The sequence below is a fragment of the Silene latifolia genome, chromosome 10 (genome assembly GCF_048544455.1).
Source record: "Silene latifolia isolate original U9 population chromosome 10, ASM4854445v1, whole genome shotgun sequence".
Classification (NCBI taxonomy): domain Eukaryota; kingdom Viridiplantae; phylum Streptophyta; class Magnoliopsida; order Caryophyllales; family Caryophyllaceae; genus Silene; species Silene latifolia.
In genome coordinates this window covers 153,839,801-153,909,144 of record NC_133535.1, presented here as the reverse complement: position 1 = coordinate 153,909,144, position 69,344 = coordinate 153,839,801, and the positions used below count along the sequence as shown (strand labels likewise).

Below are 69,344 nucleotides of genomic sequence, written 5' to 3'. Positions count from 1 at the left end.
AGTGCAGCTTGAGCGGTTAATCGAGTATCGAAGTTACCAATCCTCAAAGTCATTGCTTTAACTGCTTCATATATAGTTTGCATCTCAGACCTCATCTCCTTCCCAGATTGCAAAAAATCATCACCAAATTTAACCAAACTAGCCATACCTTCCTTTATTTGAACAGACTCAGAGTGAGTTCGCACGGCGGCCTTAGAGACACCTTCGAGCCGAGTATCAAACCGTGACAACACGGTTTTGATGTGAGCGTTGCTAACTTCACTTGGTCCACTAGTATCAATTCTCCTTTGCTTTGTAATTAGGTCAAACAATTCTTCTAATTTCTTGTCTTGTTCATTAATCCGTCCAAGAATAGAAGTAAAGTTTGAATCCATCTTAGAATCCAACATATCAATGCTCACATTACTTCTTCCTTCTTTTTCTCCTTTTGTCTCAAAACCTAATTCGTTGCCATTAATAACGAGCTTCATATAAGATAGATAAAGATCGCTCATCTCGTCATTAGTGATAACTCCATAACTCTGCTTCCCAATTACTCCTTTCTTTTCCAAAAGTCGAGATATCCAATTCCCATAAGGCAAACTTAAAGTAGAAGCAAAATCCTCCATCTTAGCCGTTACACTAGCTTGTATAATTTTATGAAACACAAGCAAGGGTAGACTAACCTTTTCTCCTTCAAGCCAAGCCTTCATAATAATCATCTCATGTGCCCCGAATTTATCTCTACCTTCTTTTCGAGGAACAATGGTATTCCAAAGAAAGTTCAAAAAGAACCTTAATTTTGGCGGCAACTTTGCAGTCAAGATAGTCTCAGATGAAGTTGCATCTTGTTTGAAATACCGTTTCACTATCAACCTTTTTTCAGGTAAAAGACCTCCCCATTCTACGCTTGGATTGACCTCAGTTCCTCCTTCAGGGACTCGAGCCAAGTCGCAGAAATCACCAGGTGAGACTTTGATGGAAGTCTCATTGACCACAGCAAATAAATTTCCCTCCTTAAGATAAACAAAAGCATAAAATTGATATACCTCAATAGGAAAGATAGGACCACTTACAGCAACAATATTTTCCCATCCTTGATCCTTGAGAAAATTTCTGAAAAACCCAAGTGCTTTGTATTTCTTTAACCAATCAATCGAATATACTCGTCCTGCATGAATGCGATATTGAGCAACTTGATTGACATCTCTTCTTTCTCCTTGAGTTAGTCTAAGATTATTTAGTCCATTGTTGGTGTAATCATCCATATGCTGTGCGTAAAGAATACGTGAAGAACCATCTTGAAGTTTATAGTTCTCAGTCTTAGAACATACCTCAATTTCCGAAACCGTCTTTCCCTTACCCTTAAACAGTTTTCGTCGCTTGATGAGGTTGGAGGGTTGGTCGGCATTGGACCGTGGGGAACGGGGTGGTTCGGCCGGTGAGGTGGAGCGGGTGCGAGGTGGTGATTGGCTTACCTTCTTTCTAATAACAACATGTTTCTTTGATTGAAAACGGGTTGTAGGTTGATTAGTCATTATGAAAATAAAAGATAGTAGTAAAGGTAATTAGGGTTTAGAGGATTATAATTGATGAGAATTATGGTGAGATTAAAGGGGTATATATAGCATAAGGAATTTGAGTTTAGGTAAGAATAGGATTCCTTAAAAGATAGAGAATAATACCAATTTCCATATTTTAATGCCTTTCTTTTTTTTTTTTCGGCATCTTTTTTTTTTTTCGTGCTTTATTTTTTTTCGGCACTTTCCTCTTTTTTTTTCGTGTGTTTTTTTTTTTTTTCGCACTTCCCCTTTTTTTTTTTTTTGGCATTATCTCTTATTTGATATAAGATTAGGAAAGAATCTTTTTTTAATGGAGTTTAGGCAGGATTTGTGTAGGAATATAATAAGATAGAATTATCTTTATTATATTAGGCAGTTTTTTTTTTTGTAGATTTTGTCGATTTTTGTAAGGAAATGTGATTATGCAGAATATAAAATACTACTATACACATAAGCAAGATATAACACGTAAAATAAATATTATTTAACACAATTAAACTTGCAACAAAAATATACGGACACAATCGTACAATCTTATCTTCCTAGCCAGTCATTCAGGTTCCCAGACATAATTATGACGGATTTAATTATCGCTAATTAAACCAATCTCAAGTCTCAATAACTCAAAGCGTTTTCTAGCTAATGCCTTAGTCAAGAGAAACCCATCCGGGTTAATGCATTTCATGTAAATCGAATACAGCAATATCAGCAATGTCTTGCGGCAGATCAATAGACCAAGCACGCCTGCCAATCGACCACGGATACACATGGGCTAGCTCGTGTGCCACCCTATTACACTTCCTACTTGCGTAAACAAATTTAATAGAATCAAAATAAGGAGCTAACACCCATATCGCATCATAAACAAAGAAAGAGCTGCTCGGCCTTTCCTCCTATGCTTCAAATCCTCAGCTACGCCTAAACAGTCCGTCTCAATGATAACCTTCTTAATCCCTGCCTGCCTCGCCTCTTTTACCCCAAGCAACACCCCTTCCGCCTCCAAAACAGTAGGATCCCCACCACCTCGCTGCTGGACTGTCACGCCCCAATTCACCACCCCATCTGCGTCTCTACACACAATGCCCCATGCCACTCCATAACCCTCTCGAATACCCGCATCAACATTGATCTTGACAAACCCGATATCCGGTTTTTGCCAACCCAGCCTTGCTACACCTCCCTCCTGTCCAGTGGAACAATCCTGCACTTCCTCCCTCATTTCCCACATTAAACCATTAACTCTTTCCAACACCTTCCCCTCACACCACAGTCCGTCATCAAATATCAGTTTGTTACGCCTCTCCCATATGGCCCAACTCCCAACCATGAGTTTTATCCATTGGTCACCATCAGCGTCCTGCATCATCACTTCAACCCACTCTCGCACCCTCTCAAACCCCACACTGTCCAAAATATCGAGACCCAAGCCCTCCCAAATACCTCCATTCCACCCGCAGTCTCTAATTAAATGCAGGCAAGATTCCGGTCTAGAATTGCATCGTGGGCAGGAAGCATCAGTCTCTTTAATGCGTTTCGATATATTCAAATTGGTCGCTAAAGCTTCATGGCACAGCTGCCAAAAGAAGATTTTGATGCGCGGCAACACCGGGGCCTTCCAAATCTTGTTCCACAACCACCTGTCTCGTATATGGTCTGATTGTTCCCCCTGGCTTGCTCCGTCACAGGCTAATAGTCGATACGCAGATTTAACTGAGTAAATACCATTCCTTTCGGGGTCCCAACACCAATCATCCTCAGAATTGTGCTCGGATAGCCGGATTTTCAGAACTCGCTCACTTTCAAAAGGGAGAAAAAGATCATGAACAGTTTCATAGTTCCAGCCGGACCCTTCTGCATTCATCAGATCAGCCACCTTCAAAAGCGGACTAGAATCACCCCTAGGAGAAATAACTTTACGCGAGCTCGTTCCTGGGATCCAGGGATCAGTCCATACGAGAGTATTGAGACCATTACCCACACGTTTCCTTATGCCCATGTCCATGACAGCCTTAGCACCAAGAATACTCCGCCATGTATAGCTTGGATTGGTACCAATTTCTGCTTCCATAAAATTTGAATGAGGGAAATACTTACCTTTGAGCACACGGACCATCAGTGAGTCATCATTAGTCAATAACCGCCACGCTTGTTTACCTAACAGAGCCTCATTAAACTTATTAAAATCCCGGAAACCAAGTCCTCCCTCGGATTTTGACCTGCACATACGGTTCCAGGAAATCCAAGCCATCTTCTTTTGTCCTTGGTTCGAGCCCCACCAAAATCGTGTCACAATTGATCGTAATTCCTCACAAAAATTAGCCGGTAACTTAAAAATACTCATCGCGTACGTGGGAATGGATTGAGCTACAGCTTTAATCAAGATTTCCCGACCTGCTTTACTAAGAGATTTTATCAAAATAAGAAATGTGTTTTAGGCGGGAAAACTTAAAGTTTTTCCTATTCTTTTAGTATATAGGGGATTAGCTTCAATTTGGCGGTTCAGCGGTTTGACGTAATTATGTTGGAGGACAGGGAGTGCTTAGGGGTCATGGGAGGGTGTTTGAGCAAGTGCGACCCTGATAGCGAGAATACAGCTGACGTGTTGATGCACATATTTGAATCTACTGGGGTAATATTGAAATCTACTAAGTTTGAATATAGATTGGCCCTCTCAAATGATCGGGTTTAACAAGACGGGCAAGTTTTTTGTGACAGGGACATTAAACAATGAGGTGAATGATTTGAACTCCAGAATGCTGGGGGTAATTGACACAGGTACTAAACCTTCTATGCAATACACATCGCTTTTGAGTTTCGATGAGAAGATTGATATTGCAAGATATGTTCCCAGCAGCCTAGTTTCACCTGTTCCCTTTGAGCTCCCCTTTGAGAAGCTGTCGATGGCATAATAATAATAATTTTCCAAATTCTAGTACTCCCTCCTATTCTAAATAACTCTCCCTATTTCCTTTGTCTAAGACCAACTGGTTCTGTTACTCATGAAGTCCTTAATCATGGATGTTTATCTGAATTGTTGGACTGTAATTCTATCCTTTGTCGTTCGTTGATCGGATTCTGCCTCCTCCCCCCTGCCTAGAATGTACCATGCCTATGATTAACTCCTTGCTGGCTTGCTTAATTGTCGCTACCTCTTAAAATAATTGTTCAATGTTGTACTGTCTAGAATGTACAATCGTAATAGAAAATTTACAAGCGACAATTTAATGCACATAGTGCCAATAGTGGAAGCTCAGGCAATTGAGAAATCTATTGATGTACCAAAGGGGTTGATAGTAAACGAGTTATCTCAAATGATTGGGCTTACCAAGACGGGCAAATTTTTTAGGACGGGACCACTAGTGAGGAGACAAGGTTCCGAAGTACTCAAGGGCTAGGGATAGTTGACACAGGTACAAAACTTATACAATACACAAGGCTTCTAAGGTTTCATGGGTACATCAACATTGCAAGATATGTTCCTAGTCTAATTTTGCCTTTTCTCATTAAGGAGCCTTCCAAGACATAGATACAACACATTGTTCCATCGCACCTAGAGGCAGAAAGGATAAATTAATACTCGTATAATATAGCGTGGTAGCTTTTTGTCATTGTATTTAATTAATTCATTCTGACGCTATGATAAACGCGTTTACTTTTGCTTAGTTTGTTGGCATTTTTTAGTAGCAACATTCAGCTGATATTTAAATTGCTAGCACAATGGCAATGCACATTAATCTGTCATGATGAAGGATTCCGAGCTAGCACAAATTTGTAATTATAGAACTCGTAAACCAAATTATTAAAAAAAAATATATATACACAAACACAGTTTGGTTGGCCAAGTCAGGGTCAGATCAACTAAGGTTGGACACAAGTATATAACCGATGATGCAATACACAAATACAGTTATACCTTCCAATTGACATAGGTCTTATAATGATTCGGGTTAATACTGAAATATCACAAATTCTTGTTTTAGACGGTGATTTTCGGGTTAATTTAAAATTGGTAAAGTATAGTAGATGAGATAAATTGGGTTGCCTAGGGATTAGGGACTAAGGGTGTCTCTGACTACATATGCAAATGCAGCATATTTGATCCGTTTTCTTATTAAGACAGATACTACCATTCTAAAAGTATATGTGGGAACATATTTAACTCGTTTTCATCTTTAAAAGAAAAGTCAAGAGTACTTTTAGAAAAGTGGATTATAAAAGAGTATAAATGTGTAATATTAATTTCTCGTTATTTTATTACCATGCATGGAAATTGTGCTCTGAAGTTTTTTTTTTTTTTTTTTTTTTTTTTTTTTTCATGACCTAAAGTGGGTTTTGGAACCTAAAGATTTTGGAGTCTTTTTTATGGTTAAACACTAGTTTCTCTTTAATTTTTGCGTAACTTTAAGCGAGTCACAACGTATACATAAATATCTTGGTTTCTTTTTCTAATAAATTTACGTAAATATTTTTATAGCGAGACTTCCTTATTAAAGAAAATATATTTGGTTAATTAGATTACCATTCAACGTATACCAAGTTAGCAGAATATAGAAACTGAATCAATTAATCTGAATAAAATTACAAATTACAAATATTAAGGCATAATCTCCTAATTATTAAAAAAAAAGGAATTGTAAAGCTAAGAATTTAAAAATAATAAGTGTACAAATATTATGAAATAATAATTTTCCTAATTCTAGTATAAAAGTTGAAAATAATTAATTTCCTAAAATTTCATAATTCTAATAGAAAAAGCGAAAGTAGTCGTAAATAATAATCGTAATTTATACCAAAAACCCTACCGAGTCTCGACCTTTCCATCGTTAAAAACTCTACTACGTACGGATTTTCTAACATGTGCCCTTAGGACACATGATAATAAGCTAATCATATAAGCCAATTTATATAGCAAACCAATCTCAAACCTTACGTTTAGTTAATAAACATCAAATTAAATTACTGTTAGAAGATCGGACAGTATGGGAGACAAAGAGGCCAATGCTAAGAGTAAACAAGGGGTTGAGCAACAATGCTACATCTTTGATGGTTTGATATTTGAAGAAATACTCCTAAGATTGCCCGTCAAATCACTTATTCGATTTAAGTCTATTTCAAAACAATGGTATTCTATTATATCTTCTTCCAAATTTGCTATTACCCACTTTATGAAATCCCCCTTGTCTCAGCCTTCCGCTCCTGTTAACACCTTGTTTATCCAGTGTGAAAATAGTTATTATTTTTTTTCTTATGATGATGATCAAATTTCTGATAATTTTGAAGATAGTTTGGTTGAAATAGAGGTGCCTTTTCGTGCCAAGAAATATTATCCTAAACTTACAGGCTGCTGTAATGGGTTAATTTATTTAACCCCAAAACATGGTGACTACTTCATTATATGGAACCCGGCTACCGGGCAAATCCACAAATATAAGTCATATAGGTACATAGGTGATCAAGATATTGTTAGTGCATATGGGTATGATGATCTTGATATTGAAAGTGGATTTGGGTATGCATCATCTATTGATGACTATAAGTATGTTCAAGTTGTCAGTCTGCCTTGGGAAAAAGGAGGAGATACTATTGTTTATTTGTTCTCTTTTAGGGAAAATAAGTGGAGAAAAATTGAATTTGATTATAAAAGACTTTTCTCTCTTTATGGACAAGCGGTATTTAGTAATGAAAAATTATATTGGGGTGCTTTCGGCAAGTTTTATTATATTGTTAGCTTTGATTTGGTGACTGAGAGGTTCGACGCAATTAAGTCGCCTTTGGTCTGTTTAGGAGACATGGGAGGGTTTTTGGGCGAGTGCATCTATAAAGTGACATTTACTGGTGATAAGTTAATACATATAGTTGACTCTGATGCAATTGTAAAATCTATTGATATACCAGAGGACTTGGGGTTAAGCGTGTACTCTCATATTGTTGGGTTTACTAGGACTGGCAATTTTTTTGCGATAGGAGGATATAAGGAGGAGACCGAGTTACCCAATGAGGAGGAGGCTGGGCTACCCAATGAGGAGGAGGAGGAGGAGATCGTGCTATCCAATGAAGAGGAGACTGGGCTACCCAATGAGGAGGAAATCGTCTATTTTCAAGGGCTATTGATAGTCGACACAAGTGCAAAACCTATACCATACACACCTCTTTTAAGGTTTGATATTCAGTTAACTAACATAGCAAGATATGTTCCTAGCCTAATTTCACCTTTTCTCATTAAGTAGCCTTCGAGGCAAAGATACAACGCGTTGTTCCAAGACGCAGTTTTAATGGGGGGCTTTATCCATTCAAAGAAGGATAAAATTAATACTCGATCCGTTTAGTATACCGTACTAGCGTAGCGTATCTCTATTGTCAAACGTGCACGCATATGTTTGGCAGTATTATAACACGTTTGTTTTTAACTTTTTGGGCCTTGTTTCTGTTCCGATTCAAAAATATTTGTAATAGCAATACAATAATTTTATTATGGGTTTTCTAATTTATGATAATGTTTACAATATATGGGTTATTAATATGTGCCTTATGACATTAATATTGATAATTTTACCACTTTCACCGTAATTATTGTTACTTTTACTATTATCGCACTAATATTAATTATTTCACTACTCCCGTTGTTGTTTCTACCACTTTCACTAATCTCGCTAATAATATTGTTACTTTTACAATTCAAATGAGTGATTACTATCATATAACTATATCCAATGTTACTACAATTCTTTTCTTTACTGACGAAATTACTTTTACTACTTAGGTATGCAATTTTAAGAGGATTATGCATTAAATCAAATCGAAAGAATTATGCAATATTATATATTATGGAATCTAACTTATTTATAACATACTTATTATATTTTTGTATGTTAAATAATTAACATTTATACATCTAATAAAATATAAAGTTTAATAAAATTTCATTGAATTAATTATTTTATTTTAAGGAAATTGATCATCTCCTAGTCTTCTATAAATATTTAGAAAAATTACCAAGCATTTTCTTTCTTTTAGTCTCCTTGAAATTGACCATCTTAATTAATTATTTTATTTTAAAGAAATTGGCCTTAATTAATTATTTTATTTTAAGGAAATTGACCATGTTTTAGTCTCTTACCAATGTTTAGGAAAATTACCAAGATTCTATATAATTTAATTTTAACCCAACTATATAATATTTGCATTGAGATCTCTTAATCGGGTCCATCACACGGCGCTATTGCTTTAAAACTATATAGTATAATTAATTTATATAACTTTCTTTAATTGCATTGAAACCCATTGATTTCTGGATTTAATATATAGTATTGATTGATTGATTGATTGATTGATACTCTGGAGAATTAATTATTTTCTACTTTGTATTAGATTTAGGAAAAACTGTTAATTATTGTGTTAGAATAATAATAAGTGTTCTAATCGAAACACTGAAAGTAGCTGTAAATTTTATCAAAAACTTTAGAGAAAATTGTTGATTACAACCTTTTATAAACCCCATTTTGAAAATTACAGCCTTATATAATTTTTTTTGAAAATTACATCCAAAATATTAATTTTCTTCTAAAATTGCACCAACTTGAGGTTTTTGGTGATTTTTGATGATGTTTTTATGATGTACCCTTTATTATTTGAGAGCCTACTTACCCAGATTTTTTACCTCTCCTTAACACAAACCAATTAATCACCCCAAACATCATAAAAACATCATAAAAATTCACCGAAATCCTCAAGTTGGTGCAATTTTAGAAGAAAAGTAATATTTTAGATGTAATTTTCAAAAAAAATTATATAAGGCTGTAATTTTCAAAATGAGGTTTATAAAAGGCTGTAATCAACAATTTACCCAAAACTTTACCCAATTCCGACCTCTCCATCAATATATAAGACAGTTTTTTTAAGGCCATGCATGTGTGCAAAATAATCCGAACCCTTACGTTAAATTAATAAACCGAACATAATGGGAGACAAAGAGCAAATCATTGAGCAACAAAGCTATGTCTTTGATGATCTCATAATTGAAGAAATACTTGTAAAATTGCCGATTAAATTTCTTATTCAAATTAAGTCTGTCTCAAAACAATGGTATTCTATAATTTCTTCTTCCAAATTTGCTATTTCTCACTTTATGAAATCCCCATTCTCTCATCCTTCTGATCCCGTTAACACCTTGTTTATCCAGTGTTGTAATAATTATTATTGGAGGAAATCTTCCGAGAAATATGCGGAGCATATTTCCGAGTGATACGTTGCTAACTTTGGCACAAAATCAGCACATATTGTTTTGATAGTATTTTGGCTAGCGCATAATTAGGAGCTACTTACTGTAAATTAGGAATGGCAAATACATTTGACCTAGCAATTATCTCTTAGACTTGTATATATTGATATTCAGTTGATGGAATAACACACACAATATTTCACAAATATATTTTCTATTATCAATTTCTTCATGGTATCAGGTTAGGTTTCGACATCACGAACCCTAAACAATGTCAGGCAACGAACTTGTACCGAATCCTCCGCCGCATATCACCAAACCTGTTTATGCACTTTCCAATTCCGATGGGGTTTCAGCCAAAATTACTCACGTAATGCTGAAGGGCTCCAATTATGCGGAATGGGCGAAAGGCTTTCGCAATGGTTTGGGGGCAAAAAGGAAGATCGGTTTTGTTGATGGTTCCCTCAAAAAGCCTTCGACTGATTCGGAGGATTTGGATGATTGGACTACCGCCAATTGCACTGTGATAGCTTGGATCTTTAATACAATTGATCCTACAATTCGCCCGTCTGTTACTTATCGAGACACCGCAGCCGAATTGTGGGACGATATTAAAAATCGTTTCTCTCGTGGACATGGCATCAAGATATATCAGTTGGAATCCGAAATTACCGATTGCAAGCAAAAAGAAGAAGAGACCATCATGGATTTTTATGGTCGTCTTAAGAAGCTTTGGTACGATGTCAATGATTTTGACGCCCTTCCTACTTGTGATTGCTCTGGTTGTCGCTGTAATATTTCTGTCAAATTACGCACCCGTCGTGAGACTCGCCAAACTCGTCAATTTTTGATGGGTCTCCTCCCTTGCTATGCAACTGCACGGTCCAATATATTGGGCTCTACCACTCTGCCCGCTTTGGATACCGTCTATGCTCGTCTTATGCAAGAAGAGGAAATGCGTAATCTGACACAGGAACGCACCACTGCCATGGCGTATGCTGTTCAAGGTGGCAGACCAGGCACGAAACAGGGGAAGCCACGCCTGAGATGCACCCACTGCAAGAAGCCCGGCCATAGCGAGCCTCACTGCTGGGAGAAGCACGGCTATCCAGAGGATCGTGAGCCACGTCCTGGTGCAACTTCTGGTGCGAGTAGCAGCTCCTCGGCAGGCCAGACCAACGTGGTATTCGGTGAGCCTGTAGTTGATGCGCATCATGTCCGTCTTCAGGGTAAGCACGCTGTTTATTGGATCGTCGATACAGGTGCATCCACACATGTGTGTGGAAATTTGAATTTGTTAACTGAGTGTGTTTTAATCACGCCTCTTGCGGTGGGCCTTCCTAACGGTGCTCGTTTAAAGGCTACTCATCGTGGAAAGGCTCGAATTAATGATACACTCGTGCTGCAGGATGTACTTTACGTCCCGGATTTTACTTGCAATCTTTTATCTGTCTCACAAATGCTAATTTCTCAAAATTTGCATATCCAATTCACTAATATGACTTGTGTTATTCAGGACCCTATCTTGAAGACGAGGATTGGTGAGGATGCACTTGTAGACGGACTCTACCATTTGCCCATGGATATTCCAAGACGTGTTAATGCTATCGAAGAGGCTGGCAATGTCGACTTGTGGCACAAACGGTTAGGTCATCCGTCTTTCAAGGCAATGGAGTGTATTTCTTCTATTAAGAATTTTAAGCATTATTTAGAGACTCACAAATATTGTGATATTTGTTTTCGGGCAAAGCAAACTCGGTCCATTTTTCCGTTGAGTACTAATAAAGCAGCGCATTTATTTGATCTTTTACATTGTGATGTTTGGGGCCCCTATGACCCGAATCAGGCATGCGGGTCACGCTATTTTCTTACACTCGTCGATGACTATTCACGTAGCATATGGGTGTTTTTGTTTAAATCCAAGGACGAGGTGTCTCGTCTTATGACGGATTTCTTTGCCTTAATAAAGCGTCAATTTAATTCCAATATTAAACGAGTAAGGAGTGACAATGGGACGGAGTTTAAACCTTTAATTCCTTATTTTCGTGAGCAAGGCATTATTTTCGAAACCTCCATGGTCAAAACCCCTCAACAAAATGCTCGTGTTGAACGCAAGCATCGTCACATTCTTAATGTGGCTCGTGCCTTGAGATTTCAAAGTTCTTTACCGACTGATTTTTGGGGAGAGTGTGTTATGACAGCCGCGCACTTAATCAATAGGACACCTACTCGGGTATTGCAAGGGAAAACGCCTTTTGAGCTGCTCTTTGGTAAACCCGCTGATCTTAATTTGCTACGGGTTTTCGGGTGCTTAGCTTATGCTAAGAATATCAATCCTATTGATAAATTTGATAGTCGGAGTAGGAGGTGTGTTTTTCTGGGTTACCCTTTTGGCAAGAAGGGTTGGCACCTATTTGATCTTGAGACGGGTACATACTTTCAGTCGCGTGATGTACAATTTGTTGAGCATGTCTTTCCTTTTTCGTCAGAAACAGAGGCAGGGTCGGGGTCCGACACTTCCCTTGATGACTCCCATGATTGCATTCCTGCCGATGATTATGTACCTGCTGCTACTGGTCCATCTGTTGTGGACAGCATTCCTGCGAGTGCTGAGTTACAGGTGCACGACAATTTGGCCAGTTCTGATGGAGGAACTGGTGCAACGGCTCACGAAAACTTTGACAGTGCTGTAGCCAATGACGCACTCGATACTGGTTCTGCTTCTAACACCGGTTCCGAGTCTTCTGTTGACGACGGAGTGGGTACTTCGACAGAGGGAGATCTTGGGCGTGGCAAACGGGTAAAAATCCCAAATAAAAATCATAGTGATTATGTGAAATGGGATAGCATTAACACGTCTTCGGAAGAGTCGCCCTCCGCCAATTCCGTCTCTGGTAGTTCTTATCCTTTAACACATTTTGTGAATTATGATAAATTTTCGCAGCCACACCGTCTTTTCCTTGCAGCTCTCACTCGGGAGGTAGAGCCTAAGTCCTTTAAAGAAGTCATGAAAGATGAGCGTTGGCGAAAGGCTATGACAGAGGAGATAGCTGCACTTGAATCCAATCAAACTTGGACCGTGAGTGATTTACCATCCGGGAAAGTTGCTATTGGATGTATGTGGGTGTTTAAAATTAAACACCATGCTGACGGTACAGTGGAACGCTTTAAAGCTCGGCTCGTTGTGCTCGGTAATCATCAAGAAGCAGGTATTGATTTTACTGAGACATTTGCTCCGACGGTTAAGATGGTGACTGTGCGAACATTTTTAGCCGTCGCCACCATTAAGAAATGGGAACTTCATCAAATGGACGTGCATAATGCATTTCTTCACGGTGACTTGTCGGAAGAAGTGTATATGCGCATGCCGCCTGGGTTTAATAAAGGGTTCGAGGGTAAAGTTTGTCGTCTTCGCAAGTCATTATACGGCCTACGTCAAGCACCGAGGTGTTGGTATGGTAAACTTGCTACAGCTTTATCTTCTTATGGTTTTATTATGAGCGCTTCCGATAATTCCTTGTTTTCTTTTCGCAAAAATGGGATTGAAATTCATATTCTCGTTTATGTGGATGATTTAGTAATTGCTGGAAATGATGGCAATGCTATTTCTAATTTTAAGTCATATTTACACAAATGCTTTCATATGAAAGATTTGGGTAAGTTGAAATATTTTTTGGGACTTGAGGTTGCACATAGCTCGAAGGGTTTATTCGTGTGTCAACGGAAATATACTCTCGACTTATTGTCTGAAACGGGTCTTCTTGGTTGTAAACCTTCGAATGTTCCCATGGATGAAAAACACCAATTGGCTCTTGCTAAGGATGCTCCTCTTGAAGATGGCGCACGGTATAGACGTTTGGTGGGTAAACTTATTTACTTGACTCTTACTCGTCCCGATATATCCTATTCGGTACACATTTTGTCTCAATTCATGCAAAAACCGACTTCTGTTCAATGGGAAGCGGCATTGCGAGTTGTTCGTTACTTGAAGGGTCATCCGGGGCAGGGTATTCTTTTTCGTGCTGGCTCGGTTCTCAAACTTGAGGCCTATTGTGATGCGGCCTATGCTAGTTGTCCGATTACTCGTCGTTCTATTACGGCTTACTTTGTTTGTTTGGGTGGGTCTCCTATCTCATGGAAAACAAAGAAACAAGCTACGGTTTCTTTATCTTCTACTGAAGCCGAGTATCGGGCCATGACCGCTGCCACATGTGAGATAATATGGTTGACGGGGCTGCTGGCCGGGATTGGTATTCACTTTCATGAACCCGTACGATTACATTGCGATAATGAAAGTGCTATGCATATTGCTAACAACCCGGTCTATCACGAACGCACCAAACATATTGAGATTGACTGCCATTTTATTCGTACTCATATTCGTAATGGGGTGGTGCTACCATGCTATGTTCATACTCAATCTCAATTGGCTGATATTCTCACCAAAGCTTTGGGTCGTCCACAGTTCAAGGTTTTGCTCGACAAGTTGGGCATTTATGACTCCCATGCTCCAACTTGAGGGGGGGTATTGGAGGAAATCTTCCGAGAAATATGCGGAGCATATTTCCGAGTGATACGTTGCTAACTTTGGCACAAAATCAGCACATATTGTTTTGATAGTATTTTGGCTAGCACATAATTAGGAGCTACTTACTGTAAATTAGGAATGGCAAATACATTTGACCTAGCAATTATCTCTTAGACTTGTATATATTGATATTCAGTTGATGGAATAACACACACAATATTTCACAAATATATTTTCTATTATCAATTTCTTCAATTATTATCTTTTTTCTTACGATGATGATCAAGTTTCTGATAATTTTGAAGATAGTTTGGTTGAAATAGAAGTGCCCTTTCGCGCCAAGAAAAATTATCCCGAATTTATAGGCGGCTGCAATGGGTTAATCTGTTTAACCCCAAAACATGGCGACTACTTCATTATATGGAACCCGGCTACTGGCAACATGCACAAATATAAGGCAGATTGGTACTTACTTGATCATGATATTGTTAGTGCATATGAGTGTGATGAACTTACAACTGTTAGTGGATTTGGGTATGCATCATCTATTGATGAGTATAAATTTGTTCAAATTATCACTCTGCCTTGGAAAATCGGAGGAGAGAGTATTGTTTATATGTTCTCTTTCAGGGAAAATAAGTGGAGAAAAATTGAATTGAATATGATTATAAGAGACTTTTCTCTTTTTATGGACAAGCGGTACTTAGTAATGAAAAATTATATTGGGGTGCTTTCGGCAAGTTTTATTATATTGTTAGCTTTGATTTGGTGACTGAGAGGTTCGACGCAATTCAGTCGCCTTTAGTCTGCATAGGAGACATGGGAGGGTTTTTGGGCGAGTGCATCTATAAAGAGACATTTACTGGTGATAAGTTAATACATATAGTTGACTCTGATGCAATTGTAAAATCTATTGATATACCAAAGGAGTTTCGCTTAGACGTGTTCTGTCATATTGTTGGGTTTACTAGGACTGGCAAATTTTTTGCGAACGGGGGAGCATCCGATGATGAGGAGGAGGACGAGGACGATCAACCCAATGAGGAGGACATCGGCGAATATGGTCAAGGGATATGGATAGTTGATCCAAGTAAAAAACCTATACAATACAAACCTCTTTTGAAGTTTCATAAGTTTATTAACTTTGCAAGATATGTTCCTAGCCTAGTTTCGCCTTTTCTTATTAAGGAGCCTTCCGAGGCAAATATACGACGCGTTGTTCCCAGACGTAGTTTTAATGGTGGGGCTCCATCGATGTAAGGACAAAATTAATACTCGATCCGTTTATTATAGCGTACTAGCGTAGCGTCCTTCTATTAATTCTGCATGCACATGTTGTTGGAGTTTTTTTTACTAGTACCAGTTTTGTTTTTAAGTTTTCGGTTCTTGTTTTTGTTCCGATTCAAAAATATTTGTCATAGCAGTAATCAGGGCGGAGCCAGGATCTCAAATTTGGGGTAGCGGAATAAAGTCGCGATAATTGTCTAATAATTTGAGTAGTGCAAAATATTGTAGTGAACATGAGTACATAACATACGTATATTCAAATTACAAAACAGTCAACCATTAAAGATTGGAAATTCGATAAACGGCTCAAGTTGCATGATAAATATAGAGCAAAATTTTCACATGCAATGACAACCGTATATAATATTGTTTTTATTTGTAATTTATGTTTACAGATTCACTATTTGCCGACTACTTTTTTCGTTTTTTCAGATGCATCAATAAACGTAATCATTTCCGAATGTTGTTTTATAATTTATCTACTAGGAGTATTTTTTTTATTGTATTTAAGTGTTTATATTTTTCAAATATTGTACAATTATTATAAATAAATTATAATTATAGAAAAGATACTATCAGATATCTCATAACCAAAATTTAACAATATCACGGTATTTTTAAGAATCTTAAGAGGCTTATTTATGGAAGAAAATAAAAATTATAAGGTTGTAGCTAATAAAGTAGTGTTCGTTTATAATAAGACAAACCGAAGAAAGAATGAAAAAATTAAAAGATTTAGTGCTTGTTATAGGATTCGAACTCGCATCACCCAAGCAAAACACATACTCTTTACCACTGAACCAAAGAACTTCACTTAACAATGAACCACGTTTAATTTATATATTACAAGCAACTGTTCGATCAGACCAGTTCGGGGTAGCAAATATTCATTCGTTTGGGGCTTGTCATCATCAAAGGGGGAATTTGTTGGGTTCCTTATGTTGATGATAACATGCCCATTTGATTTGTGTTATCTTAGTTTACCTTTTCAGGATTAATGATGTAATCAAGCTTGGATTAAGAAGTGTTGAAGTTGTTACTAATCCCTTTGTAATTAGTCGTGTGTCATCTAATGTACAAGTGAGAAAGTTAAGTATAGTAGAGTAATAGAAACAGTCCAGATGACTGTTGCTTCAACAAGCAAACAGCTGAGTGGACTAGGCCACAACTCGTAGAACTTGAAGCTTCCTTTTTATCTTTCAAATGCTTTCACGTGACTCTTATTTTCTAAGATAAAAACCTGATTTTATTAAGGAGGTAGTATCCAATAAAGAGTGGTTTGAATTATTCAAAATGTTTCCTCTTTATGCAAATTCAATCCTTTGGTTTTTAAGAAAACAAAAGTTGCTTTTTGCCATATTTGTGTTAACTTGTCATCATGTGACTTGTCTCACATCCTTTGTTTTCTGAAATTGCATGAGCATTTAAGGTTGTCTTTCAAACCTTCTTTCTCTATTCCTTCCTTTGCAAAAGACTCCTTTTTGGTGCAAGTTATTAGGTGGTTGCTATTGTCCTTCACATGTGAGGTCTTTGACCCTTCAAAACCCTAGCAACCCCTTCACTCATCTCCTCTATAAATACCGAGTCCCTCTTCATTAAATCCTCAAGACTTTTTCGATTTAATTCTTTCATGTTTTGCAAAGTATTTTCAAAAGCTTAAAATCGTGTCTTTTGCAAAATCCTTTTAAAAGTCTTCAAGTGTCTTTCGGTTTCTACATCGTGGCCTTTGTTGCTTTTTCATACTAAACTCTCTTGCTTAAAAGTGTTGATCTTGTAAAAGTTGTCCACCTCTATTCTTTGCTAAGAATGTGTTAGTGGAAACTTGATCCTTTACATTTTAAGTGTGTTAGTAGAGTTTAGGACGGAGTAGTCTTTAACTCTTGACAACCGGAGTAGGTTGTGAGTTGTTGAGTTCTAGGACGGAGTAGTCCTTTAACTCTTGGCAATCGGAGTAGATTGCGAGTTAGCTTGTCATAGAACGGAGTAGTTCTTGTACTAGCTTTGCAACCGGAGTAGGTTGGCGTCTTTTATTACAAGGGTCTTTTAGTTTTCGGAGTAGATCACTAAAGGAAAGTAATAAAAAGTAGATTGGACGTAGGCACTTGAGTTTCTTGCCGAACCAATTCAAAAATCTCGTGTTCAAGTGCTTATTTTATTTCCATTTGCCTTTTTACTTTGTTTGTTTGTTTTGTTTCGCTTAAACTTAGAAGTAATTCATCATATCACGCATTTGGTCTGCAGTCATACTTCACAAACCGAGACAAATAGATACAAATAACGATTGTTGCTTTCATACTTCAGCAAACATTCATCGAGATACTTGTTCAATCTTTCAATATTATTCAAAGTATCCTCTAAATCTCTTTTGTTCATTTAACTTACTTTAATCCAATAAAGTTGAAGTTAAAATTTTTAAAAGAGTACCTAATTCACCCCCTCCCCCTCTTAGGTACTTGAATCCATAAACTCTACAATTGGTATCAGAGCCTCGTGCTCTTGATCGAGGCTAACCGCCTTAGAGTTTGATTCGTGGGTAATGGATTCCGAGAAACACTCCAAGATCCCGGTCTTTACCGGTTCGAATTTTGGATGGTGGAAACTCAAAATGGAACATTACATCAAAAGTATCGATTATCAATGTTGGAACATCATCCAAAATGGACCTCTTGTCATTGAGGAAACCGATATCCTTAACGGTTTCACTAAGATAAAAGAGGAAAGAAATTACAATGAGAACGACTTCAAGCTTGCCGAAAAGAATTCCAAAGCAATGTCGATTCTTCAACGTTGTGTTGGTGAGGGGGAAGTTAGTCGAATCTCCGGGTGTCCTACGGCAAAATCCATTTGGGATTCCCTTGTACTTGCATATGAAGGGACGTCCCAAGTAAGAAAACACCGTATTGACCTTCTCATGCAACAATATGAAATGTTTAGAATGTCAAAGGACGAGTCTTTAAATAATTTTTCTTCTCGTTTTTCTTGTATAATTAATGAGCTTCAAAGTCTAGGAAGGAATTTCGAGTCCGAGGACATCATTCGAAAAATCCTTCGTAGTCTAACCCATAAATGGCAACCTAAAGTCACCGCCATAGAGGAAGCTAAAGACTTGTCAACCCTATCTCTTCATGAACTAATGGGATCACTAATGGCTCACGAGTTTAATCTCGATAAGCATTCTAGTGAGTCATCAAAGGGAAAGAGTCTCGCCCTCACATCTTCTCCAAGTGATGAAGAAGATGAGGAGGAAGACGAGTTTGCTATGTTCACAAGAAACTTAGCCGGGTTGGTCAATGGCCAAGGTAACAAAAAGTTCACTAATAATTACTCTAAAAAACGCTTTCCTAAGAGACGACCTACTTCCACCATGGGATGCTTTAAATGTGGTGATAAAACTCATCAAATTAAAGAATGTCCCAAGTGGGAAGAAATCAAATCTAAGGAAAGAAGAGAAAAGGTTAAAAAGGACTACAAACATAGAGTCATGAGTGCTATATGGGGAATGTCCGACTCTGAGGAAGATGAGGAACTCATCGAGGAGGAACTTGAGGCTAAAATGTGTCTTGCAAATCATGGTAAGGAAAAAGTCTCGAAAACCTCAAAACATGAACACTTAAGATGCCTCATGGCTAACCCCGACGATTCCGACTCCGATTCCGACAACGAGGTAAACAATCTAAAGGCCAAGGCTAGAACTTACTCCAAAGAGAAAGTATGTAAGCTTCTTGATCAACTTTTTGATAAGTGTCGGTCTCAAACTAATAAGCTTGATATTATGCAAAATGAGATTGAGGAAATTGCTCAAGAGAACTTTAATCTGAAAAATGAACTAAAAAAGCAACAGATCATTCATTGTCACTTCGAGGCATATAATGAAGTCAAAAGAGTCAACAAGTTAAACAAACATTTGACTAAAGAACTAGAGCGTCTTAGGTTGACCCCCACGGACGTCTCGGACCTTGAAAATGTCAACACAACTTTGGTGATGCAAGTTTCCCAACTAACCAAGGAACGTGATGACGTTTTGAAGGACAAAGATGGTCTTGAAAATGAGATCTATGACCTTGTAGTTGAAGTTGTTGACTTAAGAGAAACAGTCTCTAAGACTGTTGTTTTCCGACCACGAGTTAGACAAGTTTAAAAGAAAAAGTGAATGGTTGGAAAATGAAAATGAGTGTCTTAAAAGTGAGGTTGTTTGTCTCAAGAATGAAATAGAAGATCTCCATGATAGGCTTACTTTCTTTCAAAAAGGTATGCCCGAATGTAGCACTTCTAGGTCTTCACCTCACCATAGATCCGATGAAGTCGTTGATCTAAACAAAAGACTTGACGAGATGACATCTAAATATGAAGAGTCCAAAGAAAGAATCATTTATCTTATGTCTAAACTCAATAATCACACCCATGACTTCATTGTTGAGAAAAGATTGTCCATAGAAAGTGCTAACAATGATGAACTTAAAAGAGAAAAAGAAAAGAACTTGCATCTTCTCTCACGTGTCCATGACTTGACCAATGAACTTGTTAATGCTAAGAACATCACTGAAAAATGGGAAGGAAGTCAAACCGTGTTAAACTTCCTCACGAATCAAACCGACAAGTGTGAGAAATCTTTGGTTTGGGGTTCAAATGGAGCAGTCAAACCGACTGTTGCATCCAGAAGCCTAAAAACGATTTTAGAGGAAGGAAGTATGTAGGTCTTCCCGAATACATCATTTGCAATTATTGTGGTGACAATGGTCATGTTTTTAATGGTTGCACAAAACGATTTGATGACATTGATAAGAACACCAAAACATTAAAAGAAATGAACATTAAGAAAGACACCACAAGTTATGTTGATCACAAAAAGGGACCCAAATTCATTTGGGTTCCTAAACTCAAAAACTAATCTTGTGTAGGGCTTGGTGAGAGGCGGACGCAATTGGTACTTGGATAGTGGATGCTCTCGTCACATGACGGGTGATAGAAGCCAATTCCTCTCACTTAAAGCATATGATGGTGGCACGGTAAGGTTTGGTGACAACAAGAAAGGTGAAGTAATTGGTATTGGAAAAGTTGGTAAGTCATCCTTACTTTGTGTCGACAATGTGCGGCTTGTCAAAGGTTTGAAACATAATCTCCTTAGTATCTCTCAACTTTGTGATAAGGGTAATGTTGTTGAATTTCGTGCCAATATGTGTCGAATTTTTGATGCCACTACTAATGAACTAATACTCGAAGGAAGACGTGTCAAAGATGTTTACTTAACTAATTTGAACTCTCTATCCGGTCACACCATGTCTTGCATGAGTGTAATGAACAATGATCCTTGGTTATGGCATAAAAGGTTTGGTCATGTTAGTACAAAAACTCTTAATACCCTTAAAAGACTTGATTTGGTTGAAGGCATTCCTAATATAAAATTTGACATTGATAAAGTATGTGATGAATGTGCTAGAGGTAAACATGTTAAAAGTTCCTTCAAATCCAAAAGAATTATGAGTACATCTCAACCTTTGCAACTTTTACATATCGACTTGTGTGGACCAATGAGAACTAGAAGTAGAGGTGGTAGTCGTTATGTGTGTGTCATTGTTGATGATTACTCTAGGTTTGTTTGGGCACTCTTCCTAAGCTCTAAGGATGAGACATTTGATGAGTTTCTAATTTGGTTAAAGAAGATTCAAAATAAACTTGGTTTAAAACTTGTTTCAATGAGAACCGATCATGGAACCGAATTCGAAAACTCATCATTTGGTGCTTATTGTGATGACAATGGTGTAGACCATAACTTCTCGGCTCCTAGAACCCCACAACAAAATGGTGTGGTTGAAAGGATGAATAGAACCCTTGAAGGAATGGCTAGAACAATGTTATTAACTAGTAAGTTGCCTAAGAATTTTTGGGCCGAAGCGGTAAATACCGCTTGCTACATTTATAATCGTGTCATGATAAGGAGTATTTTAAATAAAACTCCCTATGAATCATTACGTGGAAGAAAACCCAATATTTCATATTTTAGATGTTTTGGAAGCAAATGTTTTGTTCACAACAATGGTAAAAACAATTTGGGTAAGTTCGATCCACGAAGTGATGAAGGAGTATTTATTGGGTACTCCGATCATAGCAAGGCCTATAAAGTTTACAATAAACGAACCTTGTTAATTGAAGAAAGCATCCATGTCATTTTTGATGAATCTAGTGTGCTTGGACAGGTACAAAACATGGATGATGATGATGAGGAAGAGGATGATGAATTTGAGATTGGTCTTGTTCGAAAAGACTTCGTGTTCACGGATGAAGAAGCTCCCAGCACTGAATTGCAACAGACACAGAGACGGTCGCCATCAAAGGAGAGCAGCAACTCAGGGGGAACACGTAGTACTTCTGATTCCTCTCTGGAAGCAATGAGACCAACGATCGTTGCTTCTACCTCAATCAAGAAAACCAAAAAAGTGAGGATGAAGAACCTTCGGGGCCAATGGAAACAGATCCACGTGGATGATGCGGTGAGGGGAACAAGAAACCTTTGTTCCAAAGAAGTGGAAACATCAAAGCTCTCATCCACTCACTAATCTCACAAGTGATCTCAACTCGGGAATTCGAACAAGATCATCCGTCAACAAACTCGCTCACCTCAATGAGTATTGTGCTCATAATGCCTTCCTATCTCAAATCGAGCCTTCAAATGTAACAGTCGCCTTGACTGATGCAGATTGGGTGCTTGCCATGCAAGATGAGCTCAATCAATTCAAAAGAAATGAGGTATGGCACTTAGTCCCTAGACCGCCTAATCGCATCCGTCATTGGTACTAGGTGGGTCTTCGCAACAAGCTTGATGACTCGGGAGAAATTGTAAGGAACAAGGCTAGACTAGTGGTGCAAGGTTATAACCAACAAGAGGGTATTGATTACGATGAAACCTATGCACCGGTAGCTAGACTTGAGGCCATACGATTGCTTATAGCTTTTGCGGCTCACAAAGGCATTAAACTCTTCTAAATGGATGTTAAAACCGCTTTCTTAAATGGATATTTGGAAGAAGATGTCTTTGTAGAGCAACCACCGGGTTTTGAGAACAATGATTTGCCTAACCATGTTTTCAAATTAGACAAAGCTCTTTATGGTTTAAAACAAGCACCATGAAGTTGGTATGATAGATTGTCTAAATTTCTTATTGAAAATGGTTTTAAAAGAGGCTCCGTTGACAAAACATTGTTCTTGAAGCAACAGTCCAGTGAACTGTTGGTTGTACAAGTATATGTTGATGACATTATATTTGGTGCAACAAATGAACTCCTTTACTTATATTTTTCGGAACTAATGAAATCGGAGTTTGAAATGAGCATGATGGGTGAGCTAGGATTCTTCCTTGGGCTCCAAATTAAGCAATCAAAGGATGGAATCATGATCCATCAACAAAAGTATATCAAAGAAATGCTTAAGAAATTTGGGATGACTAATGGTAAGCCTCATGATACACCTATGGTGGCCGGGTCCAAATTGGACAAGGATGAACTCGGTAAGAATGTTAGTGATAAGGTGTATAGAGGTATGATAGGCTCGCTTCTTTACTTGACCGCAAGTCGTCCCGACATTCTCTTTAGCGTATGTTTATGTGCTAGGTTCCAAGCAAATCCGAAAGAATCACATTTCAAAGCCGTTAAACGAATTCTTCGATATTTGATTGGAACACAAAATCTTTACCTATGGTACCCTTTACATTGTCCTTTTGATCTTATAGGCTTTTCGGACGCGGACTATGCGGGGTGCACGGTGGATAGAAAGAGTACCTCCGGAATTGCAACGTTCTTGGGTCCTTGCTTGACTTCTTGGGCTTCAAAGAAACAAAATACGGTAGCTCTTTCTACGGTAGAAAGTGAGTACGTTAGCAAAGCACATTGTTGTTCTCAACTCCTTTGGGTAAAACAACAACTCTTGGATTTTGGTATTATTTTTGACTCCATTCCTTTAATGTGTGATAATACGAGTGCAATTAATATTTCCAAAAATCCCATTCAACACTCTAAAACCAAACATATTGATATTCGTCATCATTTTATTCGTGATCATGTGGAAAAAGGGCATATTAAACTTATCTTTTGCAAGACCGAAAATCAAATTGCCGATATTTTTACTAAGCCACTTGCAAGAGAACATTTTGAGAAATTTAGACTAGAAATTGGGTTAATTAATAGCTTGTGATTTTGAGTATGTGTTTTACAAAATTCCCTAATTGATTAAATTAAAATTGGATATATGTTATTAAGTGTTCTAAGTGCATTGACATCATGTTTGGACCAAAAATTGACACCGTATTTGTGAGTCGGTAATCACTCAACCTCATATCTAAATTTACGTTTATAATATGCTACTTCGTGTTTTTATCTCGAGTGATTGAATTTGTCTAGACGGGCCAACTACTTTGCTTACCACATTAAATGGGCCATTAACTACCTCAACACTCCTACCTATCTCTACCCGTCCAAACCACCTAAACCCACTAACCCTTCATCTCCCAAATCCACAATTTCCTCATATCACCTACCCTAACCCACCATGGTAAAAACATCATTTAACACACCCATTCCCATCAAACCCACAAAATTTACCTCTCTACCTGTCACATCCAACCCGCCTACATCACCAACTCCAACCATGCCACCAGTCAAAACATCTTACGCCTTTCCCCCACAAACCTCAAACACGACATCAACAAACCCAGATCCATCTAGCCCTCAACCATCACCAAAACCCACTGACCCTCCATCATCCGACGAAATACCCATCTCCACAATGGTAGGACGACGCACTCGTGGTGGTCGGAAGAAAAGCTCCACGGTTCCTAGCTCCTCCTCCAACAGGCAGAAGCTCGTATTGGTTGAAGATGTCGAAGATGAAATGAATTTGATTTGAACGAAAATCCATCAAAATCCAATGAGTCCGACCCGACTCGTGAAAAAGAATAACAAAAGAAAAGAAAAAGCCTCCTCCTCCCAATTACCCCCAATCTCCGAAAATGTTGAACAAAGTAACATTGATAATCCCATTGATGATATCCCAATTGAAAATCCGAATGAACCTACCCAGAAAAAATCGAAACCTTCAAAGAAAAAGCTTGTCTACCTTGCTCCTTCTGATCCGGTCTCTCTTACCTCGAAGTGGGATCTAGCCATTGTTTGGGCTCACCTTGAGAGTCTCGACCTTCCTACTTCTATTTACAAAAGCGTGAAAGGTTGATGAACATCAAAGCAATTCACTCTCCTCGGGCTTATAATCAAAAATGGTTCGACCGCCACTTTGCTTTTCACTCGGTCCGTGATATGGTTCTAGCTCAAGGTTGGGAGAAGTTCTCGGAAATGCGTGAGCCGGTATTTGTGAGCGAAGTGATTCAATTCTTTACAATGGTACGGGTTGATAAGTCTGGTGAATTTGTTACTGACTAAGGTGAACGGTAAGCCTCTAAAATCGACTAACGATTTCGCTCATCGCTCTTAATATTCCAGTCGGGAGGCTATGACAGACTCCCCCTCGAAACTTGGGTAGCCTTACCATATGCCTCCCCTCTTAGCATTGCTCAAACCGTTTGTCCCAAAACTGTCTCCCCCGGACCCGTGAGCAACACCCAAATCCCACCTCCTCTTCGAATCATTTTTAACATGTTGTGTCGCTCAATTTATCCTTCGGGTGATAGAGGAAAACTCACCATTGCCTTACAATATTTAATCTATCACATTGCTACCCACAAGAAGGTGAACCTAGTTGGGCTAATGTTTAAACGTTTTCATCTTATCTCGACCAAGCTTCGTCGACCTTCTTCTAGCTTGATTCATTTACCCTATGGAATGTGGTTATCGGTTGTGCTCAAGGCACACGGGGTTTTAGTGAATACTAGCTTGGGTTCGTTGGATATGTGTGATGTTATGAGTGATGGGCAAATGGGGAAGATGCTTATCAAGGTTGAGAATGATGAGTTAATTTCTGTGAAAATTAAGAAGGACCCGGAAGTTGGGTCATCTAGTCAAGGGAATACGGGTAGTATGCGGGATGTACTCAATGCCGTGGCTGAGTTAAGTGCGTGGATTAGGGAAGATGCTCGTCAAAAGGACTTGGCTATTTCGGCCCTTGCTTCTACTTTGGACCTCATCCGTGGAGAGGTGGATATTATTTCCACCCTTGTGTCAACAAAAGAGGTTGGTGAAGATGCTCATGTGGATGATGATCCGTTGGGTAGTGGCTCGGATGGTGAACAAGCCTCCTCTCCTTAGCCTTTCCATTTCCTCTCGGCCTATTAACCCTCACCCGTGCCCCTTTATTTTGCTTCACCTTGGTTGTGCCTTTCTAAGACTTATTTTCTTGCTCGTTATTTTGAACATTTGGTGGTGTACTTTAAACTTTCTTTAGCTATGTTGAACTTTGATTAACTTTTGCTTAATCTTTGTTTATGTTGACCTTGTTACCTTGTTACAACTACATGTGTCTTTTTGTGTTTTCTTATGAAATATCTGCACTCTAATGCTTGTGACATCCCTATCCTTTTGATGATGTCAAGAGGGGGAAAAGGTAAACTCATGCTTTGAATCTCTTTGTTTATTGATTAAACTAATGGCTTGTCTAACCTTCTTAGCTTGATTCTTGTTTGGGGCAATGTAAAATTGTCTTGATAGTTTGATTCTAGCTTTTGCCCTTGGTAAGGTAATATTGTCCCTTCTCTATCATTTGATCTTGCTTGTTAAAAATCTTGAATCAAGGTGTTTACATTGCTTATACATTCGTTTAGGGCTTGTCATCATCAAAGGGGGAATTTGTTGGGTTCCTTATGTTGATGATAACATGCCCATTTGATTTGTGTTATCTTAGTTTACCTTTTCAGGATTAATGATGTAATCAAGCTTGGATTAAGAAGTGTTGAAGTTGTTACTAATCCCTTTGTAATTAGTCGTGTGTCATCTAATGTACAAGTGAGAAAGTTAAGTATAGTAGAGTAATAGAAACAGTCCAGATGACTGTTGCTTCAACAAGCAAACAGCTGAGTGGACTAGGCCACAACTCGTAGAACTTGAAGCTTCCTTTTTATCTTTCAAATGCTTTCACGTGACTCTTATTTTCTAAGATAAAAACCTGATTTTATTAAGGAGGTAGTATCCAATAAAGAGTGGTTTGAATTATTCAAAATGTTTCCTCTTTATGCAAATTCAATCCTTTGGTTTTTAAGAAAACAAAAGTTGCTTTTTGCCATATTTGTGTTAACTTGTCATCATGTGACTTGTCTCACATCCTTTGTTTTCTGAAATTGCATGAGCATTTAAGGTTGTCTTTCAAACCTTCTTTCTCTATTCCTTCCTTTGCAAAAGACTCCTTTTTGGTGCAAGTTATTAGGTGGTTGCTATTGTCCTTCACATGTGAGGTCTTTGACCCTTCAAAACCCTAGCAACCCCTTCACTCATCTCCTCTATAAATACCGAGTCCCTCTTCATTAAATCCTCAAGACTTTTCTGATTTAATTCTTTCATGTTTTGCAAAGTATTTTCAAAAGCTTAAAATCGTGTCTTTTGCAAAATCCTTTTAAAAGTCTTCAAGTGTCTTTCAGTTTCTACAGTCGTGGCCACTGTTGCTTTTTCATACTAAACTCTCTTGCTTAAAAGTGTTGATCTTGTAAAAGTTGTCCACCTCTATTCTTTGCTAAGAATGTGTTAGTGGAAACTTGATCCTTTACATTTTAAATGTGTTAGTAGAGTTTAGGACGGAGTAGTCTTTAACTCTTGACAACCGGAGTAGGTTGTGAGTTGTTGAGTTCTAGGACGGAGTAGTCCTTTAACTCTTGGCAATCGGAGTAGATTGCGAGTTAGCTTGTCATAGAACGGAGTAGTTCTTGTACTAGCTTTGCAACCGGAGTAGGTTGGCGTCTTTTATTACAAGGGTCTTTTAGTTTTCGGAGTAGATCACTAAAGGAAAGTAATAAAAAGTAGATTGGACGTAGGCACTTGAGTTTCTTGCCGAACCAATTCAAAAATCTCGTGTTCAAGTGCTTATTTTATTTCCATTTGCCTTTTTACTTTGTTTGTTTGTTTTGTTTCGCTTAAACTTAGAAGTGTGATTCATCATCTTTGTCGCATTTGGTCTGCAGTCATACTTCACAAACTGAGACAAATAGATACAGTCAGAACGATTGTTGCTTTCATACTTCAGCAAACATTCATCGAGATACTTGTTCAATCTTTCAATATTATTCAAAGTATCCTCTAAATCTCTTTTGTTCATTTAACTTACTTTAATCCAATAAAGTTGAAGTTAAAATTTTTAAAAGAGTACCTAATTCACCCCCTCCCCCTCTTAGGTACTTGAATCCATAAACTCTACAAAAAGAGACGCAATGTTGTTTGGATTTAAAAAGGGGTTGTCTGGAACACGCCTTTCTCAATCTACGAACTTCACTCGAAGCTGTAGGATGTAAAACGCTATGATTAATAACTCTTCAAATATTGCGCCCGGAACACGCCTTTCTCAACCTACAAAATGATCATTTTTTGAAAGGAAAACAATATTGCGTCTGTTTTCCTAAGAGAAGTACCTGGAGAGCATGCATCTCAGAAACTCGAGCTTGTTCATGCCGATATATGTGGACCGATTACTCCAATTTCAAATAGTACTATGGTGGTGTGCGAGCCATGTCAACTACTAATTGGAGGTTCAACCATGGTGATGTAGAGGGAGCAACGAAAATACAAAATGATGGTGGTTACTGAGAAAATGAAAGGGAAGCATAAAGAAGATAGAATAGATGCAGGGGCAAAATCGTCATTTTATTAATTTTTTCACCTGAAAATGGCCTTGGGTGCAAATTATAACCGGAGCTATTAATTTGGGTGTAATTTAAAAAAAAAATTTGACGTGGGAGTAAATGTAAAAATGTGTATTTGGCGTGGGTGTAATTGATAATTTACTCTATAATTTATAGCTTATGAAAAATATTATGCATAAAATCGAAACTCCATCGTCGATATCCTCAATCTGTAACTGGTTGCAAGGTGGTTTATTTAAAGATATTGAATTGATATTGTGATGTAAATACTGAAGTTTCATTAAAGAAGTTCTTTAGACGGAGTAGTTTACAAGTCGAGAAGAACAAGCGGATCATGTACATTATGACTATATTAAGCTTATTCCACCTAAAGGTACACGGGACAAGACTAACTTGAGTTATACAATTCTTGTCTAATGTAGTTTTACATTAATATAAGGGTTTTTTTGTCAAAAACTACCTTATATTTAGGTGTATTTGTAAAAATACTACCTTATATTTTTTTTTTTTTTTTCAACTACCTTTGTTTTCTTTGTTTTTGGTCAATAACTACCTACGCTAAGAATGTAGACATATTTGGTCTATTTTCCGACTTTAACATATCTCACATGACTCTTTTATGCTTTAATCTTACTAAGGCCCGATTTTGGGAAGTCATAAAGTACTTATGCTAAACTTTAGTAGATGTTTGTAGTTATTATTGAAATGTGAAATTCATTAATTTTGCTTATCTGAAGTTAAATTTTGATTTGGACCCAGTTGATCATTGTTGTTTGATGTTAAGAAAGTCATGTGAGATAAGTTAATGTCACTAAATCGACCAAATCTCGCAATATTTTCAGCGCAGGTAGTTTTTGACCAGAAAATGAGAAAACAATGGTAGTCTAAAACACGAAAAATAATATAAGGTAGTAGTTTTTACAAATACCCCTAAATATAAGGTAGTTTTTGACAAAAAACCCTTAATATAATTGTAAAACGGATCAAAACGCAATCATAATAGTGGGTATGTAGAAGTGATTACTAAAAGATCCTGTTTTACGATGGATTAGTATAAAACCCAATTCATAGACTATACAACCAGATGTACCAGTTGTACGGTGTAGTATCTGAGCTTTATAATAAAGTATGCTTATAATAAAGTATTCGAGCGAGTTTTATATTAAAGAAAATGAGCTTTATTAGAAAGTATTCGAGTTCAGCTATTTACACATTAAAAATATGAACTTTGAATTAGCTCAGAAAAAATACATATTAGCTTGCATTCTTATACCTTAGTTGTACAATGCTTATATACAATTGGTTGTATAATTCTATTTGTGTGTAAAACCGCCTTACATAAAAAAAAATTATTATTTAATTAATTAATTACATTTGAATTAGTAAACTTTGAAGAATTAATTATTTTCAACCTTGTACTGTATTAGAATTAGGAAAACTGTGAATTATCATAGAAAGTTTCCTATTCTAATTGAAAAACTGAAAGTAAATCAATCGATGTTAAAATAATAACAAGTGTTCTAATAAAAAAAACAGAAAGTAGCCGTAAATTTTTTTCCCATTATTATCATTATGAAGGCGACCTAGAGGGGCAGAAAATGACAGACAAAGTTGAAACCTTCGACCGGAATACGGTGGACTTGGAGTGGCGTAATGACGACCCCCTTACAAGGTTGTCGGTGCCACTCGACACAAAATCGGTAAAATAAAAGTACAACTTTAGTTCGGTCAAATTCTGTTTCTCCAACACCAGGCAAGCAGAGGACGTCATTCCCTAAAGATAACAAAACATCAAAAGTGTGTCGGAAAAGGTCTCTAGGACCAAAGGGTCTGTAGGATGACCACGACACCAGGATGGTTTGATTTGTTAGGATATCGTACGCAATGTACGTCTGTCTATAATTATTATATAACAAGAGGACGTCATCCAGGATTGGGGCATTGGCTAACAAGAACGGATATCCATTTAGAGGTACATTGTCCTTATAGTAGTGAATCAAAGCCCAACGCTGATCAGGTATGCGTTGATCGGGATAATAGGCGTAAAGGGATGAGGTTCTAGGAAATATGCAGAGTATGCGATTGTTGATTGGGTCGGATGTGAAGCGTGCACCCAAGTCAACAGGTACGGTGGGTGGTATGAGTATGGGACGCCACCTATTAGTATCAGCCTTGTAGGCGGTGTTGTAGAACTCACCAAAATAGTCGGAAATAACGCGAACTCCACCAAAGACGAAGATTTTAGAGCCGAGTGAGACACACTTAGGATTAACACGATCAGGAATACGCATCTTAGCAGGTAGATGTAACCACTTGTTGTTTTGCGATGAGGCGTCGTCGTAATAGGAGACCCCCGAGTGAATGACGTCTCCGTCCACGTCCACGTCCACATCCACGTCATCTTGCTGGTTTATGGTTGACTTCGTTGACCCCCCGATTGCAAACAACGTCTTCTCCATTCCAAATCCAACCTTACCCAATACTGACCCAATCGCATGCCTATTCAACAAAGATCCACCAATTTTGTTATCCTGAATATTTTCCCTCAAATTAACTACGTAGAAATCTGATACATCCATTGCGTTTGATTTTTCAACCAATATATTACCAATTTTGTAATAATTCGCTGAATTATTACCAACATCCCGTGATATCTTCATCCCCCTCTTTGATTCTACCTTATTTGATTCCATTTTTTCGCCTTTTTTTTTCAAAACCCTAATTCCCTCGATTTTTTATAGTAATGACTCAAACCTAACTCTAGATCTACAATATATTTCGTACTCTCTTACAATATATATATCATATCTCTTATTCCTTCCTAATAAATAAATATCAATAGTAAAGTAGCGGTATTTATAAAGGTTTTTCTAACGAAGGACACACATATATATACCATCGGTTTTTCTAACCTATGCCCACTAGTGTTTTGGTAATTTTCTACCAATTTAGGGTTAAAGTGGTCTTAGCGTTAGGTCGATATTGCGATTTATGTGAGCGTCGTATGTTATTATGTTTGAACGATGAATGCAATGAACACAAGCAATTTTGGTGACGCGGAAAACCCAATGTGGGAAACAACCGCGGGGGGAGACGGAATCCCACCAATATTTTCACTATAATTCGAGAGGAAATACAGTTCTTATGCTTGCTATGAATGCTAAAGTGTAATTCTTGTATCTTTCGATGATCGTTCTTCTTTGCATGGAGGTTCCTTATATAGGGGAGGCCGAGGAGCTAGGGTTTCTTACTTCTTCTCCAAGTTATTCCTAATTTAACAATAGATAGGTCTCTCCTTTCTTCGGATCTCGCAAGCTATTGGACCCTCACAAGCTTCGTCCGTGTGGATCAAAGCCCACTTCCTGCGTTACTCGCTGAGGCTGGCACCCTGGCTCCCTGGTATCCTGCATCCCGCGGCGCTCCCAGGCCTGCTGCCCCAAGTCAGCCCATATCCATATTTTGGGCCTAACAGTTTGCCCCCAATTTTTCGCGAAAGTGCAACCCTAATTATTTGAGCGGGAAATTGCAGTGTATCGTTGAGTGACTTCTCGCATACTCCATTTCAATTCACATTTTAGAAACCCCAACTACCCTCTCCTATTTAATCTCATCCGCCCACCATTTTCTCTTTCATCATCATTTCATCTCCTCAAACCTCTCAAACTTCCGTCTCCCCAAATTCCTTCTTTGTCAACACCTTCTCACTGCCAGCGCCGCCTTCACCCGTCTTCTCAGGTACTTCCATTTCTCCCTCCTCGTTTATTATGGCTAAGACCCGCTTAACTTCATCTTCCTCCACCACCATCGACCTTGAAAACGACGACTTCCCCACACAGGGAGTCCTCAAAAGACCACACTCCGGTGACTCCCACCTTACCCAGGAGGATATACCCAGAATCAAGGCTCTGCTGGGGCTAGGTGATGATGTGGTGATTCACATCCCCAAACCTGGTCAGAAAGCAGACGCTTTTCGCTCGGGGTGGATCTGCTTGTACACCTACCCCTTTGTCCTTGGCCTCAAATTTCCGTTCCCCCCAATGATCCAAGAGTTCATCCGCTTGAACTCTCTCCCTATGGCCCAAATTGCTCCTTATGCGTGGAGGATCCTCCTGTCCACCGTTGCTACGAACAATAGCATGGGCGCCGAGATTGGTTTATCGAGATCCGGCCCATAGGTTCGAGTGCCGTTCACCGGGGCACGGCCAATATACTTTTAGGTCTGTGGAGAAGACCGAAAACTTCCCTCCTCTCGGCAAAAGGGAAGGACGATGGGTGGTATGAGGATTTCTTCTACATCAAGCTCGAGTCTCTTCCCATTCGTGCCGACTACCTGTTTGAACACTGGGTTTTCGCCAAGAGTAAGTGCATTTGCATGTTCATTCATAATTGCCCCCGTCGCTTACTATTCTTACTCTTTGATTTTTGACGCAGAACTCAAGAACCCCGAGAAATCCGAGGACGAGGATACTTCGTTGCCAAGCTCTTTTCCATTCCGAAGATCGTAGATTATTCCCCCTCCCGCTTTTTGGTTTAGACGATTCGCTACCGAGGAAACCATGTCTTCTCGGTAAACACCCCTCAATCCCTTGGAATTCCTGTCTCCTTTGATTCTTTATTTCGACCCCCTGCGTCCCTGTGTTCCTGTAGGAAGTGCCAAACCATCTGCCTCCGAGATCCTGATGCGCCATGCCAGGAAGAGGACTGCTGACTCCTCTCACTCTCCTGCCTCCTCAAGAAGAAGGTCCTCTTCTAGGCCTTCTCCAGAGCCCATTGAAGCTACCCCAATATCGCGCACTCCTGGATCCCCCATTCATTCTGATGAACTGCTTCTACGCCTCCCTGCTGAGTTTGGGGACGCTGATCGGGCCAACTACTGGCCTGCACTAGAAAGGCTCCTGACCCCAGCTTGCTCCAAGGCTTTTGACTCAACTGCCCCCCAGGAGATGACTGACCTGGCTGCAGAGCACTGCTTCCTGGTGAGCCTCCTTTTGATGTTCCACCTCTCTCTTTGCCCTTGTGCTTCCACGACTAATGCGTTCTTTTCTTTTGTTTCAGGCTCTCCAATCTTCTCTCTACCTTCGCAAGATCTTTGCAGAGGGCTAAGGTTGAATGTCCGGCTTCGTGGGGAAGAACAAGGAGCTCATGACCACTGTGCCAAGTTGAGGGAGCAGCTCCACACGACTTTCCGGGAGAAGGAGGCGGCCAAAGATCGGTGGCGAGGACCCGGGAGGCCAACCGTGTTCGACTTCCGGGTTAACAAAGGCAGAGGCCCGTCTTTGAAGAGATGGCCGAGCTGGCCAAGAATGTGGGAGCCTGCTTTGCTTTTGAGGGGCGGATTGACCGCATCCGTGCTTATACCGAGGGGAAGCACACATCCTGGAACACGGAAGAGGAGATGGCTGAATTTGCTCGTGCATTTCCCAATGGCATGGACCGAGTGCCTGTTTCCTCCCGAGGTCAAGCTGCTAACCCGGAGCTGAATATTCAGCCATGGATATTTCTGGAGCCATTTCTGGGACTGTTGAGGAGATCCTGGCTGGGGAGGCTGGTGATGGTGCTTCTACCACTCCTGGAGCTGTCCAGGTACCTGCAATGGAGAAGCAAATAGAGCATGGGGAGCAGAGCAATGGTCAGGAAGCAGCTGTTGAGAGGATTGACCTCTCTTAAATTTTATTTTAATTTATCTGGGGACTTGGCCCTGTGTGGCGCAAGTTTTGTAAAAAACTATCTTATTTTGGTCCGTTTTGTGCCTGCCGGTGTGCAGGCGTTGAACTTTTGATGGCGCCTGCTAAAGGTAGCAGGTGCCCTATTTTAAAGTAGTTTTGGGCCCATGTTTCTAGGCCTTACTTTTGTTATACTTGTGTTTTTGCCACCAATTTCTGGAGTTTTGATTCCACATAGATATACCCAGGAAGCTGGCCTGACTCCAGGTGCACAGCCCCTGTTTCTGGTGATAGATTTTTGATAACATATTCCACCCATGACGTGGAATATCTTATCACTAGGGCTAGCTGACTTAGAGCTCACCTTCATTGAATATCTCGACTAACAAGGAGTGTTGCGCTCCTTGTGGTTCCGAACGTTTGAAATCCGTGCGTGCACCCATTGATCTACGACATAGCTAGCTAAGGAATTACTGAGTTAACGTTAAGGTATGGGTGGTCTTAGTATGCCGAACCCTGCGCGCTACCTCGGCGTATGCTCTCCATGTGGCTTGACTTTAGATAAACATCTCGCGGCCTCACATGGCAAAAATGGACCCTCGAGTGTGCCTCATCCGACAAACAACCAACATTAGTACCAAAGCCCTTCTTCGTAGAAGCATTATAAAGTCCAAAGTAGTGCAAATTACCCTGTGTCTTTGTCTCATGGTGTTCCAGGGCAACACCTGGATCCAGGAAGCCACAGCCTGTACTACTTGGTTTTAAAACGACTCTTTCTAAAAAAAAGAAAAACTAAAAGGAAAAAAGTTTTCATAAAACATTCTAATGCCTAGGGCATATACTAACCCCCACCCCTTTTTTTTTTTTTTTTTTTTTTTTTTTTTTTTTTGCTTCACGGACTTTCGAAGGGTCCTTTGTACACTAAAGTTTTGGCACTTTGTCAGACAAAGTACCGTTTCAAGTGACGGATGTTCCAGGGTTTATCCAGGATTTGACCGTGCATGGTCATCAACCTGTATGCCCCATTCTTAACAATGCTCTCGACCTGATATGGCACTTCCCACTTATAGGCGAATTTGCCTGCCTTGTGGTTCTTGGTATTTTCAAATACCCTTCTTAGTACTAGGTCCCCTACTTCGAGGGTCCTGATTCTGACATTCTTGTTATATGTTCTTGCTACGGATTGCTTATATGATGCCATACGAATGTAAGCACTTTCTCGCAGTTCATCAATTGTATCCAGGCTCCTAGTCATTTCGACTTGGTTTTGCTCCGCCGTTTGGATGTACCGTATCTGTGTGTGGGTACCAGGACTTCGAGGGTATTCTTCGCCTCCGCACCGTATACCAGGCTAAATGGAGTTTGACTGTTGCCATCTTTGGAGTTGTTCGTCGACCGACCCAGTACGGTGGTAGTTCATCGCCCATTTTCCCCTAACTCTTCGGCCGCTTCCCGAGGTTCTCCACAATAATCTTATTCTTTGGACTCGACTTAGCCGTTGGTTTGTGGGTACACTGGGGCTGACTTTCTCAATGTTATGTTCCATCGTGCACGAAGCCTTGGTGTTATCGATATGAATCGGGACCCGTTGTCGCATATGATCTCGGATGGTATCCCGAATCTGCTTATGATGTTGCGCTTGATGAAAGAGATCACCTGTTGTTCTTTTACCTCTGTCATGGCTTCTGCTTCAATCCATTTTGAGAAGTAGTCGGTCATTGCTAGCATATATACTGCTTCCTGGAGCCCTGGGTAGCTTTCCCACTATGTCCATGCCCCACATCATGAATGGCCATGGAGAGATAATTGGATGCATTGGTTCTCATTGGTGGTGAATCGCCGGAGCCGCCTTTTGACATGATTCACAACGTTTGGCATGGTTTATGGCGTCTGCGCGCATTGTGGGCCAGAAATACCCTTGTCTTAAGATTTTGTTTTGGCTTCGTCCTCCGGCGTGGTTCCCGCATTCTCCCGTGCATGTCTTGCGTATTGTTTCGCTTCCTCCTTGCTTAAGCACCCGAGGCATGGTCCGCCAATGATTTTTCAAGAGAATATTATCAATCATGATATACCTGGAAGCTTTTATTCTGAAGCTTTGTGCTTCCTTTCTGTCTTCAGGGAGTGTCCCATCCCTTAGCCAATTTAGGTATGGAATCCTCCAATCTGCATCCTGCTGTCCCACTGGGGAAACCAGCATTATGGTTCCCTGTACGCGCTGCATGTGTACACCCTTTACTGTGGAATCCAAGTCTGGCTCTTTCTGGATGGCTGGGGTCAACACGTGAGTAATTGGTATGTTTGACGACTACGTCAGGCTGGAAGGTTGCCCCCAGCGTAGCCAGGGCATCAGCCTCCACATTCTGATCTCGTGGTACCTGAGTTATTTTGAATGTCCTAAACTTTGATTTCTGCTCTGTGGCTATCTTCAGGTAGGCTATCATCTTTGAGTCTCGTGCCACATATTCGTTGTTCACATGATTCACCACAAGTAAGGAGTCACTATATACTCTTAGGTTCCTCACCTTGAGCCCTGACGCCATCTGCATCCCAAGTATAAGAGCTTCATACTCGGCCTCATTATTGGTTGCCTTGAATTCGCACCTGATGGCTTGCACTATCATATCCCCTTTGGGAGATCGCAGTACTAAACCCACACCAGCCCCTCTAGCATTTGAGGCTCCGTCAATATACAGGGTCCACACCTCGCCATCCTGGCTTCCCATCATCGTCAGCATTCCTTCCTCTGCTTCCCCACGAGTTGTAGGGCAGAAGTCAGAGACGAAATCTGCTAGGGCTTGGGATTTTATCGCCGTTCTGGGTTCAAATTGCAGGTCATAGCCACTAAGATGCACTGACCACTTATTCATTCTCCCTGAGAGTTCAGGCTTCCTCATAATAGTCTTTAGCGGGTAATTGGTTATGACATGGATGGTGTGAGATTCAAAGTACGGCCGCAGTTTATAAGAGGCAGTAACCAAAGCCAGTGCTAATTTTTCAAAAGAAGTGTACCTGGTCTCTGCAGGGAGCAGAGACTTGCTGATATAATATACGGGATGCTGCACTCCTTCTTGTTCTTTAACCAGAACTGCGCTTACGGGTTGCTCCGTGGTGATAGATACAAAAATAGTGGTTCCCCTTGCTCAGGCTTCGCGAGTAATGGCGGCGTGCTTAGGTAGCTTTTGAGTTCGGCGAATGCTTTTTCATGCTCTTTGGTCCATTCGAATTTCTGACTCTTCCTCAATATATCATAGAATAGTTTGCACCTATCCGAGGCCCTTGATATGAACCTATTTAGGGCCGCCACCTTTCCTGCTAGCCTCTGCACATCTTTTGGTTTCTGGGGTGATTCCAGTTGGAGTATTGCTCTTATCTGCTCCTTGCTTGCCTCAATTCCCCTCTGTGTTACCATATACCCTAGGAATTTTCCCGAGGATACTCCAAATGAGCATTTGGATGGATTAAGTTTCATTTTAAATTCCCTCAATGTCTGGAAGGTATCCGCCAAGTGCTCCATGTGCATTTCTGCTTTTTTAGATTTTACTACCATGTCGTCAATGTATACTTCCATGGTCTTTCCTATTTGCTGCTTGAACATTTTGTTTACCAACCGTTGATAGGTGGATCCGGCGTTCTTAAGGCCGAAGGGCATGACCTTGTAACAATATATGCCCCTCTCCGACATGAATGCTGTCTTTTCCTGATCTTGCGGATGCATTTTGATTTGATTGTAACCGCTCCAGGCATCGAGGAAAGTGAGTACCTCATGTCCCGCAGTAGCGTCCACCATTGCGTCGATATGCGGTAGTGGGAAGGGATCCTTGGGACAAGCTTTGTTTAGATCTGTGAAGTCTACGCATACCCTCCACTTACCGTTCTTTTTGGGTACCACTACTACGTTAGAGAGCCACTCAGGGTAACTGACTTCTCTAATTTTATCTGCTGCTAGGAGACTGTCCACTTCTTTATTGATGACTTCGTTTCTTTCTGCCGCGAATTTTCTTCTTTTCTGCTGTACTGGGGTGCAGCTTGGGTTTACGCTTAATTTATGCGAAATAACGGATGGGTCTATGCCCACCATATCATTGTGGGACCAGGCGAAGCAATCCATGTTGCTCTTGAGAAATTGAATCAGTTGGTTGCGCAGTTCTTCTTTTCAGGTGGCCCAATCAACACTTTGTTCTATCCGGGTGCTCCTCATCCAGGTGTATCTGGTCCAACTCTTCCGAGGGAGGCTCCTTGTATTCTGTCGAGGTGCCCCGGTCCTGTAATTGCTATGAGGGGAGCTTGGTTGTGGCTTTGAGGGCTTGGGTATAGCAATTTCTGGATTCCTCTTGGTCTCCTTTTACCGTAACTGTGCCCCATGGGGTTGGGAACTTGAGACACTGATGATATGTTGAAGGTATTGCCTTCATCTGATGCAACCACGGTCTCCCCAATATCACATTGTAGGTGGTTGGGCCTTCGATGATTAGGTATCTTACTAATTTGTTAACTCCTTCAATATATGTTGGGATGGTTATCTCACCTATTGAGTGCGCAGTCTCTCCGCTAAATCCCACCAGTGGCACAGATTTCTTCACCAGGTTCTCTTTATCGAAACCCATGGTTTTGAGGGTTTCGAGCATGATAAGGTTCACAGAGCTTCCTGTATCTACCAATGCTTTCCGTACAGTGCAATTGCCAATGGATAATGTTATTGTCAAGGCATCGTCATGCTGTTCTGCGCTGCTTTCCATGTCGGTTTCATCGAAAGTTACTGGGGGTAAATTGCTCTGGCTTACTCTGTACGAGGTTTCTGGATGACCTCCTTTGCTTCCGGTGGCTTTCCTCTTTGCGGCGGAATATGTCAGTCCTGCTAGCTCGGATCCGCCTGTTATCACGTTAATAATCTTCGTGCATACGGGTGGAGCGGAAGGAAGTACCTGATTTGCTGCTTCCCTTCTGTCCTGCTTGCCCCCACGTGATAACAGGTGGTCCAAGTTTCCTTTGCGTACCTGGAACTTCACCTCCCTCCGTAATTTGTAGCAATCTCCGGTCCTATGCCCTATGTCTTGGTGCCATTCACACCTCTTACTGCTGTCTCTGTCGTCGTTTGGCCTATCCTGAGTGGGTGGCTTTGGCCATCTCACCGGTCACCTGTGTTTCGAGTGCTTTCAACAACCCTTCCATTCCGTGTTGAATCCGTATTCGAAAGCTTAGGAGGGTGCGGAGAATCGTCAATTTTCTTTGAGCTTTTTCTCGCTACCCCGCTTATATTGGGCTCTTTGTATGGCTTAATTCTCGTCATCCTTCTTTTAAGTGCGAATTTCCTACTTGTCTTGTCGTCCTCTTTGTACCCTTTCTAGCTTTGTATATCTTCTTCCAATCTTAACGCTGCAGTAGCTCTCTGTTGAACTTCCTCGAATCTCTCACAAGGATACATAGTTAATTCTTTGTAGAGGTTTGACTCCTTATCCGGCCCCGCTGAAGGCGTTGATAGCGGTGGACATATCGCAGCCTCGTATTGAGACTTTTTCTGCGTTGAACCTGGTGACGTAGTCCTTGATTGATTCCCCTATCTCCTGAACGATCCTGTACAGGTCGCTTGGCTGTTTGGGTGTTCTGCGGCTGCTGGAGAACTGTTGGTTGAAAGCGTTGACCAGGTCAGCGAATGATGATATGGTTCCATTAGGGACCGACGAACCACCGTAATCTTTGCTCGGTTAGGGTTGAACCAAATCCCTTACACATACACGCCTCTTTTGAGGCTCCCGTGGCCGTAGTGACCATCATCTTCTGCTTGAATTGACTGATGTGATCGCAGGGATCAGTGGTTCCATCGAAGAGAGTCATTGTTGGGACGCTAAATCCTTTTGGTAAGGCCACTGTGGCTATATCGTCAGTAAACGGGGAATCAGCGTAGCTTTCTGGTGTAGCCATCTCCATAGGCGAGAGGCATACCGGGGACCCTCCGAGGAGGCTTCGTAGTTCTGCATGCTTCTTGTTCTATGTACGTCTCTCTTCCGGAGGGTCGCCGATGCTCCCGTGGCTGGTGTCTGTTCCTTGTACGAAGTTCCGTCGTTCCGGGGTTTTACGCTTGACGTGCTGCGATGTTGCTTTGCCACCGGAGTGTCTTCCCGGTATATTCGCCTTGATTTGTAGTTAGCATCCTGGTTATTGGGATGCGAGTTGTGGCCCTACTTTCTCGCGGTCTGCCGCGCCGATGTGGGTGTAGGTTCTGGTGCACTGGTTCCTCATCCGGTGTTAGTGCCCCTAGTCTGTTGGGACCAGGCCTCCTCGTGGCCGTGGTGTTCCTTCCATATCCAGCCTGAGTGCTACTTCACGTGGTAATACCCGTGTCTGCCTTCGATCCCTACTTTCTGCTGATGGCCTTTCAAATCTGTCTTCTTGCCACCCAGGGGCTGGACTGGCTGCCTGATTTCTTAATTCGTTGATTTGTGCTCGGAGGAGGTTGTTGTCCTCCTCCATCTGGGATCTCATGCTTCTGTTCTCGTTTTGCATAGTCTTGATGGTTATGGCTAAAGTGTCCAACCCGCTTATCATGATGCTGGTGGGGCTTGGAGGAGCCTGAATTTGTTGCCGTGGCTGCGTTCCTTTGTCTGACTGTATGGCTCCCTGCTGTCCCTGAGCGACTCCTGGATCTCTAGTCTGAACCCTACCCGAAGATGCACTTGCCGCTGCCTGGGAATTCTGACTTTGCTTGGGTGCTGGTATCTGGGTAACAGCGGTGGTCTGGACCGAAGCAGTACGTGTTGCTACTGCTGCCGAGGGAGATGGTGCCCGTGTTGCTGCGGAAGGGGGCGGCACCTGTGTTGCTGGTGCACCGCCGGGGTTTCCTGAGGTTGCTTCTTTATGTCCGGACATATTTTGACTGCTGAGTAGACTGACTAACGAAGACGACCACTATGCCCCACGGTGGGCGCCAAACTGTTTTGGTAATTTTCTACCAATTTAGGGTTAAAGTGGTCTTAGCGTTAGGTCGATATTGCGATTTATGTGAGCGTCGTATGTTATTCTGTTTGAACGATGAATGCAATGAACACAAGCAATTTTGGTGACGCGGAAAACCCAATGTGGGAAACAACCGCGGGGGGAGACGGAATCCCACCAATATTTTCACTATAATTCGAGAGGAAATACAGTTCTTATGCTTGCTATGAATGCTAAAGTGTAATTCTTGTATCTTTCGATGATCGTTCTTCTTTGCATGGAGGTTCCTTATATAGGGGAGGCCGAGGAGCTAGGGTTTCTTACTTCTTCTCCAAGTTATTCCTAATTTAACAATAGATAGGTCTCTCCTTTCTTCGGATCTCGCAAGCTATTGGACCCTCACAAGCTTCGTCCGTGTGGATCAAAGCCCACTTCCTGCGTTACTCGCTGAGGCTGGCACCCTGGCTCCCTGGTATCCTGCATCCCGCGGCGCTCCCAGGCCTGCTGCCCCAAGTCAGCCCATATCCATATTTTGGGCCTAACAACTAGGCATAGGATAAGTAATCAAAAAAGGGAAAAAAATTAAATGTGTTTCTTGTAAATAGAAGTAAAAGTGGTGAGATATTGCAATTTTCCATAAAAATAGCATTTAATTCTTTCCTATAGAAAAACCCATATACCATATCTCTTATTCCTTCCTAATAACTATCTTATTATGCAAGACAATAATATAATGTATAACTTATACGCTAAGATATATATACCATATCTCTTATTCATTCCTAATAAATAATAAATATCAATAGTAAAGTAGCGATATTTATAAAGGTTTTTCTAACGTATACGCTAAGATATTTATAAGGGTTTTCTAACGTGCGTCATTCTATTAATTCTGCGTGCACATGTTTGTTGGAGTTTTTATTACTAGTACCAGTATGGCGGTATTATAACACGTTTGTTTTTAAGTTTTCGGGCCTTGTTTTTGTTCCAATTCAAAAATATTTGTCATAGCAGTAATACATTATTGATTTTATTATTTTTGAAGAATAGAGAATACGGAGTATTAGTTTTAGATTATATTAATAGTATAAAGTAGTGATTGTAGCTTATGAAAAATATTATGCATAAAATCGAAACTCTATCGTCGATATCCTCAATCTGTAACTGGTTGCACCGTGGTTTATTTAAAGATATTGTAAGATACTGTGATGTAAATACTGAAGTTTCATTAAAGAAGTTCTTTATACGGAGTAGTTTACAAGTCGAGAAGAACAAGCGGATCATGTACGTACATTATGGCTATATTAAGCTTATTCCACATAAAGGTATACGGGACAAGACTAACTCGAGTTATTTAATTCTTGTATAATGCGGTTTTACATTAATATAATTGTAAAACGGATCCAAATACAACCATATTATTGGGTATGTAGAAGTAATTACTAAAAGATCTCGCTTTACGATAGATTAGTATAATACCGCCTTACACAAAAATTTATGTTTAATTAATTACATTTAAATTAGGAAACTTTGAAGAATTAATTATTTTCAACTTTATATTAGAATTAGGAAAACTGTGAATTATCATAGTTCGTCAGATGGCCACTTACTTGATCCTGATATTGTTAGTGCATTTGGCCTACTTGGGTATGCAGCATCTTTTGATGATTAGGATGGTAGTAACTAGTATTAGCCATGTTAGTGGATTTGGGTATGCATCATTTATTGATGACTATAAATATATTCAAATTTTCACCGCGCCTTGCGGAGAAAAAATAGGAGATAACATAGTCTATATTTTCTCTAAGAAAAATTGAATTTGGTCGTCAAGATCCTTTTTTTTTATGGACAAGCGGTACTTATTAATGAAAAATTATATTGGGCTGCTATTGGCAAAAGAAATGCCCATTATATAGTTAGCTTTGATCTCGGGGTTGAGAGTAGAGCTGATCAAATGGCCCAAGCCCATTGGCCCTACCCGGCCCGGCCCGGTTTTTTGAAGGGCTTGGGCCTTTAGTTTTGGCCCAAAAAAGCCCATGGGCCGGCCTAAAAAGGCCCAAAATATTTTGGGGCCGGGTTTGGGCCAAGCGTTTGGCCCAAATTTTGGCCCGACCCGGCCCATATTTATTAATAATGAATATTTTTCTAATAAAACCTATTAAAGTAGCGTTAAAATTATACTCAACTCTTTACAAACTCAAGTATATTTTTTTAGATTTATAAAACAAAGTATACATAACATAAATCATATCTAAGAATGCATGATTAAGCATTCTAAAGTGGCGATTTTTGTCATTATTTTATTTTAGAGAGCAATTAATATGCATTTCATCATATTTTGTGCAATTTTATACACTATGTATGTTTTAAAAGTTGTAACTGAAGGTATTACGCTAATTATTTCCTAGGGTAAGTCGTAAATTTTAGGGCCCGAAAAAGTCCATTTAGGCCCAAAAGCCCGCATTAGCCCATAAGGGCCGGGTTTGGGCTTGCTAAATAAGCCCACGCATCTGGGCCGGCCCGGCCCGACCCACACAAATGGGCCGCTTTTATTAGAAGGGCCCGGCCCAAGCCCGCATTGGCCCGGCCCATGATCACCTCTAGTTGAGAGGTTTGACATACGTAAGTTAAAACGCTTGATGGTCTTAGGAGTCATGGAAGGGTGTTTGAGCAGGTGCATCAAAAGAAAAAGAGATCGGGATGATAAGTTAATACGTATATTGGGACTTGACCACGCAATTGTGAAATCTATTAATGTACCAAAGGGGTTGAGATTAGACGTGTTCTCTCAAATTGTTGGGTTTACGAGGACTGGCAAATTTTTTGCGAGTGGGCCACCCAATGCAAAGGAGACCGGGCTACCAGATGATTGACTAACATGGCAAGATATGTTCCTAATCTAGTTTCGCCTTTTCCCATTAAAGAACCTTTCGAGGCAATTTAATTATGGTGTTTTTATGTAGTACCGGTATTATAACACGTTTGTTTTTAATTTTTTGGGCCTTGTTTTCGTTTCGATTTCTAATGTTGGGGTTGTCGATCTTACATTATTTGTTGTTAAGCCTCGCTAGCTTCTTTTCCGCTTGTGAATGCTATAAGAAATATTGCAATGATATATTTTTCATAATTTCAACTAAAGTTTCATCAAAAAAGTTCTTTAAATTTTTATTTTTATTAACACTATATATATAGCCTGATATAGGTTTTGATATAACAGTTTACATTATGCCTATAGAAGGTATTTTCTGTAAAGATCATTACTGTCATAAGTTAGACAATGGATATATTTATGATTTCTAATTACGAAATTATATTTTTGACATGCATTTTACACTTTATAGTTTATACGATGTGTTAATCGGATTGACATTCGTTTTGGTTTCAAGTCGATTTCAATGGGATCATTTCGTTTAGCCACTTTAACGGATTTGTGTTATTTGGGTATGGTTCATATCAAATCTATTAGGCGTATCATATCGTATCATATCAACCCGATATGATATCGATATTATACGATATTACTGTTGCTATATTCTTGCGATTGTGATTTGATACTATTGTTTGTTTCCTATTTACTAGGATCTCACATTGTACTATATAAGGCCATATGATTGAATGAAATGACAACACAACATTCCTTCTGCTTTCACTCTCTCAAGTTCTCATCATGGTATCGAGCCACGATTTTTTCCTCTAAAAAAAAAAAAAAAGACAAAACAACAAAACCTACGATCATCATCCTGCCATGGCAACAGGTGACGATGCCATTGTGCAAGCTTCCACACAAAAAATTGATCTCCTTTCTCCATATTTTCTCGGATCTGCTAATATGATTTCACCAATGCTGATCACAATCCGTCTACTCATTCTATTTCATCCTCCGACCGTTTATCTAGTATGTCTCATAATTGGATTATCGATACGGGTGCATCTAACCATGTCACAGGTGATTTAACATTTTTTAAGGAGCAAATTACGATTCCACCACGTCCCGTTGGACTTCCTAATGGGCATCAAGTTATGGCCTCTGTTATGGGGACGGTACAAATTACTAAAGAAATCGTTCTACGTCGCGTTTTATTTATTCCAAGCTTAACTTGCAGCCTTATTTCCGTGTCTCAATTAACCTCTGACAATGATTACATATTTCAATTTGCTAAAGATTCTTGTTCTATACAGGACCGTTCCTCGAGGACGATGATTGGAGTTGGTGAGCTACAAGACGGACTTTATTGGCTTTGCTCGAAAAATGTATCCTCGGAAATACACCAAGTGAGTACTGGTGGCACGTTTGATTTGTGGAATCGACGACTTGGGCATCCGGCTAATAAAGTGGTTCAATTCGTACCTTTAGCTCGTCATACTAGTCCCAATAAAAATTTGGTGTGTGATGTGTGTCATTTAGCCAAACAGCATCGTCAACATTTTGATTTAAGTGATAATACTGCTACTGATATTTTTGAATTAATACACTGCGATTTATGGGGTCCATATCGCATTCAGTCATCTTGTGGCACGAAGTATTTTTTGACTTTAGTTGATGATCGTTCTCGGTCCGTCTGGGTTTATTTGTTAATGGATAAGACAGAAGTTACCGATATGTTTATGCATTTTATGTCTATGGTTCGTACGCAATTTTCGAAACAGGTTAAGACAGTACGAAGTGACAATGGCAACGAGTTTAATTGTATGGCAGGCTATTTTCTTCAACAAGGCATCTTGTTTCAGACATCTTGCGTCGGTACGCCACAACAAAATGGGCGTGTCGAACGTAAGCATCGTCACATTCTAAATGTTGCTCGGGCCTTACAAGGCAATCTTCCCAAACGATTCTGGGGTGAGTGCATTCTTACTGCAGCTTACTTAATTAATCGTACTCCGTCTGCCTTACTTGACCATAAGACACCTTACGAAGTTTTGTTTGGTACTGCTCCATTTTACACGAACTTACGAGTTTTTGGGTGCCTTTGTTTTGTGCATAATCAAAAGCACGGGGGTGATAAATTTGAACCAAGGAGTCGTAAATGTATATTTATTGGGTATCCTCATAATAAAAAAGGTTGGAAGGTATATGAACTTGAGACGGGTAAAATATTTGTTTCTCGTGATGTCGTTTTTTATGAAAATTCCTTTCCATATCACGAGTCAACCACTGAAGAAATTATTCCTTCTCCACACTATTTAAATGAAGAATTACCTACTGGTGAGGATGACGTACATACCCAATCCCCTCCATCACCCAATTTTGACATTCCCACAAACAATGATGCGACTTCTGATCATGATTCACCCATGCCTACGGATTCATCGTCTGAGACTCAAACCGAGTCTGAAATGGGTCGCGGGCAGCGACTAAAGTTCCCGAATTCCCGCTTACGTGATTATGTCTTGGATACTACGCAAAGTCCGTCTCCATCTAGCTCACCAAGTCCACCCTCATCGCCCTCAGGTACGCCATATACTTTAGCAAATTATGTCAATTGTGATAAATTTTCCGTTAGACACAGAAATTTTCTCGCTGCTATTACTACAGGTGTCGAGCCCACATCGTTTCGTGTTGCCCTTCGTGACGATAATTGGTGCCGTGCAATGCAATATGAAATTTCGGCCCTTGAAAATAATGGTACATGGGAATTGACTGATCTTCCTTCTAATAAGAAGGCCCTTGGGTGTCGTTGGGTATATAAAATCAAATACAAGTCCGATGGTTCCCTTGAGCGCTACAAAGCCAGGCTTGTTGTATACGGCAATCACCAAGTCGAGGGACTCGATTATGGAGAGACTTTTGCGCCAGTCGTAAAAATGGTAACCATTCGAACTTTTCTAGCTGTTGCTGCTGTTAAAAGATGGGAGCTTCACCAAATGGACGTTCATAATGCATTTTTACATGGTGACCTATCCGAAGAGGTGTATATGAAACTTCCTCCGGGTTTTGCTACGGGTAAGGAAGGTAAAGTTTGCCGTCTCAAGAAATCTTTATATGGTCTCCGACAAGCCCCACGGTGTTGGTTTGCCAAGCTAACCAGTGCCCTTCGTGATTACGGATTTCAGCAGTCCTACTCAGATTATTCCTTGTTCACTTACTCTCGCAATGAGGTTCGTTTACATGTCCTTATTTATGTAGATGACCTTATTATTGCGGGAAATAATTCTCAAGAAGTAGCTACATTTAAAACCTATTTGAGTACATGCTTCCATATGAAGGACTTAGGTCATTTAAAATATTTCCTTGGCCTTGAGGTAGCCCGAAGCAGCGAAGGTATTTTTCTTACCCAACGTAAATACGCCCTAGATATTGTCTCCGAAGCTGGTCTATTAGGGGCCAAGCCGGCCAACACCCCTCTTGAGCAGCAACACAATCTCGGTTCTGATACGAGCCCTCTTCTTGCTGATGCGGAGCGCTACCGTCGCTTGGTTGGCCGTCTTGTTTATCTTGCAGTGACGCGTCCCGACCTCTCTTTTGTGGTTCACGTTCTTTCCCAATTCTTGAAGCAGCCTCGGGAAGCACATATGGCAGCCACGCTACGTGTGGTCCGCTATCTTAAGGGTAGTCCAGGTCAGGGTATCTTATTAAGTTCGCGTGCTGATCTTACTATATCTGGGTAGTGTGATTCTGACTGGGGTAGTTGTCCCGTCAGGCGTCGCTCAGTCACAGGCTGGTTTGTCTCCCTTGGGTCCTCTCCTATTTCATGGAAGACTAAGAAGCAACATACTGTTTCCCTTTCTTCTACAGAGGCAGAATATCGAGCCATGGCTTCTATAGTGTGTGAGCTCAAGTGGTTAAAGGGTTTGCTCGAGTGTTTAGGGGTTCCTCTTACGAGTCCCATGCGGTTGTTTTGCGACAATCAGTCTGCTCTTCACCTTGCCCAGAATCCCGTGTTCCATGAAAGAACAAAGCATATCGAGATCGACTGCCACTTTGTTCGCGATGCCATTATTGACGGTTTGGTTACACCATCACATGTTCCTACAAACGAGCAACTAGCCGACATTCTCACTAAAGCATTGGGAGTTAATCAATTTCATTTTCTTCTCGCCAAGTTGGGCATTCTGGACCTCCATGCTCCAACTTGAGGGGGAGTATTAGGCGTATCATATCGTATCATATCAACCCGATATGATATCGATATTATACGATATTACTGTTGCTATATTCTTGCGATTGTGATTTGATACTATTGTTTGTGTCCTATTTACTAGGATCTCACATTGTACTATATAAGGCCATATGATTGAATGAAATGACAACACAACATTCCTTCTGCTTTCACTCTCTCAAGTTCTCATCAAAATCCATCAGTTCATGGTGAGTCGGGTTATAATTTTCTTGAGCAATGGGTCAAGAAATTTGCTTAATATTTCTTATATACTTTTTAATTAGAATTAGTTTAGATCCCGTGAAATGAATGCGCGGTATTTATAGTGTTTTTATTTTTGTATTACTTAATCATACTAAATTAACACCTATGAGGTATGGTGTTGGAATGAACCAAACCCATACCATGTGTTTGTTTGACGAAAATGATGGTTTCATACCCACACCTAAAACCCATGAGGTATGGGTTTCTCATACCCAGGGAGGGAGGTGGGTATGAGATTGATACCCATGGTATCAAATTAAAAATAACAAAATGTGGTAAAAATAATTATGTAATATTGTACAAAAATCTTTTTATATATTTATTTGGTTAAATTTTATCTACATGATTTACAGTATTAAAAATTATTATTAAAAATATTGTATTTTGAAGATTTTTTTGCTTTGATTGATTTTTAACCCATACCACCCAAACTGAAACAAACACAAGGTATGAGGTATCAAGTTCCAACTCGATACCATCCGGGTATGATTCCTGATTCCAAACCCATACCCACGAGCGAACCAAACACACCCTTAATTTTTCATATTTCACGTCATTTTACTTAATTTTTCATATTTCACGTCTTTTTGGCAATGATTTTATATATTTCGATTAGTGAAAGATATATTTCGAGATTTGTAATATATGAACCCAAATTTTTTGGCAATGATCGAGGATTTTTTACTTTGAGATTTGTAATATATGAACCTAAATTTTTGGCAATGATCGAGGATTTTTTACTTGTAGCAATATACCAATGATCGACGGTGTAATTTTTTTTTTTTTGGTAATGATTGAGGATTTTATACTTATTTTTTGGCAATTAATTTTTACGTTATTTTTGGACAAAATCATTCATATATAATAGAATGCAAAAACTAAAAGCCCAATTAGAAGATAATATTTTAGGTGGGAAAAAACGTAAATGGACCTATTCACTTAGTAGATAGGAGATGTTATAATTCAAAATATCATTAACAAATAAAAAGTCAATAAAAAAAATCCTAAAATACAAGTGTTTTCATGAGAACATAAATATTAATAAAAGTCCGGTTCTATTTGTATTTAGAATCAAATATCATCTGCTATATTGAATTCGGTTTTAATTCGGTTCAGTTCGTATTGAATTGGGTTTCGGGTACTATTTCAGGTTAAATATATTGGGTGTTTAATCGTTGTCAATTAAAATATTTTCAATCGATTTTTCAGATTTGGGTTGATTTTGCCGGGTGTAAGCCAATAAGTCACATAAACAAACCCTAATTCTACGTCAGTTAGTCAGTCACCACCTCCCTTTTCTCTTCAATTTACTGTCATCCTTAACAAATTACAAAATGGGAGACAAAGACCCGCATAATTCCAAGAAGAAGTATATGATTCCGCAACAAAGCTACCTCCATGATGATCTGATAATTGAAGAAATACTTACAAGATTGCCCGTCAAATCCGTTCTTCGATTTAAGTCGGTATCAAAACAATGGTATTCTACTCTTTCTTCTTCTGATTTCGCCAATGCCCACCTTATCAAATCCCCCTTTTCTCACCCTTCGGCTCCTGTTAACACCTTATTTATTATGGATTTTACGAGTTTTTACGTTTTTTCTTACGACGATGATCAAATTTCTGGTAATTTTAAAGATAATTTGGTTAAACTCAACCCTGGGTTTTCGGTCGAGAAAGACACTCTCGAACTTACTGGATCCTGCAATGGGTTGGTTTGTTTAACCTCTGCTTCTGCTCAATACTTCATTTTATGGAACCCAGCTACTCGAAACCTGAAAAAGTATGGGCCACATGGGTATAGTAAGCATTTTGATAAACCCAATTATGTTTACGTAGCTTCTGGATTTGGATATGCATCCTCTATTGATGACTACAAATATGTCGGAATTTTGATAGCATATCAAAAAAATAAAATAACTGATTGTATTGTTTGTATCTTCTCTCTGAGGGAAAATACGTGGAGAAAAATTGATTTTGGTAATGATCATATCTCGGTTTTTGGACAAGCATTGCTTGTTAATGAAAAGTTATATTGGTATGCTTATAGTGAGGAAGCCGGCGATTTGCTTCTTAGCTTTGATTTAGCGGTTGAGAGGTTTGACGTAATTTATAATATGGACCTTGATAGGTCAGACATGTTGGGAGTTATGAGTGGGTGTTTGAGCATTATATACTGTGAATCAGACTTCTCGGATGTAATGCACATATTGGAACCTCCTGCAATAGTGAAATCTATTGATTTACCAGAGGAGTTGAATTTAGACGAGGACTCTGAAATGATCGGGTTTACAAAGACTGGCAAATTTTTTGTAACAGGGCCATTGGGTTACAAGGCAAAGGGTTTCAATAGAACGCTTGGGATAGTTGACACAAGTACGAGACCTATGAAATACACAATGCTTTTGAGGTTCAATAAGTTGATTGAGATATCAAGATATGTTCCAAGCCTACTTTCGCCATTCCCCATCGAGCCTTCAGAGGGATATATACATTAGTTGTTCCCTTGCTCTCTCCTTGGCTTGTTTGATGTCAGTGTATTCCTTTAGACCCTTACATTCTATTAATTTATCGCCAGACCAACAAAATACGCTTATTATAAGATTGTTGCGCACATGGATTTGTGTTTGTTTGGAATGTTTTTCTGTCCTCTAGTATTGGAAACGATTGTGTTTTGTTCCATCTTCACAGTAGGTAGATTTGTTACAAGTCATGAGCGATTTATTACCATGATGACAGGTCCCGGAGAAACAGAACAAATTGTTTTCCATAAGGATATAGTCGACCCGGTACACAGAATCTTCTTTGGAGCGGGAGCAAATGATGAGTGATTTTCACAATATTGGGTTAGTAATATATAAGAGGGTACGAAGACGACCAAGAATTAGGATTCGAACAACTAACCTCTGTTTTTTGCTTGACCTTGGTAGGATAACGCTCCTAACTCCTATTTTATCGAATCATCTTTATATTTTTCCGATCAACAAGTTTTGTATAAACACGTGTTATTATAATTTATAAGTAGTTCATTAGAGTATTTTATATTGCTTCTTAAATACAAATATTTGATATTTTTTAAACTTACTCCGTACTTAATGGCTTAATGCTTGTGTTAGTAGTAAATTTAAGATTAGGTAACTCGTGTCTTTTATAATTATGAATGTTAAACTTGTTCACTTGCTCAAGTATATCTAGGATTGTATTGAACTTACCTGGCTATAAGGAAACAATAATTTTGTGTATGATAATTTTGGTAGAGTAATGTTGTATCAAGTCTTGTACATTCTGTAGAACAATTGGTCATATTTATCACTTCTTCCGTCTCGATCATTTGTTTATCTTTTACTTATTTGTGTATTTTGGTCATTTGTTTATCTTGTGTTAGTAGTAAATTGTCCCATTCTCCTTCTTTAATTTTTGTGGCAAAAGTAGAGATAAACAAATAATGAGACAGTGGAAATACTATGAGTTTGAGCCCAAGTTTTGAGATACTTATGATCCACTGGAAATCGTCAAGAATTTGTTAGAAATTGTATATGACTTTTAATAAGCGATAATACTAGCAACCGGCAAATAGCAAAAGTAAAAGAAAGAGCTTTTTCTTTAATAAGCGATAATTAGAGTTAATGGACTATACAACTGGATGTACAATTACATCCAAGGTTATTTTAGTCTTCCTCAACTACTTTTATATGTTAAATCCTAAAACCAAAACTACGTGATTCAATTCAACTCCTCTTCTCTCTCTAACTGCTTCTATATTTTGATCTCCATTATGTAGTTAACTAATCTTCTCCTTTTAAATTATTTCAACAACTATTATATATCTCATTCTTCAATCAGAATCAATATGAATTTAATTGATTTTTACCATCACGGTGAGAGAAGCTTCAACGGCAGATGAAACATCAAAAGGTATCATCATCAATGGTAAAAAAAACTTTGACGGAGCATGAAATAATCAATTGAGTTTTTATCGGGATTTAGATTATATAAATAATGGAATCTCATCTTACAAATCTGTTTGAATTAGGTCGTGTTTTTTTTAAACTATATTTCCTATAAATTTAAGCTCGAATTCTTTTCATAATAACTCATATTCTTTTCTTAATAACTCGTATTCTTTTCATATATTACAATTTAGTTCAAGCTCGTGTCCTTTTTATAATAGCTCACATTCTTCTCATAATACCTCATATTCTTATTAACTCATTTTTTTAAAAAAAATAGCTCGTATTCTTCATGTGCGTACAATTTATGAGTTCATAGACATTTAGTTATGAAATACGATAACATCTGAAACATTATTTGATCGGGTTTTTTTGAAAGCACATTACATAAAATTTAACTCGAATTCTTTTTATAATAACTCATACTCTTTTCTTAATAACTCGTATCTTTTCCATACATTACAATTTAGTTCAAGCTCGTGTTCTTTTCAAAGTAGCTCGTATTCTTCTCATAATAGCTCGTATTCTTTTTAACTTGAATTTTTAAGCTCATGTTTTTTTTTTGTATATAATAATAACTCGTATTATTCATGTGCGTACTATTTACGAGTTTATAGACATTGAATTATTATATAAGATCAAATTTGGGGGAAAAGGGAACTTTTGCTAAAGAGAGAACTACTGTACGTTAAGTTTTACGTTGTTGAAGTAAAATTTTTAATTTTTTTTAATGGGCTATAGATTGTTAATCATATATTATATGGGCCTGATGTACAATACTTCTGTACAACAGGATGTATAATCCTATTTGTGCGATAATTACTGCTGAAAATCAAATTTGCCTTATATTTTTTCTGTTAGTCGATCCCAGGGTTACACAACTTCCGTACCAGAATCCATAATCCCCTATTTACTAAAAGAATAGGCGAAATTCCAAATTTTCCCGCCTACACATATTTCCTAAAATAAAGTTTAGTTATTTTTAGCGTATTCTATAAGTATGGTGGGCTATAATACACATATAATCTTTCGGATTTATATATTTATGTCATTTACTATTTTACATTTTACACAAAATTATCTCCAATCTTCTTACGATATAAAAAAGGAATTCTTTTTTTTTTGTTTAAAGAATCATACGAAAAAAATTCATTGATTTTCTATGATAAAAAGTTGCGGCTAAAAATATATTATCAGTAAAATTTCATAAAATAACACCATTAATCTCTCGGTAATAGAAAAACTTTCAGTGAAATACTCATTTCATGATTAATACGATTTTAAATTTGATTTTTCAAATCACAATATAACGATGAGAAACGTAAAAAAAAAAAAAAAAAAAAAAAAAAAAAAAAAAAAAAAAAAAGATTAGTTAGTATAAATTCATAAATATAAGACACTAAAAAGTAAAACTCTAAATATACCGTGCATAAATTGCATGGGAGCTAAACTAGTTTATAAAAAAACGAATAATGAACAACCTAATTCGACTCGGGATAAGAAAGTTTCAAGGTTTTGAGGACAATTTACGTTAGAATCGACTCTAATTAATGTCATAACGATCGTAATGAGACATAAGGTAAGTGATTTTTAACAACAACTACGACAACAATATAATTATTTTCATTATTATTATTTAGGTAAGTAATTTTAAATATAATTTTATATAAATTGTTTTAGGTAATTTTTAAATGAGAATGTCTCATATGATATACGAAATATTTAAATGTTCCAAAGATTATAATTTAACGCCAATGTTAAAATATAATAAATCATTGTAAATAATGTGAAATAAAAAAATCAGTGTTAATAATTGCCACTACCCTTAAACAAGAAGAACATCTATCCAACGACCCTGCATTTTTGTTGAGAATAAGTTCCAATCCATATGGGTTTCACATGTTTGGATGTCACATTGGATAGGCGTCATGTCGCCATAATGTCGTCATAGTATAATATATATTGTCAATTATTTTTAGAGTGGAACCCTATGGAGCTTGTATTGTGGACTCGTTCTCCTCTGTTTGGGTGTGACCCAGGACCGTTGTTGAATTTAACAATTTTCCATTAATAAACTCAATTAATGATTTCAGGCCCGCTTGTCAACGATTAGGGATATCACAACTAAGGACACGTTAAAATGATTTTGTAAAATCAAGAAAGCAAGAACATTAATGAAGTTAAAAAAATCAAATTTAAAATTGGATTTGGCCGGATAAATAGTTGGCAAAATTAATTAGTATAAAACTATAGGTAACTTGATCATAACCTACTATAAATAGAGGTATCAAATTGAAGGACAATCACAACAAATACAAAACTTGAAATATTAATCAACAAAAGAAAATATATATTATACTCCGTATTATTTATTGTATTGCATAGCATACCGAAAATGGACGGCAAGAAAATTATTTTGGGAGCTATTCTGATTTTTGCCTTGGGTAATTATTCTACACTTTAGAAATTTATGTGTGTATCACAATATATATATATAGATGTGATATTTGAGTTTGTTAATATTATTGCCATTGCATGCATGTTTTGATCTCAGTGGTCCCAAACCTGGAGGCCGGAAAAAGTGAGTGTTGGCTTGATGGCCATAGCTGTCGAACTGCAAATCCTGCTGACGAGGATTTTATTTATGGTTGCTGTCCTGGATTCACATGCATTCCTAATGCTAGACGTGGTAATTTTTTTGAAGGCGAATGTTGGTCAACTGGTAAGCTTTCCAACCATCACTAATTTCAGCATCAATGCTTTTTTTGGTGCAGTGGTTTAGAATTGTATTGATTAGTAATAACTAACTCTTAACTACTTATTATAACAGAATAACTAACTGTTTTACTTACATACTCCAACAGACCTTTCAGTACCTTGTAGTAAGGAAGGGGAAATATGCATCGAAGATGACAGCTGTTGTGGGCGTCTAAAATGCTCAAACAATAACGAGGGTATTGATTTAGGCAAATGCATAAAGCGAGAGTGAAGCAGCGACGGCATTTCTGGAAATTTATTGTGAAAAGTTTCATTTCTATTTTGAGTCAAGTTTGCTTTCTACTTTGTTATTTTTCTTTTAACCATGTTGGATTTTGTGATTGTATTTCGGTTGGTCTCACTTAAGACGTTCATGTTTGTCTTAAGTGTAAAACATGTCAAATACTACCTCATAGGCTCATATAGCTGAATGGGATCAGAATTTGTCATTTTCTAGACATTCTGTTTCTGGTCTCATCCAACTATTTGACCCCTCTTAATACTTAAGACGTATATGTCCGTCTTAAATAAGAATTTGTGATTGTATGTTTTTACACTTATTTGATGGCAAAATAGCCAAATTGGTAACATTTGTCATTGTATTTTTTATCCCAACCACCTGTTTGATTTGATCAGAATATACGTTAAAACTTGTCATGCAAGCCTCTATTCATTTATTGTTGTTCATGTAATGACCTGTAAAATTGAATTTTATCATCAAGACCGCTTCTATTTTTATGGATAAGAAGTAGTTAAATGAAAAATTGTATTGGGGTGCTTTCGGCAAGCTAAGGCTTATTAATTATATTGTTAGCTTTCATCTGGTGGCTGAGAAGGTCGACGCAATTAAGTCGCCTTTGGTATACTTAGGAGTCATGGGAGGGTTTTTGAGCGAGTGTATTTATAAACGTTTAGGGGTGATAAGTTAATACATATAGTGGACCCTCGCACAATTGTGAAATCTATTGATAATATATACCAAAAGAGTTGGGATTAGATGTGTTCTCTCATATTGTTGGGTTTACGAGGACTAGCAAATTTTTTTGCGAGTGCGCTACCCAATGCGAAGGAGACCGGGCTACCCGATGAGGAGGAAATCGTCCATTATTGTCAAGCACTTTTGAGGTTTCTTGAGTTCACTAACATGGCAAGATATGTTGCTACTTGCTTGCTAGCCTAGTTTCGCGTTTTCCCATTGAAGATCCTTCCGAAGCAAAGATAATGGGGGTTCCATCGAAGAAAAGATAAAACTAATATAGTATGTAGCATACTATTAGCTTTGTGTTATTGTATTAATTCTTGCGCAATGGCGAACGGTGGTCTTTCAATTCAAGAAAACATGTTTATTTTGCTTAGTTTTTTGGAGATTTTTAATAGTACCAAAATTATACATCTGTTTTAAGTTTTGGGGCCTTATTTTTTAGGAAAAATTACAAATAACCACCACGTATTTGCGCTTTTTTACAAATTACCACCACGTATTTGCATTTTTACGAATAACCCCCGAACTTTAACGTATACTCCCCGATCACCGCCGTATTCTAACTCCGAACATTATTTTTCTTATTTTCCGACTTGTTAAGTAACAATTTACGCGAAATACCAAAATTACCCTCATTGTCTTACACTACCTAATTCATTAACCAAATAATTTGTGGATTCATTCAATTACACCCTAAACCTAAATCCCCAAAATTCCTCAATTCGTTCATTCCATTTCCAATTTCTCTCTCACAAGCTCATCTGTTCTCACTTCTCACCTTCCATTTTCATCCTCCAACCACCATTAATACAAGCTTCACAAAATGTCTCCTACTATTAAATTGAAGGATTTCAAATATGTGATGAATTCTTTGATCACAAAGGTTATATCGATTACTTATGTTGTTCATTGGAGAGCTTATCAACCCTTCTCAAAATCTCCCCCTACTATTGCTGGAGTGACTTTACTCCCTTTAGGAAATGGAGCATCCGCCGTTTTTGCTAGCATTGCCGCATATTACCTGTTCAGATTCAACCCAGGCTGGTCCTTCTTCACTTCGTCACTTTAGTTCGTGATGTCAATTAATGACCCGAATTCATTTTGCTGGGTTCTACATCGGGCAGCAGCAGGGTGGCGTGTATGGTGATGTAAAACGGTGGTAAAAAGATGAGATGTAATGGTGTACAAGGTGAGCTTGAGGTTGAAGTCTCGAACTCGAATTCGGTTTGTGAGGGAGAATCTGGAAATCGAATTAATGAATTGGGGAAAACAGATGAGAAATTTGGGATTTAGGGGTAGAGTGTAATCGAATGAAACCACAAGTTATTTGGTTAATGAATTAGTGAGTGTAAGTTAATGAGGGCAATCTTGGTATTTTGTATAAATCGTCACTTAACAAGTCGGAAAATAAGAAAAATAATGCTCGGAGTTAAAATACGGTGGTGATTGGGGAGTATACGTTGAAGTTTGGGGGTTATTTGTAAAAATGTAAATACGTGGTGGTAATTTGTAAAAAAGCGCAAATACGTGGTGGTTATTTGTAATTTTTCCTATTTTTTATTCTGATTTCTAAAATTGAGGGTTGTCGATCATAATTCGATCATACAATTGTTATCTGGCCTCACTAGTTTCCTTTCGGTTTGTTAATTCTATCATAAATATTGCAATGAGATACGGAGTATATTGTTTACAGTTTACAAGTGGAAAAGAACAAGCGGATCATGTATCGAATATTGCAATGAGATACGGAGTATATTTTGAATTCGGTTTTATTTCAGTTCGATCAGTTCGTATTGAATTGGGTTTCGGGTACTATTTCTGGTTAATTAATTATATTGGGTGTTCAATCGTAGTCAAATAAAATATTGTCAACCGGTTTTTCGGGTTCAGGGTTGATTTTGCCGGGTTTAAGCCAACAATTCACAAGAACAAACCCTAATTCTACATCAGTCACCACGGTTGAAGATCTGAGAAAATGGGAGACAAAGACCCGCATAATTCCAAGAAGAAACATATGATTCCGCAACAAAGCTACCTCCATAATGATTTGATAATTGAAGAAATATTTACAAAATTGCCCGTCAAATCCGTTCTTCGATTTAAGTCGGTATCGAAACAATGGTATTCTACTCTTTCTTCTTCTGATTTCGCCAATGCCCACCTTATCAAATCCCCATTTTCTCACCCTTCTGCTCCTGTTAACACCTTATTTATCATGGATGGTACGAGTTGCTACGTTTTTTCTTACGATGATGATCAGATTTTTTGTAATTTTGAAGATAATTTAATTGAACTCAACCTTGGATTTTCGGTCGAGGAAGACAATCTTGAACTTACTGGATCCTGTAATGGGTTGATTTGTTTAACCTCTCCTTCTGCTGAATACTTCATTTTATGGAACCCGGCTACTCGAAACCTGGACAAGTATGGGCCACATGGGTATATAAAGTGTTTTGTTAATGCTAGTGATGTTTACGTAGCTTCTGGATTTGGATACGCGTCCTCTATTGATGACTACAAACATGTAGGAATTTTGACAGCATATCAAGAAGACGCGATAAGTGATTGTATTGTTTGTATCTTCTCTCTCAGGGAAAATAAGTGGAGAAAAATTGATTTTGGTAACGATCATCTCTCTATTTTTGGACAAGCAATGCTTGTTAGTGAAAAGTTGTATTGGTATGCTTATAGTGAGGAAGCTGGCGATTTACTTCTTAGCTTTGATTTAGGGGTTGAGAGGTTTGACGTAATTTACAATATGGACCTTGATAGGTCAGACGTGTTAGGAGTTATGAGCGGGTGTTTGAGCATTATATACTGTGATGAGTTATCAGATTTAATGGACATATTGGAACCTCCTGCAATAGTGAAATCTATTGATTTACCAAAGGGGTTGATATTAGACGAGGACTCTAAAATGACCGGGTTTACAAAGACTGGCAAGTTTTTTGTGACAGGGCCATCGAGTCACAAGGTAAGGGGTTTCAATAGAACACTGGGGATAGTTGACACATGTACGAGGCCTATGAAATACTTTTGAGATTCCATGAGGTGATTGAGATATCAAGATATGTTCCAACCTTAATTTCACCCTTTCCCATTGAAGAGCCTTCGGAGGGATAGATACATTAATTGTTCCCTTGCTCGCTTCTTGGTTTGTTTGATGTCACTCATGTCAGTGTAGTCCTTTATACCCTTACATTCTATTAATTTATCGCCAGACCAACAAAATACGCTTATTATAAGATTGTTGCGCACATGGATTTATGTTTGTTTGAAATGTTTTTCTCTAGTTCAGGCCTTTGTCCTTGGTTGATCGGAGTGCAGGATCCATCAGGATCAGCTAGTGTTACATCATCTTGAAAGATTCGGACCTAGCATAGATGGATCGGGATCCATCGATTGAACATTGATCTGATATGTAATATACGCTTCTTATAATATTTGAACAAGCTGATAAGCTAGCCTAGTGGTCTACCTTCTACGTTTTATCTCACCATTTTTCTATAGGAGATTAACAAAATGATGATTAGCCTTTAGCTATATGTTACATAGACTCGTTTTAAAGTATCCTAAACAGTTATATGTCCAAGTGTTGGACTCTGCTATTTTTTGTGAAAATTCGAATTTTTTGGCAAATTGGGGTTTTTTACAAATTAATTTTGCGATTTGGTGTCGGTCTCAAACTAATTTGGGTCAAAGGGTCCACGTCATCACTTGTATTTTTTTTTATGTTTTTATATTAAGCCGCTAGGATAGTTAGCGGCTTTACTATTTTCATAACATTCTATAAGGCTTGTAGATTAAATTTTTTTTAAAAAAAAAAAAAAAAAAAAAAAAATCACCATGTAAGCCGCTGAAGTTATTGGCGGCTTCCCACATTTTCAACCTTGTGCTTGCACTTACATGATCAAGAAAATATGAAGGGCTGAAACCGCTAAGAATATTAGCGGCTTATCATTTTACGTTTTCTAATACTTGCACTATGTTTTGAAAAATAAGAACGACTAAAATCGCTAACTATCCTAGCGGTTTCATATAAAAACACGAAAAAAAATACAAGTGATGACGTGGACCCATTAGCTCAAATTAGTTTGAAACCGACCCCAAATTGCAAATTAATTTGTAAAAGAACCCTAATTTGCCAAAAAATTCTGAAAATTCAGCATGTTTGGCTTTAAATTTAGGTTAGTGCCCATTGTTGCCCTTCTCTTGTTGAGGGCTGTCTTAGGCATACTTGCGATACACTTCGTGGTCTGTGCCTCTATTAGAATATAGGATATGTGCAAATATTGGAGATAATATCTTGCCACATATCACGAATATTGTTTTCCTCCTTTGGTGTGATATTATTGTATATTGTTATTTTGTTATTCTGTTTTCCTATTTCATAAGATTAGCTTTAGGGAAGTTGTGATCTTTTAGCTTTATTATTGTATATTGTTATTTTGGTGTGGCAAGATATACCCGTCGCTAAGATGACTAGTGTGCGTTGTCTTCTAGCGGTGGCCGTACACAAAGGGTGGTCAATAGCCCAGTTAGACGTGAACAACGCATTCCTCCATGGAGATTTGGAAGAGGAGGTATACATGCGGGTGCCACAAGGACTCGAAACCGGTGGATCACACAAGGTTTGTAAGTTATTAAAATCATTATACGGGTTGAAACAAGCTTCACGGAATTGGTTTGCAAAATTGACTGATTCGTTGAGAAAATATGGGTTTGACCAATCTTTGGCTGACTATTCTTTATTTACATATAATGTGAATAATGTTTTTCTTGGAGTTTTGGTTTATGTAGACGATATGATCATCGTGAGTAACAATGACGAGGCATGCTCGAGATTGAAGGCTTTTCTTGACAAGAAATTTGGTATTAAAGACCTTGGCCGATTCAAATACTTTCTCGGAATAGAAGTAGCTTCGGGGCCAAGAGGATTATTTCTCAGTCAACAAAAGTACGCAACAGAAATTGTGATAGACGGAGGCATGGAGGGATCCAAACCGGTGAGAACACCCATTGAACAAAACCACAACCTCGCACTTGCAAGCGGATACCTTTTAAAGGATCCTATGAAATATCGAAGGTTAGTGGGTCGTCTCATATATTTAACAATCACACGACCGGATTTGGTGTATGTTGTGCATATACTATCACAATTTGTTCATGCTCCGAGAAAGGAGCATATGGATGCGGTATTACGAGTTCTCCGTTACATAAAGGGAACCCCAAGCAAAGGGATCGTTATTGAGAAAAATTCGAACCTACAGCTATACGGGTACTCTGATTCGGATTATGCCCGATGCCCGCTGACCAGAAGGTCTTTAACTGGATATTTTGTGTCCTTGGGGAAGACACCCATATCGTGGAGAGCAAAGAAACAGGTAACGGTGGCAAAATCAACCGCTGAAGCTGAATACCGTGCAATGGCAGCGGTAACTAGCGAGCTACTTTGGCTAAAGTCCTTCTTATCGTCACTTGGAATCAGTCACACGCAGCCTATGAAACTTTATTGTGACAACCAAGCAGCTTTACATATAGCCAAAAATCCCGTCTTCCATGACCGTACCAAGCATATTGAGGTGGATTGTCATTTCATCCGTCATCATATCCTAGAACGAAACATATTGACCGGACATGTACGCAGCTCTGAACAAATAGCTGATCTCTTTACAAAGGCACTTGGGAGTGAGGCGTTTGAATATCTTCAAGGCAAGCTGGGCATTGGATTGCCCAATGCTCCACCTTGAGAGGGAGTATAGAAGGAATGATTTGCCATATCATTCCCATATCAAACGAAGATCATATGCATATCACCAAGATAATATTTTCCGAATCATATCTCGAGTAATCTTGCACATATTATTTAGTTTCTTTACTTAGATTATTGTATACCATAATGCAAGGTAGTAATTTGTATATAATGAGGAGTTGTATGATGTAATCATTCATTCAATAATAATCACCTTCAACCTTTCCAAACTCCTTCTCACGTTCCTCTGTTTCTACATGGTATCACGAATATTGTTTTCCTCCTTTGGTGTGATATTATTGTATATTGTTATTTTGTTATTCTGTTTTCCTATTTCATAAGATTAGCTTTAGGGAAGTTGTGATCTTTTAGATGTATATAAGATGTATCAGACGCTTGGATGAATCAATGAGAAATATACAATTTATCCCCTTCTCTGTTCTTAGCATTTTCTCATGGTATCGTGAGCTATAATCGATCCACACAAATAAAACACACAAAAAAAAAAAAAAAACGAAGATCAACAAATCCATCGTTCTTATGCCTGGTGAGGATAATAAACAAAAGGGTGCCATGGGAGGTCCAAAGACTATTCCTGTAACTTCACCTCTTTACCTTCATCCTTCTGATGGTCCGAACCTAAATGTCACACAAATCGTGTTTGATGGAAGTAATTACGATTTGTGGGCAGATGCTGTCAAAAACGGGTTGGACGCCAAAAATAAATTGGCTTTCATCGAAGGGAAAGTGAAGAAACCAGAAGTAAATGAAGACGAGGAAGAAGAGACCATCGAATTCGTAGCATGGAGGCAGTGTAATGCCACGTTAAGAGCGTGGCTCCGGAATGTGATAGATCCAAAGTTACATCCGAGTATTTCGTTTAATCAACCTATAAAAGACGTTTGGGAAGAATTGCGAGGAAGATATTCGGCAGGTAATGCTCCTCGAGTTCACCAATTGAGGAGTGACTTGTGCGAATGCAAGCAAGGAAAGGACTCTATCGTTGAGTACTATACCCGTCTAAAGACGATCTGGGACGAATTAGCCAACTACAGCAAGAGTAAGGGTTGCACCTGTGGAGCAGCGGCGTCAATTGCGAAAGAACAGGAAGAGGAGCGTGTACATCAATTCCTAATGGGATTGAATTTCAAATTGTATGGAAACATACGAAGCAATTTATTGATGGAGGATCCGATTGCACCTTTGAACCGAGTGTATGCTCTTTTGTTAAGGGAAGAGCGACATATCACCATGACCAAAGTCAAGGAAGAAGAAATAGAGGCGGCAATGGCAACAAGAAATTATGGCGGACGAGGCAGAGGTGCTTACAACAAGGAAGAAAACAATGAGGAAGGCTCTTCACTGCCACCATCGTGCACACATTGTGGTAAATATTACCATACGGAAGCCAATTGCTATGATAAGCATGGTTATGAAGTCGTTAAAGCACGAGAAAGGGGACGCGGCAGTAGAGGAAGAAGCAACTATCGTGGTAAGAGCAGAGGTAGGGGCCGAGGGCAAGGTAACTACCAGGCCAATGCAGTCGGGAGCGGTTCCAATTCTGGCGTCAAAGGGGAAGACGCATCAAAGTCGAATTTTCCATTTACAAATGACGAAGTAGAAAGGCTTCGAGTCTTGCTAAGTGGTAGTCATGATGGTTCCGAAAAATTGCAAGGTATGAAAATCACTTTTAATGTTGAATGGATGATTGATAGCGGAGCCTCCCATCACATGACGGGACGACGAGAATTATTAGAAAATTGTTGGACAGAGGGATTATCATCAGTAAGTATGCCAGATGGAAGGAGAGTAGAAGCTCAAGTTCATGGACAAGTCCGATTGAGTGCCAATTTTATTCTAAAAGATGTCCTATTTGTGCCAACACTTACTTGTGATCTTATTTCCGTCAAACAATTAATTAGCGAAAATAATTGTGTAATAACCTTTTATTCGGACCATTGTGAAATATAGGAACTGACTACGAGGACGATGATTGGACGCGGTGAGCATCGACAAGGGGTGTATTACTACAAGGAGCAAGAAGTCGTGAGGCAGGTGACGGTGTCAAAGGAAGGACGATTATGGCACAATCGACTTGGACATCCGTCGAAAAGTATTTTTTCTCGTTTTTCTACTTTAGTTGGATGCAATTTAAATTGGACTTCAGATGCTATTTGTGATTCTTGTTGTAGAGCGAAGCAGACTCGTTCTCCTTTTCAATTAAATAATAAGCGGTGTGACGTTATTTTTGGTCTAATTCATGTTGATATTTGGGGCAAATATAGCGTGGCTAGTTTAACTCGGGCTCATTATTTTCTGACGATAGTAGATGACCATAGTCGGGGAGTTTGGGTATACCTAATGAAAGACAAAAGTGAAGCTGGGGATTTAATGAAAATGTTTTGTCAAATGGTAAAGACCCAATTTGAAACTTGTGTCAAACGAATCCAAAGTGACAATGGAACGGAATTGTTATCGGGTTCGATGCAATATTATTATGAGGAAAATGGAATACTGTTTCAGACTAGCAACACTGACACACCACAACAGAATGGACGGGTTGAGAGAAAACACCGACATATCCTTGAAAAGGCTCGGGCATTACGTTTTCAAGCGGGTCTACCTTTATATTTTTGGGGAGAATGTATATTGACTGCGGCTTATTTAATAAACAGAACTCCTACGCCTTTGCTAAATGGGAAGACTCCTTATGAAATTTTATATCGTAAAATGCCCACTTTTGATAATGTCAAAGTTTTTGGATGTTTATGTTACGTCCATAATAAAGACCGACCACGGGATAAGTTTGGAGAACGGGGAAAACGATGTGTTTTTATTGGTTATCCACACAGTAAAAAAGGGTGGAAAATATACGATTTGAAAGAAAAACGAGTCTTTGTGTCAAGAGATATTAGTTTTTTCGAAAATGTGTGTCCTTTTCTGAATTCTGGCGAAGAAATGGGAACACAATCAGGCACAAAACGTGATGAACAGCCTTTTGTATATGATGAACATAATGCTGAAAAAATTGAACCCCAAGTCGTAAGGGGGAGCAGCGAAACAGAGTGTGATACTGCAGGAGGAGAGCACGAACAGCATGAAACAGGGGGAGTGAGTGAAAATAATGGAGTCACGATTGAAGAAGAGGTAGATGAACAGGGTGTGTCCCATGAAAGTGGTCCGGAAAACAGAGAAGATGAGAATGTCAGACCTGACAATGAGAATGGAGAAGAAAGGATGGGCAGAGGAGCACGCAACAAAATCGAACCTTCATGGAAAAAAGATTATTACTGCAAATCCACAAGAGTAATTACACCCACGTCACATGCTCATCACGGACAAAGCTCATCCTCCATGTCAGGTACGCGATATCCGTTGGCGAATTATGTTATTACCGATTGTTTCTCTAAATCTTATCAAGCTTTTCTAGCAAAAATTGATAAACACAGGGAGCCAAATCATTATCATGAGGCAGCCAAGATAATGGAATGGAGAGAAGCCATGAAAAGGGAGATTGAAGCCTTGGAACAGAATGATACATGGAAGATAGTTAGCTTGCCGAACGGAAAGAAACCCATCGGATGCAAATGGGTATATAAGATCAAATACCACGCCAATGGAACAATTGAGAGATACAAGGCAAGATTAGTGGCACAAGGTTTTACTCAAATAGAAGGGGATAAATTGTATATTTCTCATTGATTCATCCAAGCGTCTGATACATCTTATATACATCTAAAAGATCACAACTTCCCTAAAGCTAATCTTATGAAATAGGAAAACAGAATAACAAAATAACAATATACAATAATATCACACCAAAGGAGGAAAACAATATTCGTGATATGTGGCAAGATATTATCTCCAATATTTGCACATATCCTATATTCTAATAGCCTCCTTAAGACATTGTACTGATAAACTGAATAGCCTCTAGTATTGCAAGCGATTGTGTTTTGTTCCATCTTCACAGTAGGTAAATTTGTTACAAGTGATGAGCGATTTATTACCATGATGACAGATTGACAGGTCCCGGAGAAACAGAACAAATTGTTTTCCATAAGGATATAGTCGACCCGGTACACAGAATCTTCTTTGGAGCGGGAGGAAATGATGAGTGATTTTCACAATGACATAATTCCTTCTGTTACGAAGACGTCCAAGAATTAGGATTCGAACAACTAACCTCTGTTTTTTGCTTGACCTTGGTAGGATAACGCTCCTACCTCCTATTTTATCGAATCATCTTTATATTTTTCCGATCAACAAGTTTTGTATAAACACGTGTTATTATAATTTATAAGTAGTTCATTAGAGTATTTTATATTGCTTCTTAAATACAAATATTTGATATTTTTTAAACTTACTCCGTACTTAATGGCTTAATGCTTGTGTTAGTAGTAAATCTAAGATTTGGTAACTCGTGTCTTTATAATTATGAATGTTAAACTTGTTCACTTGCTCAAGTATATCTAGGATTGTATTGAACTTACCTGGCTATAAGGAAACAATAATTTTGTGTATGATAATTTTGGTAGAGTAATGTTGTATCAAGTCTTGTACATTCTGTAGAACAAATGGTCATATTTATCACTCCTTCCATCTCGATCATTTGTTTATCTTTTACTTATTTGTGTATTTTGGTCATTTGTTTATCTTGTGTTAGTAGTAAATTGTCCCCTTCTCCTTCTTTAATTTTTGTGTCAAAAGTAGAGATAAACAAATAATGAGACAGTGGAAATTATATATGACTTTTAATAAGCGATAATACTAGCAACCGGCAAATAGCAAAAGGTAAAAGAAAGAGCTTTTTCTTTAATAAGCGATAATTACTGCTGAAAATCAAATTTGCCTTATATTTTTTCGGTTAGTCGATCCCAGGGTTACACAACTTCCGTACCAGAATCCATAATCCCCTATTTACTAAAAGAATAGGCGAAATTCCAAAATTTCCCGCCTACACATATTTCCTAAAATAAAGTTTAGTTATTTTTAGCGTATTCTATAAGTATGGTGGGCTATAATACACATATAATCTTTCAGATTTATATATTTATGTCATTTACTATTTTACATTCTACACAAAATTATCTCCAATCTTCTTACGATATAAAAAAGGAATTCTTTTTTTTTTAGTTTAAAGAATCATACGAAAAAAATTCATTGATTTTCTATGATAAAAAGTTGCGGCTAAAAATATATTATCAGTAAAATTTCATAAAATAACACCATTAATCTCTCGGTAATAGGAAAAACTTTCAGTGAAATACTCATTTCATGATTAATACGATTTTAACTTTGATTTTTCAAATCAAAATATAACGATGAGAAACGTAAAAAAAAAAAAAGATTAGTTAATTTAAATTCATAAATATAAGACACTAAAAAAAGTAAAACTCTAAATATACCGTGCGCAAATTGCACGGGAGCTAAACTAGTTTATAAAAAAACGAATAATGAACAACCTAATTCGACTCGGGATAAGAAAGTTTCAAGGTTTTGAGGACAGTTTACGTTAGAATCGACTCTAATTACTGTCATAACGATCGTAATGAGACATAAGGTAAGTGATTTTTTACAACAACTACGACAACAATATAATTATTTTCATTATTATTATTTAGGTAAGTAATTTTAAAAATAATTTTATATAAATTATTTTAGGTAATTTTTAAATGAGAATGTCTCATATGATATACGAAATATTTAAATGTTCCAAAGATTATAATTTAACTCCAATGTTCAAATATAATAAATCATTGTAAATAATGTGAAATAAAAAAATCAGTGTTAATAATTGCCACTACCCTTAAACAAGAAGAACCCTGCAATTTTGTTGAGAATAAGTTCCAATCCATATGAGTTTCACATGTTTGGATGTCACATTGGATAGGCGTCATGTCGCCATAATGTCGTCATAGTATAATACTCCGTATATGTTGCCAATTATTTTTTTAGATTGGAACCCTATTGAACTTGTATTGTGGACTCGTTCTTCTCCGTTTAGGTGTGACCCAGGACCATTGTTGAATTTAACAATTTTAAATTAATAACTCAATTAATGATTTCAGGCCGGCTTGTCAACGATTAGGGATATCACAACTAAGGACACGAAAAATGATTTTGTAAAATCAGGAAAGCACCAACATTCACGAAGTTCAAAAAATCCAATTTAAAATTGGATTTGGCCGGATAATAGTTGGCAAAATTAATTAGTATAAAACTATAGGTAACTTGATCATAACCTACTATAAATAGAGGTATCAAATTGAAGGACAATCACAACAAATACAAAACTTGAAATATTAATCAACAAAAGAAAATATATATTATATTATTTATTGTATTGCATAGCATACCGAAAATGGACGGCAAGAAAATTATTTTGGGAGCTATTCTGATTCTTGCCTTGGGTAATTATTCTATACTTTAGAAATTTATGTGTGTATCACAATTGTAGCATGTCATCGTACATCCTAATATATAGATGTGATATTTTAGTTTATTAATATTATTGCCATTGCATGCATATTTTGATCTCAGTCCCAAACCTGGAGGCCGGAAGAAGTGAGTGTTGGCTTGATGGCCATAGCTGTCGAACTCTATATCCTCCTGCCGAGGATATTTTTTATGGTTGCTGTCCTGGACTCATATGCATTCCTACTGGTGGTCCTGATTTTGAAGGCGAATGTTCGCCAGCTTGTAAGCTTTCCAACCATCACTAATTTCAGCATCAATGCTTTTTTTTGGCTCTAAAATGTTAGTATTGTGTAAAGCAAGTTGTGCATTACCAGTGTTCCATGGATCGTGGACTCATCATGGAGTACTTGAGTCTGTCTTGGATCAGGTTACTACATACTAATTACAAATATTAACCTGATCCAAAATAGACTCTAAGGGTCTGTTTGGATTGAGTGATTTGGAGGGAAAAGAAAGGGAGGGGAACTAGGGGATTTAAAATCCTTTGTTTGGATAGGAAATGGGGGTGGAGGAAAATGGAGGGAGAGAGATTTGGAAGGATCCAATTTTCCTCCTCCAAGTCTAATCAAAATCTCTCCACAATAGGCAAGATTTGGAGGAGGGAAATTTGATCCCTCCAATTCTCTCCACCTCCATTTCCCTCCACCCTCATTTTCTATCCAAACAAGGGATTTTAATTCCCCTACTCTCCCTCCCTTTCTTTTCCCTCCAAATCTCTCAATCCAAACAGACCCTTAGGGTGTGTTTGGATTGAGGTATTTGGAGGGAAAAGAAAGGGAGGGAGAGTAGGGGATTTAAAATCCCTTATTTGGATAGCAAATGAAGGTGGAGGGAAATAGAGGGGGAGAGATTTCGAGGGATCCAATTTCCCTCCTCCAAGCCTAATCAAAATCTCTCCACAATAGGCAAGATTTGGAGGGAAATTGTATCCAAACAACCACACTCCATTCCCCCTCCCCTTCCCTTCTCTCCCTTCCCCTTCCCTCCTTCCCCCTCCCCTCCCTTTCTCTCCACTTTTGCTATCCAAACACACCCTTAGAGTCTATTTTGGATCAGGTTAATATTTGTAATTAGTATGTAGTAACCTGATCCAAGACAGACTCAAGTACTCCAT

General features: G+C 38.5%; 7 protein-coding genes across 7 annotated transcripts in view; 5 read left to right on the top strand and 2 right to left on the bottom strand.

Moving 5' to 3' along the window:
* The first annotated feature begins 9,948 nt into the window (after positions 1–9,948).
* LOC141609390 (uncharacterized) lies at positions 9,949–11,567 on the top strand. The gene is made up of 2 exons (XM_074428455.1): positions 9,949–10,988; positions 11,276–11,567. Exons 1-2 carry the CDS (start codon positions 10,031–10,033, stop codon positions 11,302–11,304), a joined length of 987 nt encoding a protein of 328 aa, XP_074284556.1. The 5' UTR covers positions 9,949–10,030; the 3' UTR covers positions 11,305–11,567.
* A 24,565-nt stretch (positions 11,568–36,132) lies between these two features.
* Positions 36,133–36,912, bottom strand: LOC141608615 (uncharacterized). The gene has a single exon (XM_074427957.1). It carries the CDS (start codon positions 36,910–36,912, stop codon positions 36,133–36,135), a length of 780 nt encoding a protein of 259 aa, XP_074284058.1.
* A 1,377-nt stretch (positions 36,913–38,289) lies between these two features.
* LOC141608614 (uncharacterized) lies at positions 38,290–39,937 on the bottom strand. Its single transcript, XM_074427956.1, has 3 exons — positions 39,751–39,937; positions 39,545–39,636; positions 38,290–39,120 (listed from the first exon to the last, which is right to left on the bottom strand). The coding sequence occupies exons 1-3, from the start codon at positions 39,935–39,937 to the stop codon at positions 38,290–38,292; spliced, it is 1,110 nt and encodes a 369-aa protein (XP_074284057.1).
* Positions 39,938–49,643: 9,706 nt separating this feature from the next.
* Positions 49,644–50,807, top strand: LOC141608613 (F-box/kelch-repeat protein At3g23880-like). Its single transcript, XM_074427955.1, has one exon. The coding sequence runs from the start codon at positions 49,644–49,646 to the stop codon at positions 50,805–50,807; it is 1,164 nt and encodes a 387-aa protein (XP_074284056.1).
* A 3,760-nt stretch (positions 50,808–54,567) lies between these two features.
* On the top strand, positions 54,568–55,581 carry LOC141609389 (uncharacterized). The gene is made up of 3 exons (XM_074428454.1): positions 54,568–54,703; positions 54,814–54,981; positions 55,124–55,581. The coding sequence occupies exons 1-3, from the start codon at positions 54,655–54,657 to the stop codon at positions 55,246–55,248; spliced, it is 342 nt and encodes a 113-aa protein (XP_074284555.1). The 5' UTR covers positions 54,568–54,654; the 3' UTR covers positions 55,249–55,581.
* A 2,392-nt stretch (positions 55,582–57,973) lies between these two features.
* On the top strand, positions 57,974–59,361 carry LOC141608612 (F-box/kelch-repeat protein At2g43270-like). The gene is made up of 2 exons (XM_074427953.1): positions 57,974–58,937; positions 59,297–59,361. The coding sequence occupies exons 1-2, from the start codon at positions 57,974–57,976 to the stop codon at positions 59,359–59,361; spliced, it is 1,029 nt and encodes a 342-aa protein (XP_074284054.1).
* An 8,512-nt stretch (positions 59,362–67,873) lies between these two features.
* Positions 67,874–69,344, top strand: part of LOC141609388 (uncharacterized) — a 2,988-nt gene continuing 1,517 nt past the window's right edge. Inside the window, exons 1-2 of the mRNA XM_074428453.1 lie at positions 67,874–68,163; positions 68,294–68,452. Coding sequence (XP_074284554.1) covers positions 68,115–68,163; positions 68,294–68,452 — 208 coding nt within the window. The 5' untranslated portion in view covers positions 67,874–68,114. The remainder of the gene's footprint in view (positions 68,164–68,293; positions 68,453–69,344) is intronic.

What these genes read in the sequence shown, in the direction of transcription:
- LOC141608612 (XM_074427953.1), top strand. Translation starts at nt 57,974, where the DNA reads ATGGGAGACAAAGACCCGCATAATTCCAAGAAGAAACATATGATTCCG. An exon ending in GACCGGGTTTACAAAGACTG is followed by an intron (nt 58,938 to 59,296) that starts GCAAGTTTTTTG and finishes TCTCTAGTTCAG; the next exon opens with GCCTTTGTCCTTGGTTGATC.
- LOC141608615 (XM_074427957.1), bottom strand. Translation starts at nt 36,912, where the DNA reads ATGAGGAAGCCTGAACTCTCAGGGAGAATGAATAAGTGGTCAGTGCAT.
- LOC141609390 (XM_074428455.1), top strand. Translation starts at nt 10,031, where the DNA reads ATGTCAGGCAACGAACTTGTACCGAATCCTCCGCCGCATATCACCAAA. An exon ending in GCATCATGTCCGTCTTCAGG is followed by an intron (nt 10,989 to 11,275) that starts GTAAGCACGCTG and finishes TGTGTTATTCAG; the next exon opens with GACCCTATCTTGAAGACGAG.
- LOC141608614 (XM_074427956.1), bottom strand. Translation starts at nt 39,937, where the DNA reads ATGGCTACACCAGAAAGCTACGCTGATTCCCCGTTTACTGACGATATA. An exon ending in GGGAGCCTCAAAAGAGGCGT is followed by an intron (nt 39,637 to 39,750) that starts GTATGTGTAAGG and finishes TTCAACCAACAG; the next exon opens with TTCTCCAGCAGCCGCAGAAC. An exon ending in ATCAAGGACTACGTCACCAG is followed by an intron (nt 39,121 to 39,544) that starts GTTCAACGCAGA and finishes CCACCCACTCAG; the next exon opens with GATAGGCCAAACGACGACAG.
- LOC141609389 (XM_074428454.1), top strand. Translation starts at nt 54,655, where the DNA reads ATGGACGGCAAGAAAATTATTTTGGGAGCTATTCTGATTTTTGCCTTG. An exon ending in TATTCTGATTTTTGCCTTGG is followed by an intron (nt 54,704 to 54,813) that starts GTAATTATTCTA and finishes TTTTGATCTCAG; the next exon opens with TGGTCCCAAACCTGGAGGCC. An exon ending in AGGCGAATGTTGGTCAACTG is followed by an intron (nt 54,982 to 55,123) that starts GTAAGCTTTCCA and finishes ATACTCCAACAG; the next exon opens with ACCTTTCAGTACCTTGTAGT.
- LOC141608613 (XM_074427955.1), top strand. Translation starts at nt 49,644, where the DNA reads ATGGGAGACAAAGACCCGCATAATTCCAAGAAGAAGTATATGATTCCG.